Below are 72,089 nucleotides of genomic sequence, written 5' to 3'. Positions count from 1 at the left end.
AAAGGAGGAAAGCTTTATTTCAACTTATAGTTTGTAGAGGTTTCAGTCCATAGTCGGCTGAACTCCAAAGCAGAGCAACACAGCAGAGGAAAAACAGTCTGTGTCAGGGTAGGCCAAAAGCAAAAAGTGAACCTCCCTTTTCCTTTTATCCCTCCAGGCTACAAACCTATTGGTTGGTACCACCTACACCCAGAGTGGGCCTTTCCATTATCCATACCCAGAACTGTGCTAACCCAATCATTGGACTAATTTACTACCACACACCCTAGATCAGTAATGGAAAACCTATGAAACACACACTGCCACAGTGGGCTGTTTGTATCACTGAAACCTCTAAAAGGTTTGCCATCACTGCCCTAGATCTAGCCACCACTGAAAAGCTCCACCTGTAAGCATATGAAGCTTTGGGGGAACATCTAGATATCAGCCCTAACAATTGCTAACTTTTGTTGTGCCCTTTCCATATAGCAGTTATATTAAACATTTTATACATCATCTGAATTAAATCCCGTACTCTTTGATATTGGTATTAGAATCTTAGTTTGCAAGTGAGGAAACTGATCCAGGAGTAAATGACTTGCTTAGGGCTTCACAGCTAATTGGCAGACCCAGGTTTTATTTATTTATTTTTCCTCATTGAGTTTATTGGTACATTGTAGGTATACATTACAGTTAACATTCATGATTGGGATCTTGTACCCTTACATGACAGGTATGATTCTCATTTTTTCCCCCTTGTCCCTGCCCTCCCTTCACTCCCCCCTCCCCTCCCCATTTACAAAAACTTTTATTTCCATTTTTTCATTTTCTCCTAGTAGACCCAGGTTTTAAACTGAAGTCTGTCTTCAGAGTTTGCACTTAGCTGCTTGCTGCACTTTACAGCTAAATATAGCAAGTCATAAAATTGGATATATTTTTTTTATCACCATCAATAAGAAACTACATGACTGTTTATTCTATAGAAACCCAGAAATTGCATGCCAAGAGTCACGTGTGCTTCTAAAGTTTGTTACATATCCTTAGATTTCCTCCTTCAAGAGGAGTGGGGTAGGGCCGGGAATTTAGCTCAGTGGTTTTGCCTGCCTCGCAAGTGCAAGGTCCCAAGTTCGATCCCTGGTACCAAAATAAATAAATAAATGAATAAGCAAATGCATCATATCACAGTGAAAAAAATAAAGATGTAGGGTAGATCCAGGCATGGAGTATTGCCAAGTTTGAGCCCAACCTGGGCAAAGTAGCAACTTAGCAAGACCCTGTCTCAAAGTTAAAAAGATAAAAAAGAAAAAGAAAAAAAAAAGGACAGGGGATGTAGGTCAGTGCAAAGATTCTGAGTTCAATAACCAGTACCTTAGATAAAGAAGAAAGAAATGGAGTTTATGACTCCCTGCTTCAGTAAGTGTGTTTATATAACTTTTGGGGTTTTTTTTGGGGGGGCGGTTGGAGACCGGGTCTCACCATGTAGCTGAGACTTAATCTGGAACTCACTGTGTAGCCCAGAATGGTCTGGAACTCACAGTTATCCTCCTGCCTCAGCCTCCTGAGTGCTGGGATTATAGGTGTGTGCCACCACACCCGGCTATATAACACTTTCTTAAATGAGACATTTTAAAAGTAAAGTATCAGAAATTAAGATGGATTGATGAGTACACAGAAATGTGTAAAACAGGTATCATATAATAGGTTAATGTTAGACACAAATATGGCTATACAAGGCAGTCAACTGTAAATTTCTTTAAATGTTGCTATATGTGAAAATATTCACAGTAAATGTTGGAAAGTGATTAAAAATGCATTCTTGTTATAAAGCAGGATTGAGTGCTGTGTAAAAACTGATAACATGCAGTATCCCCCACATATCTAAAATGGTCCTTTGAAGCTTCTTGTAAGTTATCCTAGCTTTGTAAAGAATAAAATTTTTGTCACTGCAAGTAATCAGGCATCAAAGTTAGTCTGTTGTAAAGGGGACTCCTTCATTACTTAGGAGACACTCAATTAGGCCTCTTTCAATACTAATTTTTTAATACCCTTATAACTGTTACGTACATCAAAAATAATCTTCCCCTGTGGTTTCCTGACATTTTGTAGGCTGCAATTGAGTATGCTTTTTATATAAGCTTTTGCGGTACTTTTTTTTTTAAATGGCACCACATTCACTATGAAACAGATAGTTCTTACACCTCAGAATGATTGTTTGAAATTAATCTATTAAGCTGAAGGTCATATTAGTTTTTCTTTGTTCTTTATATTAGAAATACTTCTACATTTTAGGCATAAGCTGGAAATCTTTAGATTTTTAGTCAGAGATTCTGAAACAGTGAGAGAGAGAGTGAGAGTGTGTGTGTGTGTGTGTGTGTGTACCTTTTGAAAATACAAAGAAATCTTTAATTTATAACTAACATTATTGTTAGTACCTAAGATGCTCTTGGTCAGCACATTTTTGCTTATCCTGGTATAAATCAATAACCTGTACTGTCATGGTATTTCATATTGATAACTTTGTCTTAAAAGAGTGAAAATGTATTGATCAAGCTCATTCTTAGTATCTTACTTCTGGAAAACATTTCCCTTTTCTCTACATTGAATATCCTTCCATTTTCATGGGTTTTATAAAATATTTTTACAAATTTAAAATTACAAATGTCTGATACCCAGTCTTTGTAGTTTCAACATTCTATTACTTTACTGTATTTTGCTACCCTTCCACAGGTGTTTTGGCCACTTTAATATTTATTCTCCTACCTCTTTCTGTAAATATTGAATTGTAAATATTTCTTTATTCTTTGTATTGCTTTTAATTTTAATTGATTTGTTTCTTTTCTATTCATTTATTTATTTATTTTTGGTTTTTTGAGACATGGTCTCACTATGTAGTTGAGATTGACCTGGAACACTCATTATGTAGCCCAGGCTGGTCTCGAACTCACAGCGATCCTCCTGCCTCAGCCTCCGGAGTGCTGGGATTACAGGCGTGTGCCACCACACCGGCTTTGATTTGTTTTTATTGTTGTTTGCGGGACTGGGGATCAAACCAAGGTCTCACTCATGCTCTACTACACTCAGGTGCTCCGCCACAGAGCTATATTCCCAGCCCTTTAATTTGGTTTTGATAGTTTTGGAGGGCATTCAGCATTGCTACAAATACCTTGGGGTAGCAAATAAAGGAGAGCATGATTCTCTAGAATCAAGTTTTTAATGGAGCTATTACCCTCTGGTTTCTGAAACAACTTTATATAACTTTTTAAAAAACTTCATCTTATTCAGATCTTAACCTGCTGAATATCTGATCTTTGCCTACTCTTGGCAAACATGCATATTTAGTATGCTACTTGATTATATATTTTATTTGTTCTCTTTGATTAAATGGGAATGTTCTTTGTTTCAAAGAAAGAAAGTCTTAAAGAGTTTGCAGAGACTTAGACATACTGTAATTATTTTGCTTTCCTTTCACTTTTCTTTTTTACTAATACTAAAGTGTCTGTGTATTCCTTCTGCACTTTTAATTTTTTCTCCTTTTTATATTCCAAATACCTGGGTTTTACTTTTCTTTCACTCGTTATTTTTCTTTCTGCTTTGGTTCTTCCCGATACTCATTTCCTTTTTGTGGCTTTTCATTACTGTGTAGAGACGGTTTCTTTTATGTTTGGTGCTGTTTATATGCCACATAAAACTGTACAAACCATACTTCTATGAAAATTATTTTCACTTAGGGGAATCATAACCTCTCTTTGCTTCTTGGCCCACTTGGTATTGTTCCTTATTTCTACTTTCCTTAACTCGATTTTCTTAGCTTAAGTTTGCAAGGCAATGTAGCAAAGTGTTGGAGCCCTAACTCTGAGCATGCTACTAGAGTTCAAATCTTGACTGTTAATTGCTAGTAGTCTGGTGTTGGGCTAATTCCTGAACTTAACTTTCTTTTATGCTTCATTTTCTTCCCTGGTAAAAATATCTCTCTCAAAAGTTATGTAAAAATTGTTATGTAATAAGTAAAAAGTGCTTAGAACAATTCGCTGGCACATACCAGGTACCATGTTATTAACTGTTAACTAATGATTATTGTTAATGCCTGTAATAAAAAATTATTTAAAAACCATTACTTATTTTTGGTCAGTCTGTTGAAATGTAACTTTTAATTGTTTCTGATTTTTTTTTGAAGCAAAACATTTATTTGTATATTTTAGATATATGTGATGTAAACACCCATCATAGGGAATTTGCACCCGAATATGATATATCCTGCCTCTTTTTTTTCCTATTCCCCCCCTTGACCTAAATGAAAAAGTCATCCTTTCCATTTTTTTCTTCTATTTTCACTTTTTTTCTCCTCTCTCCCTCTTCCCTTCCATTGAAATATAATTTTAAAGGTATATTTGTGTGTGTGTGTGTGTGTGTGTGTGTGTGTGTGTGTACTGGGGGTCAAACTCAGGATCTTGCACTTGCAGGGCAGGCAGCGGAACCACTGAGCTAACTCCTGGCTAAAGGTGTAATTTATTGCCACTATAAATTCACCAATTTTACTTGGGTCTTCAGTTCCTCTTAACCATCCCTCTTTGCCTCAAATTTTGACTCCATCTTCTCCCTTCTTAGCAGTAACTTCAAAAAGAAAAGTAGAGCTATCAGACAACTCCCACTACTTTTCACCACACTATGAAGACTACAGGGCAGGGGATGTAGCCCAGTGGTGCCACAGCTGCCTGGCTAGCATAAGGTTCTGAGTTCAATCCCTGTTTTGAAAAAAATTAATAAAAGTTACAGTTGTACCTTCCCTTTCCTCTGTTTCTCCATCACTAGGAAAAGGCTAATCCTTTTCACTTATGCTCTGAATCTCATTCGTCTCTGTCTATCCAGGGTTCTCATACCATCTATTATCACTTATATCTTTAACATTTCCTTTGAATTTTTTCCAACAATAATCAAAACATTCTCTGCAAGGGCCGGGGACTTAGCTCAGTGGTCTCACCACCTGTCTCGCAAGCACAAGGTCCTGAGTTCAATCCCTGGTACCAAAAAACAAAACAAAACGTTCTCTGCATATTTACCACAATAAAATACATATGTAACTATTGTTAAACCATGTTCTAGTTTGTCTATTCTATAAAAATATCAATATCTTCTCTAGAACTCTACTAAAGTTAACCTCCAGCTCTTCCTTGAACTCTTGTTTCCCTCCAGCTAAGCCCCTTGTACTAGAACCAAGACTTGTTTAGAACCAAACTATTTTAGGTTGAATTGTGTACTCAGTTTTCACTCCCTATAGCAGTCTTCTAACTATTACTTTTCCTTGTGTGCTATTACAAGGTCATTAGTGACTCTTGTGGCTATATCAGGTAGACATTGGTTTATACCTTTGGCCTATCATCATTTGACAGTCATTCCTTGAAATACCCTACACCTTTTATTTCTAAAATGTCCTACCATCCTGGTTGTTTTCCCAGGTTTTCCTTCTGTTTCTACCTCCATAGCTGAAGGCTTATCCATTTTGCTTTTTTTTTTTTTTTCTTCTTCAGAAAACCAAGTCTAGCTTTCATTTTTCTGTGATTTGTGTTTTCTTAGTTTATAGCTGGGTGCTTTTCCCCTCTTGTTTTAGGTTTATTTTGCTCTTTTTCTAGCTGCCTTACTCCATTTTTTATGTGTTATTTTGAGACAGGTTCTCAGAGTTGCCCAGAGTGGGCACAAACTTGCACAAACTGCCTCATCCTCCCAGAGCTCTGGGATTATGGGTGTGTGCCAACCACATCCTACTTGTCTAGCTTCTTAAGATTGAAATTTAAGACCACTGATTTTTAAAAATTGTAAAATATGTACACTTCAGTGGCTTTAAGTATATTGACATTTTTATACAACTGTCATCACCACCCATTCTCAGAACTCTTCCATCATCACAACTGTAACTCTATCCCCATTAAACACTAACTGCTCATTCTATTCTCCCTGTATTCCCTTGTAAGTACTGTCTGTGAATTAGAATATTCTAGGTACATCATATAATTGGGTCATACAGTATTTGTCTGACTGGCTTACAGGGTTTTTTCCATGTTGTAGCGTAAGAATGGCCTCCTTTTTAAGGCTGAATAATATTTTGTTGCATGTGTGGGTAACATTTTGTTTATCCAGGTATCTGTCCATGAACATATGAGTGATGCTACATGGGTCATGAATGTATAGATATGCTCATGTCCCTATTTTCAGCTCTTTTGGGAATACACACAATTGGAATTGCTGGAATCATATGGCAATTCTATTTTTCTTTTTCTTTGAGAACTGCTTAAAAGAAAATTCTGGTGATTTAATATGTTTGATTATTAATTAATTCTGGGTTAAACTCTTCTCTTAGTGTCTGAATTAGAAAGGACTTATTTATGGGGCCAGGGATTTAGTTCAGTGGTTCCACCACCTGCCTTGCAAGCTTAAGGACCCAAGTTTGATCCCAATACCCAAAAAAAGGACATATTTATGTAGGAAAATGATTAGGAAATTATTGAAAAATAGCTAATTATGGCTGGGGAGTGGCCCTGGATTCAAAGTCCTGCACCAAAAAAGAAAAAGAAAAATGGCTAGTTACAAAAGTTAATTGGTACCTTAAAACTCAGATAAAGTAACTCACTCCCTGAAAACCTGAAATTCTGAAGGAAAAACCTTTGGTAAATAAACCATCATCAAGTAAATACTGCATATACTTAGTGTTTCAGAGAAAAAAACATGTTCTTAAATATGAGTTCGCATGTGAAGTAGCCACTCTAAAAAGTATAATTCCTTTAATGGAAAAATACAGATGTTTGTTTTACTTAGATTGACAGTAGGGTAACAAAATCATAACAAAATTTACAATATAAGGTACTGCTATATTTGTAAAGTAAGAAGCAATTCTAAAGAAAGCAATACTGCGAAGCATCTTTAACTTTTTGGAGAATTACAGTGTGATTGAGTTATAAAGGTCACTGGTTTGTTTGTTTGTTTGTTTGTTTTTGGTACTGGAAATTGAACTCAGGAGTTTGCATATGCCAGGCAGGCATGGTACATTTTAATTTTCTATATTATATAGTTTTTCTTTTTTCAATTTTCTGTGTAATTTTAACACTGTTTTTACTTTTGAGTTACAGTGCTTCTATTCTTAAACCAGCTGCCATTAACAGGTTTTTTTCCATGTTTATATGTTGTATGTGTTAAACACCTGTAAAATATTTATTTTATGTAATTTGTCTCAAATTTTATTTTGTTACTTATTTTGCCCGGCATTTGCAATTAAGCTTTTTAAAATAATTTGAATAAACATAAAAGAATATGCTTATCCCAAAAATAAACACCATAAGCTACAAATGTTTTTTTGAGTTTTTTGTTTTTTGGTACCAGCGATCAAACTCAGGTCCTTGCATTTGCAAGGCAGGTAGCAGAACCACTGAGCTAAATCCCCGGCTCTTTTGGTTTGTTTTTTGAGACAGGTAGCCTTGATCTCACTTGTAGTCCAGGCTGACCTCAAACTTGCAGTGATCCTCCTGCCTCAGCCTCTGAAATGCTAAGATTACAGGCATATGCTAGCTACCATGCCTGGCTTGAGTATTTTTTAAATGCCAGTCTGTGTTCAGAAGGTTATATAATGAAGGCAGGTCCCAACCTCTTCCCTCAAGTTGAATATGGGTCTGTGGGGTAGCAAAATCTGTAAACAACTCATTGACCACCTATTATATATATACTGAAGATAGAATAGCAGTTCTTTTGTGGAATCCCTGCCCTATAATAAGCAGTGTTAGCAGTAAGTATGACATATGTAAATGGTGTAGATACAGAAATAATTAGGAACCTCTGCAGTTGGTCCACACTAAGGCTTGTTTGTATACCAGTGTTCCTACATCTTTACTTGCAACAGTCAAAACTGGAAACAGTAGTCATTTCAACAATTAAGTGACAAAACATTGTGGTACTGCTGTGCAATGGTATTGCTGTGTGTGTGGTACTGCTGTGCAATTGCTGTCCTCAGCAATCAAAAGGAATAAAAAATTGAGGGGCCCATGTTGGTGGTAACGTGGATGAATCTCACAGTAACTATATCAAGTGAAAGAAACTAAATGATTCCCAGGGTCAGTTTTTTTTGTTTTGTTTGTTTTCTGGTACTGGGGATCAAACTCAAGACCTTGCGCTTGTGAGGAAGGCGGCAGCACCACTGAGCTGAATCCCCAGCCCCTGTATGATTCCTTTTTTATAATTTTAGAAAATTCAGTTAATTCAGTTCCCAAGGAGGAGCAAATGGGAGACATTGCAAAGAAAAGAAAAGACAAAGAAACTTATATGGATCACAGAAATGTTTCTTATTTTGATTGGGGTGATGAAATACAAGTCATATCTCATATTGTACAAATGTGAACATGTACATCAGACCTCAGTGAAGTACTTATAAAACAATGTTTTACGATTTGTCCTAAAAGGGCTGGGGATTTAGCTCAGTGGTTCCTCCGCCTCCTTTGCAAGCACAAGGTCCTGAGTTCGATCCCCAGTACAAAAAAAAAAAAAAAAATGTGCTAAAAGCACAAACATGGTTATTTCATGAAAATTTTGGAATTACTCTTGGAAAGACAGGGCACCCACTCTGGAAATCCTAAATTGGTATTCTATCAAATGCTGGATTGCAGGTGTAGGCAGAGCTACTACAGGAGTCCTGTGAAGGGAAACGCAGCATGGCTTAATGATAAAATGAAAACAAGAGTTCATTATTCAGAAGTTGCAAGTTTGAGCGCCTTTGTGGGGGGGGGTCCTCATTTTCTCTGATCTTTATTTTCCCAGCTTAGTTCGTAAGGATTTTTAAATCCAAGGAAGTTATATTAGAAAACACTTTTAATCTGATAGTGCAACAAATGGAAGGCATTGCTGACATCTAGGGTGGAGAGAAGAACAAAACAGAGTAGAATTTAATCTGTTAAATGCAATAAGGTGTGGTATCACGGACCTGTAATCCCGACATGCTTTAAAGTTCGAGGCCAGCCTGGGCTACATAGTGAGTTCAAGACCAGCCTCAAATATATGGCAAAACCCTCTCTCAACAAAAACAACAAAAAACATTAAGAAAGGAACTCAAAAAGGAGCTAGAGGTGGGGCTATATGATACAGATACAAAATGATGAGGCAAAGACAGCTTGACTGGAGCAAAGAGTTCATATTGGAGAGAGAAAGCAAGAGCAAGAGCACACCTGTAAAGCATCTAAAAGCATAGTAGAGCATGGAGAGTACGAAATACATAGTGAGAAAGCTTAGCATGGAATATGTTGCTTTTGCTAATCTTGTAATCATATGGACAAATCATTTATTCTGAGAGTCTTAATTTCCTCATCAGTATACTGGGAAGTAATCTGTCTTATTTCAAAGAGTTTATATGTTGAAATTAATCTTTATTAAATCTGAGAAGAGTATATGAAAGGGCTGAAAAGTACCAATCACTGGCTGTTAATTGTTGTTTAGTATGATAAAGGCATGAGCTAAAAAGTATCTCATCTCAGATGATTGTATTTCAAGATCATTTGAATAATGTTAGAGGATGAAGTTCAGCATTGATACCATTAGCAAGGAGACCAAGGTGCTGCCTAAGCAGTCCAACTCAGTGGCAGTGGAAAAAGGAAAGGATGGTTTGAGATTAGTCACTGGGTCTGTTTTTTGTTTTTTGTCTGTTTGTTTGTTTGTTTGTTTGATGGTGGTGTTGGTTTCTCCATACTGCGGATCAAACTCACGACCTTGTGCATATGAGATAGGGTGGCACCACTGAGCTAAATCCTGGCCCTATTACCGGGTCTGTGTTGTGAGAAGAAAAAAGTTGTATTAATTTCCTGATTATCACAAACTGGATGTCTTACAACAATAAATTTATTATCTCACAGTTTTGAAGGCCAGGAGTTTGAAATCAGATCACTGGGTTGAAATCTTGGTGTTGGCAGGTGCCCACATTGCCTCTGAAGGCCCTGGGGCAGTGGTGGGGAACCCATGGCGTGCAAGCCACAGCTGGCTGTTTGGTATCATTGAAAGCTCCGAAAGATTGTCCATCAACATTCTAGGGGGAAGCCATTCTTGCCCCTTCCAGCCCCTGTTGACTACTTATATTCATCTTTTAACCACATCATTCATCACTTCAGTCTCTGTACACTACCTGTCACTCCTTCATCCCTTCAACCACTGGATAATCCAGGGTAATCCCCACATCATTCCAGGAAATTCAGTCACATCTGCAAAGTCTTTTCTATAAAGGTATCATTCACACACTTAAAAGATTGGTACACAGATATTTGGAGTTTATTTGTGTGTGTGTGTGTGTGTGTGTGTGTGTGTGTGTGTGTTTTGTTTTTATTTTTTTTGAGACAGGGTCTCACTATGTAGTTGAGACTGACCTGGTACTCACTTTGTAGCCCAGGCTGGTCTCCAACTCAGAGCAATTCTCGTGCCTCAGCCTCCTGAGTGCTGGGATTACAGGCATGCGCCATCATTGCCGGCTTGTTTATTTATTTTTGGTACCCGGGATCAAACTGGGGTCCTTGCACATGTGAAGCAGGCAGTGGAACCACTGAACTATAAATCCCCGGCCCTTAATTTTTTTTTTCTTTTGGTATCAGGAATCAAACTTGGGACCTTGTCCTTGCGAGGCAGGTGGCAACACCACTGAGCTAAATCCCCAGCCCTGTAGTTCTTTTAAATGAACATTTGGGGTTTGGGGAGTGTTGTCATTGGCGTACCTTTGTGAGATCTGGTAACAAAATCATTTGGACCGATTGAGGTACCTATGATATATCCATATAAGGATATCATTTTATATATCAGAAAACCTTGAGTTAAGTGGTTTAAACAATAAGGGCTTTTATTATTTCAAACAAGACTAAACAAGAAATGATAGGATATGGCAGCTTCAGAGTTGATTAACTCAGCAATTCCACTACATCATCAAAGACCTATTTTCCTCTCAACTTTTTGCCTGACATTGTTAGACAAGCTCTCCCACAGTTATGGATGCTCCCCAGAATTCTAGTCCTCAAACCTAGAGCAGAAACCATATGTATCTGGCTTGCTTTTTGTGCTTTTTTTGGCCAGGAGACTTAACCCTGAGGCTCCTCAGAAGGTTCTATTTTTCTTGACCATTATCTTTTACCTAAATAGATCTATCTACAGTGCTTATCTGTTGAGTATATACCCCTGCCTCTACACAAATGTAATGCTCATCCTTTATGATTGTTTGTTTGTTTGCTTGTGTTTTTGCTTTTTTGAGATAGGGTCTCCTGTGTAGTTCAGGCTGGTCTTGAACTCACTCTGTAGCGCAAGCTGGCCTTGAACTTAACAGTGATCCTCACTCATGCTTGTCTTCTAAGTGCTGAATTACAGGTGTGCCACCATACCCAAGTCCTTTATGATTATTTTAAGTGACAAATGACAGAACAAGCCCCTTTCAATACTATTTTATTATTCCTTTCTTGGGGGGGTACTGGGGATTGAACTCAGGTCCTTGTGCTTGAGAGGCAGGCACCAGAACCACTGTGCTAAATCCTCAGCCCCTTTTTTATTATTCTTAAGCCAGTTAGTATAGTCTGAGGAGTTTGTTTTTTCACCCCCTCGGAGCTTTCACACTGAGCTACATCCCTGGCCCTTTTTAAATTATTTTATTTTGAGACAGGTTCTAAGTTGCACATGCTGGGCTTAAACTTGTGTTCCTCCTGCCTCAGTTCCCAGATGGTCTGGGGCACTTAAGGGGATACCCAGAAGTTTGGTTTCCAAGAAGTCATATCACTTTTGTAATACTCCTTGAAGGTGTTATTTACTATTTTCATACTTACTCTCTCATATGTACAGTGAAGTTTTCCAGAAGCTGCATTAAACATAATATATAGCAAACTGAATGCAGATGTAAATGTGAGAATTCAACTAATTTCCAAAATGCCAGACTAGGAGCTTTGCAAAAATCAGTGCTACTCTTGCCTTTTCTTTCTTTTATTTTTTTTAGTACTGGGGATTGAACTAGGAACCTTGCTCTTTTGAGGTAGGTGGTGGCATCACTGAGCTAAATCCCTGGCGCCCCCTACCTTTTCCTTTTTCTTTTTTTTAAATCAGAAAATACAGTTTTTCTGAAAAATATGTTGTATTAACATGTAACAGTTTTATTTTTAAGTCAATTATTTAAAAATTTTTCTCAATTCTAATTTATACTATAGTAAATATGAGTTCACATAAATAGTGGCCTTTGGGGTCCTCAATAAATTTTAAGAGTGTAAAGGAGTCATGAAGTAGAATTTGAAATCTATTTTCTAAGATGTGATGCCACTCTAACCACATACTGCAGTTTTTCTATTTTGTCTTTTGCCTTTGTGTTTTGCTGATCATTGTTAATTATCACATAGGTATAGTGACTTCACATGTTGTGGGTACTTTCATAGTCATTTCTATTGTTTAATATTCCACTCATATGGCATGTTTTGTTTTTGCACTGGATGTGTTTATCTTAGTGTTTTATTTTCGCAATAATCACATATCTCCTTTTATTAGTACTTTCAGCATTCTTTTTTTTTCTTTTTAGTGCGTTTATTGGTACAATCTAGGTATATAATACAGTTACATTCATCATTGGGATTCTGTACCTTTACATAATAGGTCTTGATTCTCACTTTTTCCCCTTGTTCCTGCCCTCCCTTCACCCCCTCCTCCCCTCCCCATTTACAGACACTTTATTTCCATTTTTCAGTTTCTCATATTTTTTTCCTCTCCCTTATTACCTTTCCCCCACCCTTCCCACTTTCCCTACACCTTTAGCCCTTTACTTCCTATTTCACATTATTATCTCATTAGGATCTTGTGTACTATTATAGTTTTTCACACCAAAGAAACTATTCGGTATTTCAGTTAAAGAAATCTCTGTATGAACATTAAAAATAGGGAATCCTAAAATAAAACTAAAAAGGAAAGTAAAAGAGAAAAGGCAATGATGAAACATTAAAATAATCCTTAATTCTGGAGATGAAAATGGTCCCTGAACATATTTAAATTGCTTCTTGCTTTTATAGTCTTATTCTTTTTTTCATTATTTAGAGAATACTTTATTAGTTTCTGTAATCAAACCCACGTAGATATGACCTTACATATTTAGTGCAATGTGTTAACCCTGCATACATGGAAAAAAAATAAAAAATAAAAATGAAAATACATTAACATTTCTAGACCAATATGGCCGTCCATTTTCAGCATTTTTATTGTTTGTGTGCATTAATGAAAAGTGCTGAATTTACTACTTAAAACTTAAGCACAGAGAGAACAAATTAATAAAGTGTAGAGGGCCAAGACTTAAATGGTCATTATTACCATCTTTTGGAAATAGGCACAGTTAAATCTTGCTTTGGAAAATGATTTTATCAATAAACATTTGTGAGAGAATACAATTTTCCTAAATCTGGCTGCAAAGGAAATGTACCTGTGGGACAATTTCCAGGTTTTGTTGGAGATGGAGTGGAGATGGAAAAACAAAAGTGAATACAGTAAGTCAGGCATGGTGGTGCATGCAAGTAATCCTATTACTGTGGGAGACTGAAACAGGAAGATGATAATTTTGAGTCCAGCCTGGGCAATTTAAGAAAGCCCTGTCTCAAAAATGAAAAGTAAAATAAGGATTGGGAATATATTTCAGTGGAAGGCTCCAAGTTCAAGGCTCCAATACTGCGTGCGGTACTAGGGGGAAAACATAAATATGGTAGTCTTGCCAGGCGTGGTGGTGCCTACCTGTAATCCTGGCACTCAAGAGGCTGAGGCAGGATGAATTCAAGGCCAGCCTGAACTACATAGCAAGTCCCTGTCTCAAAAGCAACAGCAACAAAAAATAAAAATAACAAAGTAGTCTTTGTCATAATTTTGCTTTCTGTAGTTTCAGTTACCATGGTCAAACTGAAAATACATTTGTTTTCTTTCAAAAGAGAGGCTATGTTTACATAATTTTCATTAATTATTATAATTAATGTCTTACTGTAATTTATAACAAACTCAGGTATATTATTATTTTTGTTTTTTGAAACAGGATTGCATTGTGTAGTCAGGGCTGGCCTTGAACTCATTTTGTATCCTAGACCAGTACTGAGCTCACAGCAGTCCTCCTGCCTCAGCCTCTCCATTGCTGGGATTCCAGGTGTGCACCACCGTGCCCAGCTTCATGGGTGTATTGTATATAGAGAAAAGTATAGTGTATAGAGTTCAGTACTGTCTGTGGTTCGGGCATTTGCTAGAGATCTTGGAATCTATCCTCAAATAAAGAAGGTACTACAGTAGTAGATTTTAAGCTATGGCTGACTGGGTTTTAAGGCGTCCATCATTAACAAGACTGCAGTGATGTGTTAGTTGGACAAGAAAACTGAGTTCAGTTTCAGATGTTGAATTTGAAGTATGGCAAACGCGTTCAGATGCATTGTCTACACTGTAGCTAGTCATTAAAGGCCTCGAAGTGAGCTTCGGGAAGGTTATTGTGAGTTGAGTAAGAGGTGATACAATGTTAGGATAGTCAGTTACTCAGCATATATGTCATGTATATATGGTGTGCTTAGTTAGCAGGCACTTTACATATATTGTACTTATCTCAATGAATTCCCACAGCAGTTCTCAGAAAACTCACCTGACTCATTTAAGCTCATCCCACCTCAGTACAGCCAGGATTAAGACTCAGGTCTCTGAACTACAGATCTGTTCTTTTTCCTAGCATTCAGTGTTTCCAGACAACATTAATGCATTAGTTGATAATTTAATTAAATGTTAAATACTTCAATAAAGACTATACGTGAAGTGAAGAAATCTATTATTGCATTTTGAATAATATGAAAAAAGCTATTAATTCTTTTCATTAATGCATAGTAATGTATCAAAAGCCTCAGATTTGCCCCTCTCAGGAGTCTTCTGTATTTCACATGGGCAGTTAGTAAGTGTCACTGGTAGATCTAAAGTTAGAAATCTTAATAGAAATGGAGGAATAGTCATGATGTGAGGCATATTTAGTTTATTGGGAAGATTTGAAGTAGTACATTTCTAATGAAATTCAAATTCATTTGGGCACAGTACCTACACTTCAGAGGCTAAAGCAGGAGAATCACTTGAGCCCAAGATTTTGAGGGCAATGTGGGCAACATAGTGAGATATGGAAGGAAGGGAGGGAAGGGAGACCCCTGCCTCATAAACAAATGTAACACACACCTTGCTTTTGGTTTTTTGAGACAGGGTCTCATGTAGTTTAGGCTGGCCTTAAACTCACTGTGTAACTTAGGCTGGTCTCAAACTCAAGGCAATCCTCCTGCCTCAGCCTCTTTCTTGAGTGCTGGAATTACAGGTGTGCGCCACCATGCCTGGCTGTGTATATGTATTTTTAAAGATATTCATATAATCAGTATATACTAATGTTTGGTATTTTTACTCAATTTCTCTTTAGGTTGTTAGCAAAAATTACAGTTAAAATAGCTTTTAAAATTCTGGCCTGGGAATAGGTAGCTGGGTGTAGTTTAGTGGTAGATTGCTGACTGACAGTCCTTGGTTTTGAGCTGCAGCACTGCACCCCAAAAAAGGCTGGCCCAATAATAATTTTTCTTTTCTTTTTTTCTGGGGAGGGTGGTAACCAGGAACTTTCAGGACCTTATGTTTGTGAGGCAGGTGGTGGCTCCACTGAGCTAAATCCCCATCCCAGTTTTTCATTTTTTTAAGAAAAAGAGAGAATTTACCTAACTTTCTACCAATTCAACAATTTAGAAAGGTATTTATGGTAACAAAACATAGTATTTTCTTTCTTTCTTTTTTTTTTTTTTTATTGGTACCGGGGATTGAACTCATGTCCTTGTGCTCGTGAGGCAGGCCACCGAACCGCTGAGCTAAATCCCCGGCCCTAAACATAGTATTTTCTTAAAACAGTTTACTTTAGTTCTGTAAAAGAAGTTTGTCACTTCCTAAGGCTGAATAATACTGTATTTTATATATTGTTTTGTTTATCCATTCATCTATGCACATTTGGGTTCCTCCTACAGGTTTTAAGTCTATTAATGAAAGTAAGGTTTATTCATAAATTCAAAGAATCTCAGTGGAGGAATTTTGGAAGGTTATCTAGTCCTGTTGCCTTCTGATACTTACCCCAGACATAAAGTGCTCTTGTTTCACCATTTCTTCAGAAAGAGTGGATATATCAAACTATTTACATTTCTTGCTTTTCCAAGTTGCTGGTCTTAACTGTATTTTATCTAATTAAAATAACCACATATGACTAGTAGATACATTGAACAATACAATTCTATTTTTTTACCTTTGTGCTTTTATCTCCAGCATTATGTTTAAAATGAGTTTATTATGTATATCATGTTGACATATATATGATGTATATGCCAGTCATAAAGACTTAAGTCATTCATTTTCTAACCCAGGACCTTTGCACTGAGCTGTATCCCCAGCCATTTTTATTTTTTATTTTGAGGCAGGATCTCACTAAATTATCCATGCTAGGCTCAAATTTGGAATCTTCATGCCTCAGTCTCCCAGAATACTGAGATTACTTAAACTATCACAACCTGATTCCCTGGGCCTTTTTTTTCTTCTTTCTATTTTCTTCTTCGCCTCCTTCCTTTTTTATTAAAGCCTGACTGTGCCTTTTTTTTCCCCTCAGAGATAGGGCTTGAACCCAGGACTTCACATGTGGTAAACAGACACTTTGTCACTGAGCCATATCTCCAGCCCTTTTTTTAGAATTTCACTTTCACTTATAAACTTTTGAGTATACAAGTTATTGTACAGGTTATTTGGGATTTGCTGTAGATATTATATACCGCAGTCTACTGATAGCAGTGTTTTAAGTTTGAAGTATAGAAATCTTACTTCCCTTGATACCCCTCCCTTATTTAAAATAGTCTTAAAATATTTCCTCTGCGTATTTTGAGAATCCCTTAAAAAATGATACAAGTTTTGCTTTAATTGCATCAAACAGGGCCAGGGATGTAGCTTAGTGGTACAGCGCCTGCCCAGCAAGCGCGAGACCCTGGGTTCAATTCCCGGTACCAAAAAAGAAAAGTGGAAAAAAAAAAAAAAAAGACCAAAAAAAAGCCCCTTAATTATGTCAAACAATTTGGACAACTCAAGAGGAGTTGCCTGTATCTATATACTCTTTCTGTTGTTTGTTCTTGCTCCATTTCAGGAACTTTAGACCTGCTAGCAGCAGGGTTTCTAGTATTTGTTCATCTAAGATGCCTTGCCAGGCATGGTGGCACACACCTGTATTCCCAGCACTCAGGAGGCTGAGGCAGGAGGATTGCAGGGAGTTTGAGGCCAGACTGAGCTATATATAGCAAGACCCTGTCTCCAAAAAAAAAAAAAAAAAAAAAAAAAATCGTAATTTCTTCTTCATTCCTGAAGGTTATTTCTGCTGCATATAGAATTCTGGGTTGGAAGTTCTTTCCTTGAAGTACTTAGAAATGTGCTACTCTAATTATCTGTCTAGGTATGGGTTTTTTTTGTTTTGTTTTTAAGTCGGTTGTAGTTCAGTGAGCCTCTTGAATCTCGGGGTTTATGTCTTTTGCCAATTTGGATTATTGCTAAATAATACTCCATTGTATTAGGTATAGCACATTTTATGTATCCATTTTTCGTGACTGCTGTAGACACTTCTCCTTTTTGGTTTTTGTGAGACACAGGGTCTTTCTATGCAGTTCAGGCTGGCCTTGAACTCACTATATAGCCCAGGGTAGGCCTCAAACTCGCTGTGATCTTCCTGCCTCAGTTTCCCAAGTACTGGGATCATAAGGTGTGCACCACCACGCCTATGAACACTTGTAGTGTACACATTTCTGAGTGGACATGTTTTTGGTTCTCATGGATGTGTACTATTGTTACAGAAGGAATTGGCAATGACAGGCAGCAGAATGGAAGTAAAATTTAAAAAGTCTACTCCATCAATGGGGATCAATGACATATAATGGCAGTGCCCTGATTGATTCCCCCATTGGGTTACAACTCCTTTTTTTTTTTAATAGGGTTTTACAGCTTTGATCTTATTCAGTTGATTACATTGCATTTTTACAGTTCACATTACTGATGCCCAAAACATGGTGGTGAGGCAGTTGAATTTCAACCTGGATGCAGTTCTTTGTTAGGGGAAGTTCCTTTAAGATTTATTCATTTATAGCCAGGCTTGGTGGTGCATGCCTGTAATCCCAGCACTCTGGAGGCTGAGGCAGGAGGATCACTGTGAGTTCGAGGTCAGTCTCAACTACATAGTGAGACCCTGTTTCAAAAAACCAAAACAAACAAACAAACAAACAAACAAACAAAAGATTTATTCAGTTACCTATTCTAGCCAGGGGGAAGGGAGCATGTTCTGTTAACAAAGCTAACAATAGTTCTTTTCACTTACAAAACTTTTGAGGGAGACTAGATGCCTCCTTGGGTGCCAGTTAATTCTGAACTAACAGAGCAAAGGGCAGAAGTTACCTTACATTTTGACATTTCCTAGGTTTTTGCTATTAAAGTTTTCCCTATCACTATAGCTAGTAGTAATTGCTGGATGGATCACATGGTAAGTCTATGTTAACCTTTGGAGGAACTTCTAAGACTGTTTTCCAAGTGACTCTACCATTTTACATTCCCATCAGCCTTATATGAGGTTTCCAGTTGCTCCATATTCTCATCTACATATTTCTTGTCTTATCATTCTAGCTTTCCTTGTGTCTGGGAAGTAGTTCATTGCAGTTAATGTATTTTTAATTGATGCTATCTATTTTTATTAGTTTTAGCATGTTCAACTTGATACTTGTTTTGTTTTGTTTTTTGAGAGAGGGTCTCACTATGTAGTTGAGACTGACGTGGAACTCAGTGTGTAGCCCATGCTGGTCCCGAACTCACAGTGATCCTCCTGCCTCAGCCTTCCGAGTGCTGGAATTACTGGCGTGCGCCGCCACGCCCAGCCCAATTTGAAACATTTTTATGATAGCTTTTAAAATGCTTAGCATCTGTGTCATCTCAGTATTATCTCTTTCTCAGTATTATCTTTTTTTATTCAAGTTCAGATTTTCCTGGTTCTTTGTATAATGAGTGATTTTTTTAAAAATCCTGGACATTTTGGGGTTTAGGGACCCTGGATTTTGTATAAGTCATCAGTTTTAGCATGCATCCATGCCAGTGAAGGAAGCGGGACATTGCATCATTGCTGCGAGGGAGGGGTGAAAGTCCAGGTTCCTTACAGGACCTTTGTTGACACATGGCGGCAGGGGTGTTAGTCTGGATGGATTTGGAAAGTTACAGTTCTCACTTGACCTGCTGAATTCCCCTGGCCTAAAAGAGGAGGAACACTTATTTCTCCTGCTCCGATGTGTCTTCTATTAATTGAACAGATCCTCCTCCTAACTGAGCAAGGTGAAAGTTGCATCTCCCTCCTGGGCTTCTCTGATACATACCAACCTGGGGCAGACGTTCTTCACTATAGCTGCACAGTAGTGAGCTGATCTCCACTACCCCATTAGGCCTCTGTTTGGGTGAGTGGTTTTCTTACCATTTAGTTAAGAGTTCTTAACTCTTGTATATTCTGTATACACATTGTTTGACAGATGTTTGATTTGCAAGTAATTTCTTATAGGCTATGACATGTCTTTTCCTTTTTTAATATAGTGTTCCTCAAGTGGAAGACTTTTTAAATTTTTACAGAGTGTATCTTGAGTGGTTTTTTTGGGTTTTTTGTTTTGTTTTGTTTTGTTTTTTGTGACAGGGTCTCACTATGTAGTTGAGACTGACCTGCAACTCATTTTGTAGCCCAGGCTGGTCTTACTCAAACTCACAGCGATCCTCCTTCCTCAGCCTCCCGAGTGCTGGGATTTGCAGGCGTGCACCACCACACCTGGCTTCTGTTTTAATGGTTGGTACAACTCTTTATTTTTGCCTCTTCTAACCTAAGTCGCAGAGGTTTTTTCCTATTTTAGAAATGGTTTATAATTTCAGAATAAGATATGAGGTTTCAGTCAAGGATTTCATTGTGGTTTGGGGACAGAGGGGTCTTACATAGATGTCAGCTCCAACATTTATTTGTTTGATTGTTTTTATTAAGTTTATTGATACATTTTAGGTATATGATACAATTACATTCATCATTGGGATCTTGTACCTTTACATGAAGTATCTTGGTTATTTTTTCCCCATTCCCCAGCCCTCCCTTCACCCCCTCCACCCTTCCCCGTTTCCAAAGACTTTGTTTCCATGTTTTTCCTTTTCTCATATTTTTTCTTTTCCCTTCTTTCCGTTCCCCTACCCCTTCGACTTCCCCTACCCTTCTAGACCTTTTCTTCCTATTATACAATATCAATTACACATTTTGATCCTTATTTACACTTAGTTTTTCACACCAGAGAAACTATTCGGTATTTACACATGTGTGTCTTAATAATTTCACTTAAAGAATATGGCCTCAGTGTGTATCCACTTAACTATAAATGACTAGTTTCTCATTCTTTCTGGCTGAGTAGTACTCCATTTTCCTTTTAAAAACCACATCTTTATCTAGTCTCCACTTGATGGGTATTTGGGCTGTTTCCAAATTTTAGCTATTACAAACTGTGCCTCTATAAACATGGGTGGGCATATATCACTATGGTATGATTCTTTTAATTCTTTTGGAAGATACCCAGCAGAGGAATAGCTGGGTCAAATGGAACTTCTAGTCCTAGTTGTGTGAGCTTTCTCCATATTATAGACTTCCACAGTGTTTGCACCGGTCTGCACTCCCAACAATAAAGAGGGTTTCTTTTTTCCTTCAACCCCACCAGCATTTGTTATTGGTTGATTTCTTGATAGTAGCCATTCTTTCTGGGGTGAGGTGGAATCTCAGTGTTTTTTTCATCTGCATCTCTTGAATGAACAGTGATGTTCAGCATTTTTTCATGTAAGTGTTTATTTGCTGCTTTTACTTCTTTGAGAAATGCCTGTTCATTTTGGATGCCCATTTTTGAATTAGGTCTTTATATTTGGGGGGGTCTGAGTTTTTTGAGTTCTATATATATTCTATATAGTAGTCCTTTGTCTGAGGAATAGCTGGTAAAGTTTTTTTCCCACATTGTAGTTTGCCTCTAAGCTCTGTTGGTGATTTCTCTTGCAGTGTAGAAACTTTTTAATAGGATAAGATCCCAGTTATTGATCCTTTGTGCTAGTTCCCATGCTACTGAGGATTTGTTCATAAAGTCTTTTCCTATGCCAGTGTCTTCATGAATTTTACCTAACTTATCTCCCAGCAAGTTTAGTGTTTCTGTTTTAATATTAAGATCTTTAATCTGCTTGGATTTTAGTTTAGTGCATGGTGAAAGATAGGAGTCTAGTTTTAATCTTTGACAGGTTGAAATCCAGTTTTTCCAACACCATTTATTAAAAAGGCTATCTTTCCTCCAGTGAGGATGGTTGGCTCCTTTGTCAAAGATGAGTATGTCTGGAGTTGTTTCTGCATCTTCTAATCTATTCCACTGATCCTTGGGTCTGTTTCTTTCCCAGTGCTATGCTGTGTTTATCACAGTATAGTTTCAAGCAGGGGCTTGTGATACCCCCTTGCCATGTCTCTCTTGCCTAGAATTGCTTTTGCTATTCTAGGTCTCTTCTGATTCCAATGGAATGTTTGGATGTATGTGTGTGTGTGTGTGTGTGTGTGTGTGTGTGTGTGTGTGGTACCAGGGATTGAACTTGGGTCCTTGAGCTTGTGAGGCAGGCCACCGAACCGCTGAGCTAAATCCACAGCCCTGGATTGTTTTCTCTAGTTCTGTAAAATATACTTTTGGATGTTCCAACTTTTATTGAAGTGGCTCTTGTTCCATTGAAATGCTTATGTGCCTTTGCCAAAAATCAGTCAGCCATGTTTGTGTAAGTGTATTCCTACACTGTATTTGGTTCCTTTGATCTCTTTTTCGTGATACCCTCTTGTCTGAGTTCCAGTAATTTTACAGTAAGACTTTAGTGTGGTTCCACTAACTTTATTTTTTTCCTTAGAGTTATTTGGTTCGTTCATTTCTTTCTTAGCCTATATAAATTTTAGTATCAACTTATCTATGCCTATAAAGAAAATCCTGCTGAAATTTTGGCGGGGGGGGTACCAGGGATCGAACTCGGGTCCTTGCGCTTGCAAGGCAGGTGCCGGAACCACTGAGCCAAATCCCCAGCCTAAAAATCTTGCTGAAATTTTTATTGTCCTTACATTAAATCTGTGGATAAATTCGAGGAAATTTTACATCTTCTATTATATTGAGTCTTCCAGCATGAGCATGTCTATGTGTTGGCCTTTTATTAGATTGAGGAAGCTCTCCTCTATTCCCACTTAGCTCAGAGTATATTATAAAGAGATACTGCATTTATTTCAAATGTTTCTATTCCATGAATTGAAATTGTCATTTTTTTTCTCTTAGACTATTAACAGGGTAAATTGCATTGGCTGATTTTTTTTTTTTTTTTCTAATAGCGAGCCAACATTGTAATCCCAGATAAATCTTGTTTGGTTATATTATTCTTTTTTTTACATTGCTAGATATTTTGTTGAGGATCTTTACTTCTGTGTGCATAGAGGAAGGAATATTCATCTGTAGTTTCCTTTTTGTGTGTTTTTGTACTGTGTTCGGTTTTAGTAGTATCAGTAGTGTTGTTATAAAATGACTTAAGAAGTAGTCCTGCTTCTGTTTTCCAGGTAGATTTTATGTAGATTACTTCTGTAGTCAGGAAATTGAGCGCAGGACCTCTGCATTTAGCTATCTCCCAACGCTTTCTTATTTTGAAAAGGGTGTCTCGTTAAGACACTAAATTGTCCAGGCTTAGCTCACCATCCTCCTACTTCAGCCTCCCAAGTAATTCTTCTTTAGATGTTTCATAGAATCCTCCAAGGACACTATCTCAACCTGAAGATTTCTTATTTAGAAAAATTTTAATTATGAGTTCAGTTTCTCTGATAGTGATAAGATTTTTCAGATAGTTATAAGGTTATTTCAACTTGGTTGAAGTTTGATTATATATGGGAATTTTTTTTTTGAGGAATTAGTCTATTGTAGCATTTACATGTTCATAACATTCCCTTTATCCTTTTTATATCTGTGGTGATCTCTTTTGTTCCTAATAGCAGTAATTTGCTTTTCATTTTATCATTCTCACTAAAGCTTGTTACGTTTTCAAAGTACAACCATTCTGGAGTTTGTTTGTATGTTTGTTTTCTGTTTTTCAGTCTGAATTCTCTTTAATTCCTTCTTCTACTTGCTTGGGTTTGATTTTGTTCTTTTTCATAAAGTGAAAGCTTTAGATTGCTAATTTGAAGCCCAAGTAGTACTCGACTTCTATGGTACAGGTCTCATAGAGAAGCTTTGCCATTATCTTCATCCTTAGTTTCTGAAACCTGACCCAAAAATTTTTGCCTGCTTTTCTACAAAAACTGCTCTACAAATTAATTAAATAGAGGCTCTATATTTTGATTGGGTTAATTTGTGGAGCAGTTTATGCTATAAAACATTTTTCAAAAATAGAGCAATTAATGGAGTTTAGCACCTGGATGTGATAAGAGAGAGAAAGACAACTCTAGAATATTTACTGTAAGTCCTAGGTTACTGTTTCATACCTAAGGGCATACATGCCTAAGAAGTAGCATCAGAGGTTTGGCTGTGGCGAAGCAGAGGAATAGACTTCAATAAAATCATCTAGCTAGCCATTAAAAGAAAAGAGGAGCCAGGAATTTGGCTCAGTGGTTCTGCCACCTGCCTCTCAAGTGCAAGGGCCTGAGTTTAATCCCCAGTACTAGGGGGGAAAAAAGCAAAGAGGAGCGGGAAGGGGCAGTAATCAGAGCTGCTACAGTTTATTATCAGAAATGTCTAGTTACAAAAAATTATAAAGCATGTCCAGAAATGGTATGATCCATACACTGGGAAAAATGCAGAAAATACAAACTTCCTAGGGAAGACCATATATTATATTTACTGGAAAAGACCTCAAGATAGCTATTATATGTTAGTTTCATAGAAGTAAAGTACAATTAAGGAAGTAAAAGAAAACCTGGGCATGGTGGTGCATGCCTGTAATCCTAGCACTCAAGAGGCCAAGGTAGGAGGATTGCTGCAAGTTTGAGGCCAGCCTGAGCTACATAGTTCAATGTCAGTCTGAACTACATAGCAAGACCCTATCTCAAAAAAAAACAAAGAAAAGTATGATGACATTTTTTTCACTAATGGGAATATCAGTAGGAAATAGAAATTGTCAAAAAGAACCAAATGGAATTCTGGAATTGAAAAATGTAATAAATTTAAAATTCACTAGCAGTGCCTAACAGATTTGAAATGGCAGATTTGCCACATTTGAATATATATCAAGAGCAATTGTGCAAAGGAACACAGAGAAAAAACGATTAAGGTAAATAAACAGAGCCTCCGAAACATTTGGAACACAATTCCATGCAGCATTAATTATGTACTGTAGAAGTGCCAGAGGGAAAGAAAAATCAAAGAAATGATGACAGAAAATTTCCTATATTTCTTGAAAAACTAAACTACATATTCAGGAAGCTCAATGAACTCCCAACTAAGAAAAATGCAGAACTAGGTGTGGTGGTGCATGCCTATAATCCCAGTACTCTGGAAGGCTGGGGCAAGAGGATTGCAAGTTTGAGCCTAGCTTGGGCTATTTACTGGTTTAGCATGACCTTGTCTCAAAATAAAAAGATAAACTGGGCATAATGGTGCACACCTGTAATCTCAGCACTTGGGAGAGTGAGGCAGGAAGATTGCTTTGAATTTGAGGCCAGCCTGGGCTACATAGTTCAAGAGCAGCCTGAATTACATAACAGTACTGATAGGTGGATGGATGGGGAGAAGGGATAGACAGGAAGGAAAGAAAGATCTGAGAGAAAGAAATTAAAGCAAGATGTACAAACATCTTATGATTAAAAAAAAAACAAGGTGAAAATATTGAAAGGAGCAAGAAAAAAACAACTTGCTCAGAATGAAACCACAGAAAGATTGACAGTTAACTTTTTTTTTTGTACGGGGATCAAACTTGTGCTTTTGAAGCAGGTGGCAGAACCACTGAGCTAAATACCCAGCCCCTTGCAGTTAACTTCTTATCAGAAACAATGGAAGAAATGAGGTAATATCAAAGACCTCAGGAAAAAAAAAATCAACTAAGACTCCTATATCCAGTGAAGCTGTTGCTCCTACATGAAGACAAAAATACTTTTCCATATCAATAGAGACTAATTGTGTTGCTAGCTGACCCACCTTACAGGAAATAACAAAAGGAATTTCTTCAGACTAAAAGTTCATGACCTCCAGGGTTAATTCATATGAAAACACACACACACAAGCACACAACAAACAATTACATAATTATAAAATCAGTGACTGTTTTCCTTCTTCATGTTCAATATATTTGCCAATAATTCCACAAAGAAAAGATAGGTCAAAGCAAAGCTGTATTGGGCTAAGAAGATATGATGAGTAAGTATAACAAGGTGTTGTGTTTATAAAATTGACAGATACAATATGTGTAGCAGTAATTCTATAAGAAAGGAAGGAAAAGGTGTAGAGTAATATAGGGATAATGTTTCTGTTTATCACGTTAATGTTAATGGTTATGTTTTCTTTATCACTAGAACTAAGCTATTGTTAATGCAAAAGAAGGCACTAAAGGAATAACAGAGGTATAAAAAGACATGAGACAGAAGTTAGACAGGCAGGCATAAATCTACACAATAATATCATTAAATGTATATGATTTAAAGGGCAGAAGTTGCCATACTGGGCCTCCAGCTGTATGCATGAGATGCATTGTAGACTCAAAGAAATAGATTAAAGTAAGGAAATAGATCTATTATGTGAACAGCAACCATAAGAAAGCTGAAATAATTGTACCAGTATCTAGCAAATATGCTGCAAAACCAAAAATGTTGTTAGGGACATTCTATAGTAATAAAAAGAGTCATTTTATCAGGAAGACATAAATATATCAAGCAAAAATTGGTAGAAACAAAGGGAGAAATAGAGTTCAGCATTCATAGGTGGAGACTTCAGTTTGTTTTTTGAGACACGGTCTTGCTATATAGTTCAGCCAGGTCTTGATCTCACTGTGTAGCGTAGGCTGGCCTGGAATTCATGGTGATCCCCTTGCCTTAGCCTTCCAAGTGCTAGGCTTATAGGTGTGCACCATGATGCCTGACTTGAGTATGCTGCTTTCACTAATGGATAGAATAATTATCTGATCAACAAGGAAATGTGTTATAAACCACCCAGACCTAACAAGCCTGTAGAACATGTCATCCAGTAACAGATTATACATTCCTCTCAAACGTATATGGGATACTCTTCATTGCAGACCGTATGCTAGGTCATAAATCAGTAAATTTTAATAGAATACAGCGCAGTATCAATCACAGGAAAAAGTTTGAAAGACAAATATGTGGAAATTAATGCAGTCTGCAATAAAAATGAGACACACAGTAGTAGGTTCAGAAAACAATCACAGATTAACAAAGATAAAGATACAACTTACCAAAAATTATAGGATGTAGTTGTAGCATTCTTAGGGAATATTTATAGCTATTTATTCCTATATTGAGATAGAAGGAAGATCTTAAATGAAGAACCACATCTGCCTTAAGATATACTGGATAAAATACTGAATGGTTTCCCTGATGTGAAAAAGTATAATGGTACATAAGATCCTGATGATATAATTGACAATGTGAAATAGGAAGAAAATGGCTAAAGGTGTAGGGGAAGTGGGTAGGGTAGGGGAAAGGTAATAAGGGGGAAAAATATAAGAAAATGAAAAAATAGAAATAAAGTATTTGTAAATAGGAAAGGGAGGGAGGAGGTGAAGGGAGGGCAGGGACAAGGGGAAAAAAAAGAGAACCAAGACCTGTCATGTAAAGGTACAAGATCTCAATGATGAATAACTGTACTATTTACCTAAAATGTACCAATAAACTCAAAGAGAGAAAAAAAAGATATACTGGATAATCTGGAGGTAGAGCTCAAAGGTAAAGCACTTGGCTAGCATGTGCAAGGCCTGAGTTCATTTTGCAGCACTGGAAAAAGAAAGGAACATACTAAACCCGAAGGAAGAAAATAATAAAGACTATAAATTGATATAATGAGAAATTATGCACCAACAAATTAGCACAAAAACAATTCCTAGCAAAAGACTTGAGAGGTAGATAATCTAAATAGATTTATATCAAGTAAAGAGATTGAATTAGTAATAAAAAAAATTGTCCACAAAGATGCTCAAAGATAGTTTTACTGAATACACCTATATTCATATGACTATATCACTGTATATGGTATACATATATCCATGTATAGTAATATATCTATATACAGTATGTGGTATATTCATATGTAGTAATACTGTCATTCAGCCATAAACACTAGTACATACTACTGTACAATGCCAAAAGTCCATATATGATTCTATTCTTAGGAAAATCTTGAATAGGGAAATTTATGGAGACAATAGTGGTTGCTTGGAGTTCACAGAAAGTTTGGGGGAGATGATAACTAGTGTATGGGATTTCTTTTGATGTAATGAAATTGTCTAAAAAATGACATTTAGACATTTGTTAACAGTTTTTGAATTTTTTTTACTTTAGAAGATTGAGTTACATTACCATACAGCTACATTTAATAGTCATGTTATTGTCACATCAGAATATAATTCTTCATATCATTGGACAGTATTGCACATGCCCAGTTATTCAGGAGCCTTGGAGCACCTCAGCAATTTATCAAGACCCCATTTCAAGTTAAAATTTTAAGGAAAAGGCTAGAGATCTAATTCTGGTAGAACATTTGCTCACATGCACCACCCACCTCCCAAAAAAAGACATCAAATATTTTTAAATCTACTTTTCCTATATTAGCTCAGATTTTTTGTTTGTTTGTTTCTTTGTTTGTTTTGTTTTGTTTGAGACAGGGTCTCACTATGTAGTTGAGACTGACCTGGAACTCACTATGTAGCCCAGGCTGGTCTCGAACTCACAGTGATCCTCCTGCCTCAGCCTCCCAAGGGCTGGGATTACAGGTGTGCGCCACCACACCCGGTTTATAATTCCTATTTTCAAATGAGAAAACTGAAGCATTTGAGAAGTAAAATAACTTGACTAAGATACAGTGCCTGGGTGGTATGTATATGGAAGAACCACAGTTCAAACCTAAAGATTTTCTAATATAATCAATTCTGTCAACTAAGCTATATATACCTTACTTGGCAAAATGTTTCAGGCCATCTGAAACAAAATTATAGGATTTTTTTCCCCCTTTAGAAAATGTTGTTTGGCAACTGCCACTTTCATAAACATGTATGTATACTGTTTCATTAGTTATTTGAAATTAAAAGATGGGAAGACAACTTTCTTTTCACCGAACTCACTATGTAGCCTAGGCTGGCCTCAAATTTGAAACTACCCTCCTGCCTTAGCCTCCCTAAATACTGGAATTGAAGGTGTGCACCACATGCCTGGCTTTAAGTTTATACTGAAAGCTTAGTTCTGACTCTACCTCCCTGAAGGACAAGTCTTAGTAACTTTCCTGATCACTTTCCAGGAGATAAAAATAATGTCTTTGGGAACTAATGAACTTGATTCACAGTTTAAAAATTTCCTCCTTTCCCACCTAAGGCACACTGTAGTCCTATAGTAGAAGCGTAGAATTTGATTTGCTTCCTTTTTTGTTCTGTCTTCTCACACTTTTATTACTCCTCCCCATGTACTGACTATGATTTCTGTCCCTTCCAGGATTAGGAGAGGCAGAGAGTGAGGTAGAAGCTAGCATTGATTATGTTGACAGTTGCTGTTCAAACCACTTAGCATTGAATCCTCAGAACTCTGACAAAGGTTCTGTCATACCTATTTTACTGAGGGAATTAAGGTACAGAAAGTTTAGTGACTTGATTAAATTCACACAGCCATAAATAACAGAACCAAGATTCAAACCCACCATTCTAGTTCCAGAGTCTATGCTCTCAACCACATAACCACATCTGTGTATAGTTGGAAGATAGTATACTTTTAATCAGACTCATGACCTTTAGTTTTTTCAAGTGTGACATTTTTCATAGATCTAAAACAAAGGACAAATGTGCTTCTACATCTTTCCTTTGCCAAAGAGTAGAAAGGAGTGGGATAGAACTCATAACACAGTGGTTCCTCTGAGCAGAACTCCTGTTCTACTCTTGTCTAATCTTTAATTCTGTGGTCATTGAATGTGGGTGAAACTCACATTGAAAGAGTTTTCTACTCCCTCTTTGCATGGGTAGCCTCATGCCTTACTTGGAAATATAGTGCAGTATCTATTGTTTGGGGCTTCTAACCAAACCAAAGTTGAAATAATTTCATTTTAATATCCTGTTGCACACTTTCCAAATATGTTATTAATTTCTTGCCTTTATACCTTTGTTCATGCAGATGGTCCTTGGATTATGACTGTCATTTGCTCTGAAGGCATGTTTCCTCCTTGAACTACATGATCCCAATCAAAGTAAGCACTTTTGATGGCCTAGCTTTAAAAGCAAAAGCCAGTTTCTTACTGATATAGAACAGATGAACAAAATACGTCATGTAGCCCTCTCATTTTCTTCCTTTTCCTCTTCCTCTCATTCCTATGAGAGAAAAATTACAAAATGCATTAAGTGATGGTCCGCTTAGACTAATCCTAGCTGCATATTGTCTTGTTATGATTGTTTTTAAGAAGAACATCATGTGGAGCAGTGTTTTGTTTTTAGTTTCGTGATTTTCTTTTGTTTTATTTTTCATTCTAGAATTAGGCAACAGTTCAGTCACTGAAAAAGAATAATGATCCTAGAGGAGGTTTGTATTTGAGTGTTACCACTGATTATGGCCAACAGGATTATTTCAGTGGCCTTACCTCTGTCTTGACACAGGATTCATGCCTTTTATCCTTTTTATCCTCATTTAAGCAAGGCACAGCCACAGATTGGTGACTTTTTCTTCCCATTGAGCTATTAGTGACCTTTTTTTAAAAAAAAAAGTCTGGATCACTTCTCGGCCCTTTGGCTAAGATCAAGTGTAAAAAATCTGGAGGTTACTTTTTCTTTCCTTTCCTATTACTTTTCTTTTCCCTATACATGTATCTGAATAGAACATTCAAAGAAATTATTATATGATGAATTGTTTACTGTTTGAACTGGCATTACTTACTGCATGATCACATTTAGAAACAGGAATACTAATATACCTTCTGTGAGAGATAGCTTGACAGTTGAATATGAAGCATTAAAAATAGTACATAGCCGGGCATGTTGGCTCATGCCTGTAATCCCAGCACTCAGGAGGCTGAGGCAGGAGGATCGCTATGAGTTCAAGACCAGCCTGGGCTACATAGTGAGTTCCAGGTCAGTCTCAACTACATAGTGAGACCCTGTCTCAAAAAATCAAAAAAATCAAAAAAAAAAAAAAAAAGAACATATAAGCCAGGTGCGGTGGCGCACTCCTATAATCCCAGCACCGGGGAGGCTGAGGCAGGAGGATCACTGTGAGTTCAAGACCAGCCTGGGCTACATAGTGAGTTCCAGATCACTCTCAACTACATAGCGAGACCCTGTCTCAAAAAAACCAAAAACAAACAAATAAAATGGTATGTATGGGATGCGGGGATTTGTCTCAGTGGTTCTGCCTGCCTTGCAAGCGCAAGGGCAGTATTCAATCCCCAGCACCCCACACACACACGCACGCACGCGCACACACACATGAAATAGAATGGGGGAATGTAGCAAGCACGTCACTATTTACAGATACTTTGCAGCTGATTAAAGCAGTAGTTTACAGATTCCACTGGTTGAGTAGTTTGAAGAATTTATTTTTTTAATACAGTCCATATCTGAAGTTTCTGACTTACTACCCTACCATCTTTTAGCCTTTTTATTTGGCACAGTGGCCTCATGAAAGCTATGTAATTTTCTATTTCAACTACCAAACCATTATTTAATGCTTTATTTTATGTATTTTTAGGACATTTCTGATTCATTTACATCCTTGAAGAGCATCTGTAGAAGAGAAAGGAAAAGATGGGTGTGAAAACATTTACTCATAGTTCCTCTTCCCACAGTCAGGAAATGCTTGGAAAACTAAATATGCTGCGAAATGATGGACATTTCTGTGATATCACTATTCGTGTCCAGGATAAAATCTTCCGGGCTCATAAGGTGGTACTAGCAGCTTGCAGTGATTTCTTTCGTACCAAGCTTGTAGGCCAAGCAGAGGATGAGAACAAGAGTGTGCTGGATCTGCATCATGTTACAGTGACTGGCTTTATTCCCCTTTTAGAATATGCTTACACAGCCACTCTGTCAATTAACACAGAAAACATTATTGATGTTCTAGCTGCAATGCAGCCAGCTACATGCAAATGTTTAGTGTTGCTAGCACCTGCTCAGAGTTCATGAAATCAAGTATTTTATGGAACACACCCAATAGCCAGGCAGAAAAGAGTCTAGATGCTGGACAAGAAAATTCTAACTGCAATTTTACTTCTCGAGATGGAAGCATTTCTCCAGTATCTTCAGAGTGCAGTGTGGTGGAAAGAACCATTCCCGTGTGCCGAGAATCCCGGAGAAAGCGCAAAAGCTACATTGTTATGTCTCCTGAGAGTCCTGTTAAGTGTAGCACACAAACAAGTTCACCCCAGGTATTGAATTCTTCAGCTTCCTACACAGAAAATAGAAATCAACAAGTTGACTCTTCTTTATCTTTTCCCTGGACTTTTCCTTTTGGAATTGATAGAAGAATTCAGTCCGAGAAAGCTAAGCAGTCAGAGAACACCCGGACTTTAGAATTACCTGGCCCATCTGAGCCAGGTAGAAGAATGACTGATTGTGTGACTTGTGAGAGCACAAAAGCTGCATTGCCTCTGGGCACTGAAGAAGATATCCGAGTCAAAGTCGAAAGGTTAAGTGATGAGGAAGTCCATGAGGAAGTGTCCCAGCCTGTCAGTGCATCTCAGAGTTCACTGAGTGATCAACAGACAGTTCCAGGAAGTGAACAAGTCCAAGAGGACCTTCTGATTAGTCCACAGTCTTCCTCTATAGGTACAATGCTTCCTTCTATGTTTTTAATGGTGCTATCGTCAATTCTAACATTTTAAAGTTCTTACTAGATTTTAAAAATTTTGTTCTTAGTCTTTCAGGAAATATAAAGTAAAGTAAGTTATAACTGGTTTTTAAAGATCATATTAGCATTACAGTTACTATTTTTTACAACTTATACGTTAGGGAAGAAAAATATAGTTGAAGGATATACGATGGGACAAAGGAGAGTTACAAGTTATGACTTAATTTCAGTACAAAAGAAAAGAGTTTAAAATCTAGTTAGTGTTGCTGGGTGTAGTGGCGCACGCTGTAATCCCAGCACTTTGGAGGCTGAGGCAAGGAGGATCGCTGTGAGTTCAAGACCAGCCTGGGCTACATAGTTTCAGGTTGGTCTCAACTACATAGTGAGACGACCCTGTCTCAAAATACAAGCAAAATATTTATTGAAACCTTTCCATATGTCAAACATTGATGATACATGAAGAAAAAGACACCTGGATGTGGTGGGGCACACCTCTAATCACAGCACTCGGAAGGTTGAGGTAGGAAGATTGCTGCAACTTTGAGGCCAGCCTGGGCTACGTCAGTGAGTTCAAGGCCAGCCTAGACTACACAGCAAGACCCTGTCTCAAAAAAAAAAGAAAGAACAAAGACCAAGTTCCTACAATAAGAGAAATTAACAGTCCAATTAGGAAGACAAATATGTAAATAAATGAGTACAGTGAACCTTAAGGAATAAATAAAGCATACAGATATCTTAAGAAAATGAGCTTAGAATTGATACATAAAAGACTTGGCTATACAGAGACAGGCTCAGACATCAGTTACACCAGTTAGACATGGACAACCTGCAGCCCCATGGGTTAAACATACCTGTTAAAAAATAGTGTTAAGCCAGAGATTTGGCTCAGTGGTTCTGCTGCCTGCCTTGCAAGCACAAGGACCTGAGTTTGATCCCTGGTACTACCACCAAAAATGTGTGTGTGTGTAGTTAAATAGATGAATTTTGTTATTTATATATATTAACTATTGCGTTTTATATGCAGCCCAAGACAATCCTCTTCACTAAGTGCAGGCCAACCAGGCATGTCCAATTTATACCCCACAGGTTGGATGCACTTTAAAAAAAAATAGATACTAGGGCCAGGGATTTAGCTCAGTGGTGCCACCACCTGCCTAGCAAGCACAAGGTCCTGAGTTCTATCCCTAGTACCCCAAAAAAAGAAAAGAAAATAGATACTATTAGACTTTGTAAAGGAAGAATCAGTATCACTTATATTGAATACGTACATAGAGGGAAGGAAGGAGTCAAAGCAGTCAGAATGAAATAGTGATACTTTTGTTATATTCATTGATCTCAGTTACAGGTTTTCATATCTCTGAATCCAGTTGAGTTGTAGTTACATTTGGTAATCTTTTAGTTATTTTCTTTATTAGTACAAAAAATATAATAGTGATTTTTTTTTTTTTGACCGGCGGGGGGAGTAACAGCAATCAAACTCAGGTTCTTGTGCTTGTTAGGCAGGCAGTGGAACCACTGAACTAAATAAATCCCTGGCCCAAAAATATAATAGTAATCTTATGGATGGCATTTTAGCATCTACTGAATACAGTAACTGCAATATGAAAATCAGTGGGAGGAAATGGGAGCCAGTTTTAAGTAAGGTTGGGTCTGTGTAAATTATACTTCAATGATAACCAAATGGTGTCATTCCACAAAGCAGTTGAAAAGGCAGGATGGGTACGATAATTTGAATTAGCAGTGACAGATTCAATCTCAGTAGGGAAATATAGAACATCCCAAACCAAAGGACTGATCCTTGAGAAATATCTGTAGGAAGGGTTGTTAACAGAAAAGCCAACAATGAATAAAATAATAAATCTGCCCAAAAGATTGACAAACCAGAAAAATAACTGCTTTTGGGGGGGTGTGTTTTACCTGTTACGAGTTTCCCAGGGCTCCTCAACAAAGCACAACCAACTCGGTGATCTAAAACAGTAAGGATGTATTTTCTCATACTCCAGGAGTCTAGAGTTTGAAATCAAAATGTCAGCAGGGCCTTCTTTCCTTTGAAGGTTTATAGGAAAGAATATTCGTTCCTTGCCTCTTCCACCTGTGGCAGTTGCCAGTCTTCTTTGACATTTCTGGAATTGTGGCTCTATCATACTCTATAGTTTCTACTTTCATCTCACATAAACCTCCTTGTGAGTCTTTGTCTCCAAGTCTCTCTCCTCATAAAGACATCAGTCTTTGATACAGGGCCACCCTACTCCTGTGACTTCATTTTAACTTGATTGCACAATGACCCTCTTTACAAACAAGGTTTCATTCATAGGTAGCTGGGGTGAGACTTCACCATCTTTTTGGAGGATACAATTTCACCCTCAATACTCACTAAAGTAAATTTTTCTGAATTTGAATTGATATTTTTGATGAATTTGAATGAAATCATTGTTTAATGGCAGGAAATCATGGCTATTTGTTGATTTGAGCAAGTTTTTGTTAATTATCAAAATCTTCAATTTTAAAAACAACTTGGTCTTCCTATATGTTCCTGGCTTAAATAATTACTATTTCAATCATTTATCTGAGAACTTAGAAACCCAAATATTAATCTAAATATAGTGCTAACTAGACATATAAAAATCACTTTTATCATTCAGGTAATGTCTAATTGGTTCACTTCTTGCCTTTATGATCTTATTTAATTATTATATAGAGAAGATATAAACATAAGTGGAATAAACCTTTTGGTTCTATAAATAGGATTTATTACCTATATATTATTATAATTGATTATATTAAAATATGGACCATAATATTGTGTAGTCAGATACTCCTTGCATTCATAACAAGTGTACTAATGACTCAACAAAGCTATGTTAACTCCAGTTTTATACAATAAAAACCATAAGAAAAGAAAGTAAATTCCTGAGGTTTTATAGCCAAGCGGTAAATGTGGGAAGAAGAAAAGGAAGATGTATACTTTCTATGCTGCATTTCATAATACTTATGAGAAGTTAATTTTGCATACTAATTCATGAAATTAATTCAAGCGGAATTTTACCTGTTGTTTTTAAAGTTCCCTTTTGCAAATTGTACAACAAAAGGTTGTAAAATCCAGCACTCTCAACTTCAGTCAATAAAAGCAGGCTATCAATTTTTGGTACAGTTTAGGAAAAAAATTATGAGAGGACTTCATATTACGATTTTATTTATGATGAAGTATTCAGCTATCTGTATACACCAAAGACACATTGTAAATCTAGATAAGCAGCAGTTTACTGTGTAGGCATTTCTACACTCTAAAAAAAATTTCTCCCATTAAAAATAAAGTCAGCCAGGCATGGTGGTGCACACCTGTTATCCCAGCACTCGGGAAACTGAGGCAGCAGGAAGATTGCTGCGTATTCAAGGCCAGCCTGGACTATGTAGTGAGGCCCTGTCTGGGGAAACCAAAATAAATAAAAAGTCACTGGGACTTGGGATGTAGCCCAATAATAGAGTGCTTGTTTAGAATGTTTGAGGCCCTGGATTCAATCCCCAGCTAGAAAATAATAAAAATGAAGGGATCAGTATGGTGGTTGGTTAAGGTATTAAATAATCTGTTTTCTTATTAGTAGCACTGAGTAGATAAACGTGGCGAGGTAGACAGCTAGAATAATAGTGGAATTGCAACACTGATTATACACAAAAGCAGTATACCATGATTAAAAGTTTGACCCATGAACCCAAACCTGGATTTTGTTACTAGTTTCAGTTCACTCTAGTTTTCATTTTTTAAAGCTGTATGACTTTGAGCAGGTTGCTTAGCCTCACCAATTTTTATAGCCATAACAAAAGGACAAGGAAACAGTAGTCCCGCCTTACCCATGGAAACTTACTCTTTTGCTTGTAAACTAGTGACAGACACTGCAAACTTCCTAAAAGTAGAGACCGTAATATACACCCCTTTCTCTTCGTTACTTTCTACCATTGTACATGTTGTATTAATATATTTTGTGTATTAACCCATGGTTTCACTTCCATGGTTATCCACTATTAACTTGTTTCAAAAATATTATATAGAAAATTCCAGAAATAGACAATTTGTAAGTTTTACACTTCATGCCCTTCTGAGTACCATGATGAATTCTTGCCCCATCCCTTTTCACAAAGCCTGAGATGTGAATCATCCCTTTGTCCAACATATCTAGGCTACATAAGCCTATGAGTCAGTAGCCAGCCTGGTTACCAGATAGACCGTCACTGTGACCTTTTTGAAAGAAAGCAAGAGACATCCCATTTATAACTTTACCACCTGTTTAAAATGTTCTGTTTTATTCATAATTACTAGTCTATTATTGTACTTAACTTACAAATTAAGCCTCATCTGGCACACACCTGTAATCCAGCACTCTGAGAGCCTCAGGCAGGAGGATCACAAGTTTAAATCCAGCCTATGCAACTTAGTGACTTAGACACTGACTCATAATTAAGAAAAAAATGAAAAGAGGCTGGGATGTATTGCTCATTGCAAAGGACCTGGATTAAATCCTCAGTCCGCAAATAAAAAGTCAAAGACCACCCACCAGAAACCCATGAGTAGTTAAATGATTTGGGGTAGTAGTTTCTGAAAATTAGTAACATTCCCCAAGTACACGGGATAAATTAATGTGCAGAGGGCAGGAGTAACCTGACTCCTACATAAGTAGACATGTTCTAAATGTATTACAGAAGTGAGCCAGGTTTGTGTTGCTTCAGAGGGATAGATTTCTTCAGTGTAATAATTCCTGCAGAGCAAGCTGAAGAGTCTCTGAAGAGGATGTCACAATCTGATAGCCCCATTACAAGAGTCTTTGAATCTGCCTTACTAACAGAACTGTAATGACCAGAAGCATTTGATGATGAGATATCAAGGTCCAATTTTTATTATGACTGAGGTTTGGAATTAATGTGTTAAGGGCAACTTAAATATCAGAAGAGCTTATAAAAGGGATTCAACTTTCTGAGGTGTTTAAGGGACAGCTATTAAATTTTTTGTCATAAGGAGATACAGATCCAGCAGTCTGTTAAAGTCAAAGGAGCAGCTAGGGACTGGGGAAAAACCTAAGTTTTGTTTTTTCTTCATTAATAAAAGGAGATCTTAAGCAGTCAAAAACAATAGAATAGTGCTGAAAGAGCGTAACTGTAATATAGTTAGTGGTTCAAGCAAAGGGACAGAAAGGAGTACTAAAGAATCAGAAATTGCATCTGGTTTCATTTTCTTGAGTAAAAGGTATCCATTTTTGAAGTTAGCTTCTGGAGAATCCCTTAGAGTCCTTAGGTTTAAGTTTTCTCCATGGAATGGATATACACCAGTTAGAAGGATGTGATGTATGACTTAAGTTGGAAACAGTGAAGCTAAAAACCAACACCTTCAAGTCTTATTCTTAGTTCCCTTCCTTTCTTTTCCCTTAAATACAAGAGCGAGTTTTCTCTGGTTTCTTTTAAACCATTCAGGAAATTAGTAACGTGCCCAAATACATGGGATAGGTTAATGTGCAGGAGGCAGGTGTAACCTGAAGCTGCTTAGGTGAATGTCTTTGAAATGCAGCTCTTACCTGTTTATGATAGTTGAAGACATGATGTGAATCTCCTGAGGTATTCAGTTATGTCAGCTTATGAAAGGATGGGGATCAAGATTTACTGTAAAACTCCCAGTTATAAAAGGCAGCCTATTATTTGTTTGCTTTGGTTTGGGTTTTTTTTGTTTTGTTTTGTTTTGTTTTGTCTTTTTGAGACCAAGAGTCGCTGTGTAGTTCAGGCTGGTCTTAAATTCACTATGAAACCCAAGCTGGCCTCAAACTCAAAATGATCACTCTCCCAAGTCCTGGAATCACAGGTGTGCACCACCATGCCTGGCAAAAGGCATCCAATTATTACTCATAAGGAATTAACTTGTGGGTCCTGCAAAAAAAAAATTTATCTTTTTACCATCAAGGCTCTTGACAGTAGTTTAGGCTGTGGAAGTTTGTGGAGTGATAATTATAGTTTAAATGCTTTGATAATTATAGTTTCAAAATTTTTTCTCATTTTTCCGGAAGTTTGTGAGTGATAGGACAGTGGAGTATGAGTCAAAGATACAGTTTATGGATATCTTTAATAGGAATATCAGTATTATATTAATGTCTATGTTGCTGAAGAAATAGGTTGGGATTTCCCTTTTTAGGTAATACAAAATCAAATAATTTTCCCCACCATTACAACACTGTTAAGCAGCATGAAAAGTCCTCAATCTACCCTGAAAATAAATAATAATCAGAACAGACTCAGAGCTCCTTATGAAGTGTTTAAGAAAGCTTTTGCACTTGGCTTCTGTCCATTTCCTAACTTTACAACCTTAACCAAGGTTGTATCACTAACAAGACTGTACCTTGGAAATGTCCACAGCAGCATCCCTTAAACTTACCATCCCAGTGTTGGTAAAGTTGATGTGTCTCAAGTGAACAGTCTTTTTTGTGTCAAAATGAGCCCACACAGTTTAACATTGCCCTTGGTGAAATTGTGTCCGTCGAGCAATAAATGTACAGGTTAGTCTTAGAGTAAGAAAAAATATGAAAGGAGTAGATATTTGACCTGGAAGAGGTGCAGTTGTGGATTGAGATATCCCGTGAAAGCTCTACAGGTCCATAAGTCTTTGTAACTGTTGCTAGAGATTAGCTGAAGGTCAGTTCTCATGGATCAGGGCCTACACTGAAAAACCTCCTGACTCTGGGTATAAGACACTAAGCAAGTATTTCCCAGGGACATAGAATCAAGTTTGAATAAATGTTTATAAGGTATTTTTTAAACATCTTTGTTGAAGATGCCATAAAAATTCACTTTCTTGAAATTTACAGTTGACAGAAATAAGCAACTATCCTGCAACCTAAGTTTATAGCATTTTTATCACCCCAAATCTAATTTAACCTTGGAGTGATTTAATTTAACTTGTAAAGCACTCAGTAGTCATGGGTGAAAAAAGAGTGGTTTTGTTTTATTTTATACATGCACTTTGTGCATCGAAGTGGGGATCTCATGCCCTTGGTTTAGATGACATTTTAACATGTTGAAGTGGGTTTTTTTGTACTTAGATGTATTTTGCACTCTATTTTAGGTTTTTACTATCTTTAAAAATAAAATAAACCTAGCCAGGTATGGTGGCACATGCCTGTAATCCAGCATTCGGGAGGCTGAGGCAGGAGGATTGCTGTGAGTTCAAGACCAGCCTGGGCTACATAGTGAGTTCCAGGTCAGCCTCAACTAGTGAGACCCTGTCTCAAAAAAACAAAAAAACTTTGACAATTCTAGAATCCGTTTAAAACAGTGGTTTTTATTTCCATCTTACCAAGATTTCACCCTCTTTTAGAGGATGGCCTGCCTGATGTTAAAAGGCCAATGCCATTTAGATCCCTAGCCTGCCCTTGTGATATCTCCTGGTGTTTTGTTTTGTTTTTTGTTGTGCAAGCCTGTATACTATACTTGTGTCTGTACTCTGAATGAATTCAGAACACTGTAGATTTTTGTGTTGATGTTGACTAAATCCAAATATTGAGATATTTTTCCACTTTTTACCCTAAAACAGACTGAAATGTTAGTGTTTAGTACCCCTGCCTCCCTTTTTTTCAGTAAGGAAAAAAGTGAAAATGGAAAGATAGTGGCAAGTGAGCAATTCTGTTCTTCAGCATAATACAGGATTATCTGGTTCTCTTGCCTACATTTGAATTAAAAACAAATCAGAAAGATAAAATGTAAGTTGAATAAATAAAAATAGGGTACAAACATAAATAGGATTTGATGATCAGGGAAAGAGGTAAGGAAAAGACATGCACAGAAATGCTAAGTACACACCAGTGAGTGGCATGCAATGCAGTTGAAAATGAGAATAAAGGCGCCTTATTGTCCTGTCCATTTTCAAAATCCAGTTTTCATTAGGTACATAGTACAATATAACAGGTGTCTTTGACGATTGCCTTGAGTCATCAAGAGACAAAATAAATTATATTTGTATTCTTTATTCTAAAAGTTAAGCTAAAATGTAACTCTCACAAGTTTTCCAGCAAAAATGATTAAGTAATTTTGGATACTTTAAGAGAAATTTGGTTTTTTGAAAACCTAAGCGGAAAATGTACTCATTTTTTTAATGTAAGCTAATTCAAGAGTTCCACAGGGAAAACTGAAGTATTGGATTCTGAATTTTTACCAGGAGCAACTTTCATCCGGTATGTGTTAGCAGATACTTATTAAATGCTTACATGTGTATAGTAGTCTACAAACTGCTTCAGTTGGTATTTTTTAACCTTCTTTAAAACTTGCTAACCCAAATCTTGTTTTCTGTTAAGAAAAGGAACTGTTCAGAGGCTTGGATTTGTTCACTTAGGGTTCCATAGTTTGACGGCATGTAGTAAAGAATTTGGCAAAGTTCATTATCTGATGAGGTTAGGTTATTTGAAACTGCTGTCCTACTATGAATAACAAATTCTAGATTTAAGAAGTCACCTTAAAGCGTTTGGGGTTTGGCCCAGGAAGGTAAGTAGACTTTCAGAGTACTAAAGCAGTTTTGTCTTTAAGGCATCTGCTAAACACACATAGGCACTGGTTCATCCACTCAGAGTGAGGTGAACGGAAGCCAGTCCAGACAGGGCATGTGAACATTTGAAAGTCTTAGAGAAGTTACATTACACATTAAGTTAGTGTCTTTGAAGGACAGTATCACTAGAAGTAAACCTGCTCCCTGTCTTGCATACTCCTGGGGACTCTGGAAAAGGTGCCTTTGCAGTGGGTGGACTAGAATAAAGAAAAGAAAGGGAAATACATCCCTGAGAAGTTGTGGTCACTGAGTGGCTCCATTGCATATTTATATCCTGGTTTCACCTAGTGTGAGTAGGCCGGGGAATCTCATTGTGTTCGGGTTAGGTCCTGCTCCCTGAGAGCCTAGCAGAAGCAAACCAACCTTCACTGGAAGAAGGTACATTATTCTGTCCTCGGCAAATCAGTTGGCTATAAATGATCTTAAAGAGCAGAAACTGCCAGAACTCACCAAGACACACAAGAACAAAAGGCAGAGTGAAAGCCACTAAGGGGAAATTAAACAAATACTCAAAAAACAGCATAGTTTTCAGAAACAGATGTGCTTACTTTGTTTAGTAAAATAAGTTTGAATAATAACTGCAGAAACAACTTCAAAAGTAACAGTCAGTTGAGGGGAATACTTCTAGAAAAGAAAACCAAAATTAAAATCTAAGTGAATGTTTTGTCATCATAGTAAATTTAGAAGACAAAATTGGGAACCAAAGATAAATTAGAAGACCATATTTGACTGCTCCAAAGACAAGACTCTATAGAGACTACACAAATGAGAAAAGGTATGGAAGATACAAATGTCATTTAGACAGTAGTCCTAACGGGCAAACAGAACAGCTGAGGTTTTTCTGAAATCAGTGAGGGACACCAGCCCATTAGAGGCCAGCAAATCTCAAGAATAATTAAAACATGAACCATAGAGAAAATTCAGAAAATCAACCAAAAGATGATAAAATTACCTTCAAAAAAAATACTTGACTTTTCAACATTTGAAATTGATGGTATGACATCCCAAAACACCTGCCAATGTAGACTTATACACACATTGAAAGTCCCTTTCAGGAGTGAAAATGAGGTGGCATGATGGTTCATGCCTTTAATCCCAGTAGTCAGGAAGTTGAGGAAGAATTGCTGTGTTTGAGACCAGCTTGGACTGCATAGTGAGTTCAAGAGCAACCTAGAATACATATATCAAGACCATCTCAAAAAATAAAAACAAAGAATGAAAGTGAAATAAATACATTTTCAAACAAAAAACATCAGTAAGTCATCACTACAAGAAAATTCTTAGGAATGGGATTCTGGCAAAAGTAAAAGCACAGATGGTATATCATATCCAGGAACAAAGCAGAGGAGAAGTAAATGTGAACAAAGAAATATTGCTTGTATAAATGAGCAGTAAGGGCCTAGTTAGAACAAAGAAGTAAAATACCAGACAAGAATAAAAGTTGCACTACAGAAGCAGGAAAATAGAGTTAAAGCTGCCAACATCCTTGTATTGGGGGGGGGGAAGTAAAAGTTTTAATTGTCTGGAGTCTTTAATAAATTAAGACTTTGTCTACTTAAGGTAACCAGTAAAAAAGAATAGGAAAACATTGTGTAATTTCCATACTAACAAAAGGAGTAAAATGGCTATTAAGATTGTATTCAACAAATTGATTGTAAAAATGAGCATAGAAATGCAAATGGCGAAGAGTAGGCAGAATGTTGAGAATCATATTGACAAAGTGAGAGGAATGGCTCTACTTGAGAAGATTATAAAGCTACAGTTAAAGACTGATATTAATGCAAGCACAGAACTAATGAGAGAACCTGGAAACAGACCCGTGTACTTATATATACTTGATATATGACACATGGCACTACAGGAGAGAGAGAGAGAGAGACTTCAATAAATGTTTGGTCCTAAAATCAACTCCAGATGAATTAAAAGTTTGAGATAGGGAAAGATTCTTTTTTAAAGCAAGAACCAAAAAGCCATAATCATAAATGAAAAATATTAAAATTTAAAACTGGCCATCAAAAGAAACCATAAAAATGGCAAGCTATGAAAGAGGAAGGATATTTGTAGCATATCACTGACAAAGGGCCTGTATCTGAATATGAAAAGAACCATTAGAATGAAAAGGTAACTCAGTAACAAGACTTAACCAGATATTTCACAAAAGAGAAGGTTCAACAAATACATGAAATAAAACTCAGACACTGGCAGACATGGTACATATCTGTCCAGAATTTGGGAGGCTGAGGCAGGAAAATCACAAGTTCAAACCTTGCCTGGGCAATTTGGTAAGACCCTGACTCAAAAAATAAAACCTCAAACACAATGAAATATTTAGTGAGTGTTCACTGGATCCAACAATATCAAGTGTTGATACACATGTACAGCAACACAATTCTTGAATAGTGCTGGTGGTGCTGTAAATTTAGTACAGTCATTGGAACAGTCTAGCATTTTCTTTTTTTTTTTTTTTTTTTTGGTACCAGGGATTGAACTCGGGACCTTGTGCTTGAGAGGTAGGCGCAGAACCTCTGAGCTAAATCCCTGGCCCCAGTTTAGCATTTTCTAACACAGGTAAAGATAGACATAATCTATGACCTAGTAGTTCTCTTTACTAAATTTAAAAGCATGCACATTTTCAGTAAGTTACTTGAACAAGAATATTCATGGCAGTGTTGTTTATAATAGCCTGAAACAGGCTAAAATGAATAAATTAATATTCCACAACAGTTACAATATGCTTAAGTTATATATAATAACATGAATGAGCTCACAATGTTGAAAGAAGCAAATCACAAAAATACAGGCATTGTGATTGAATTTATATAAAGTTCGCCACAACCATACAACTCAGAACTGTGTTCGTAAGGGTTGGAAGACTTCCTTGAAGGCCAGTTAGTCAGGCTTCACTGCCACATAGTCTCTATTGAAACCAGACCTACTCCACTCTACCACTATAGATAAGTTGTCCTCAAGCTCCTTGGCTGTGTTCAGGGAAGGACTGACCTCTAGCTTATGGGTGTGTGTATTCCAAGTAAATTACTTTTAAAGGAAATGGGCAGGGAGAAGAATGATAAGTTCTTGGAGGGCAGGTTCAAGAGAAGGGTGAATGGGTTCTTCTGGACTTAAGCAATGGCTTGTGTCCAGGTTGCTGGAGTGCTGTTCCTTTTGTCTTTTTTATATTTTATGTAAAAGTTGTATAATAAGTTGTATATCGCAGTAAAGTTTCTTTAAAAATTTCTTGGTGCTTCCTTAAATGTTTTTTTTTTGGGGGGGGGTACCTGGGATTGAACTCAGGACCTTGAGCACTTTGGAGTCAGATGCCTTGCCACTGAACTAAATCCCCAGTCCAGTGGTTAATTATTTAATGTGGATTTTAATCTGCATTTGAATTACTCTGCTTGTTTTCTGAAATTTGCATGAAATATTTCTAAAAACTTTAATAGTGATATAAAGCTTGCCTTACATAGGATTTATTTTTAAATCAAACATTTTACCAAGAAAATGTAGAAACACTACTATTTTTTATCAGAATATGAACATTGTAATAGAGGTTAGAAGCTTAGATACATGGCTTTCAGTTAATATCATGGATTATTTGCATGAAAGGACTGACAGCTGTCCTCTTTTCATTCTTTACAGGCTCAGTAGATGAAGGTGTTAGCGAGGGGTTGCCTACACTTCAAAGCACTTCTAGCACTAATGCTCATGCGGATGACGACGATCGGTTAGTACTAATGTAGTGTGTGATTTTCTTTTAATATGTCTTAGAACTGTATGAGAAATTTACTGAGACCTGTACACTTTAGTATATTTTTCAAAGTAATGAAGTAGCATCATCACTTAGACCAGGGCTTTTTTTTTTTTGTCCTTTAGCATTTCCAAAACTGTCCTCTCAATGCTTTACATAGTGTATCTTATCAGAGATTGGCAAATGGTGGACCATAGGCTACTTGCAGCCCCCTCACTTTGATTTGTCAGTAAACGTACTAGAACCCAGCCACAGTTACTTGTTTACATATTGATTGTGAGTGGCAGAGTTCAGTTCTTGAAACAGACCATCTGGTGTACAAAGCCAAAATATTTATGATGTGGCCAGCTACAAAAATGTTGCCTTGCTGGGCATGGTAATCCAAGCACTCAGGAGGCTGAGGTGAAAATCCAAGTTCAAAGCCAGCCTGAGCTACAAAGTGAATTCAAGGCCAGCCTGAACTACATAGCAATACCATGTCTCAAAAACAAAAAATGTCACCAAGTTGTGATCTATATATCCATAATTCCCAAGACATTAGCTTCATTTATCCCTTTCTCCTTGATCCACATAAACAGTATAGAGGCATTTTACTCTAAGGCCAAGACAGAATTCTTTTTCTAATTTCCCATCTGAGTCCTGTTCCTCTAGTCTTTCCCATTTCATCCTCCCAATTTTTCAGGTACAATCTCTGAGAATTCATGATAGAGTACTTCTATCTTTTGCTCTCCACTTTTTCTTTCTTTGTATTTCATCCTTAAGCCTTACCAAGTCTACCTCCAGAATACTATATCCCTAGTCCCTGGTCTACCTCCTTTTCCTGTCTGTAAAATAACTACCCTAGTTTGTCACCACTATCTTTTGCCTTGACTACTGCAGTAACCTTTAAGTGGGCCTTGATTTCATTCTTCGTTACTCATGCCCATTCTTCATGTAACAGTCAGAATCATCATTTTCTTTTTTAGGTCAGGTTTTCACTGTTTAAGATATAGATCTTGACATTGTCCATTCATCCTTAAAAGCTAGATTCTGTGCTATGACACTACATGATAGAACTTGCCTAACTCCCATCAGACCATTTTCCCTCTTGCATATTACCTTCTAGGCACATTGACCTTCTTTTTTAGTTCTTGAAATAACTCTGTATTTGTTCTACCTTTTTGGTCTTCCTGCTACTTCATGGCCTTTACTTGAAATGTGTTCTCTCCTGACTTTGATTCACATTATTGGACTCCCCTTGACCTTTAGATTACTGCATTAGTCCTAGTTCTCAGGAGGCCTTTCCTGATCACCCACCTAAACCAGCATTCAGTCATTATTTAGGTTGTCCTACTTTGTCTTCTCTGGTCATTTTCTTGATAATTGATTCTTTCCCATCACTGAATATTGGCTTTACTGAATGAATTCCTCATACAGTCTGTAGGACAATCTTAAAAACTGTACTTGATTAAAAACTTGAAAAATTCAAGGAACTCAACAAGGTTAATTATTCTTGAACAGTGAAAACCCTGTTTGAACAGATTGTCGACCAGAATTACTTGAATGAGTTAGTAAAACTGTAAACAATCAGAAATGTGCCTAGATTTCTTAATTTCAAATACTAATTAAGTCATCTACTCTTTCTTAAATACTGTGTGAATGATGTGTGCACACAGATGAAATGCATAGCTGTTTCCCTCAAAGAGCTTGGACAATTTAGGGAGGAGTGAGGTTGAAGATAGACAAGTAATAAGCAAGTCATTGTAAAGTGATTACAGAGAATTTGGTCACTTCACTTAGGGGAATACCTACCTGAGCCACTGATAAAGAAGGCTTATTTTTTTCCCTTGAGTCACAGAGTCTTCCTATGTAGTTCAAGCTATCCTTAAACTCACTATGTATCCCCAGCTGGTTGAAATCACAGTGATCCTTGCTTTAGCCTCTCGAGTGCTATGATTACAGATATATACCACTGTGCCTGGCTCAGCTGTATTTTCTAAAATGAGAAGGCATTATAGAGCAAAGAAAGTAGGCTAGTAGAGGAAGTTAAATGTGCAAAAGTATGGTGTAGAGAGAGATTATGGTACATTGCAGGAATTATTTGATACAAGATATATGGTGGGGAACATGACATATAAGGCTTGTTGAAGGTAGAGTTCAGATATGAGTCATTTTGTATGACTTGTAAGGGGAACAAGATTTCATTCAGAAGCATAATACTTATAGGATTTTAATGAGGGAGACTAACCATAAAAAAATACTGTAAAACTATTTTGTTTATTTTTTATTAAAGATTGTAAACATACATGATAACAAGAAATGAAGATACTAAATAAAAATTTCAAATATAAATATATATGACAGGAAAAAAAGGATATGAAATAAACAAGAATTTATGTAACAGACTAATCAAAATACGTTAGTTTGATATGATCTTCAAACATGTTCTTTCTCATTTTCTTATATTTTTGAAATAATGTAATTATAAATAAAACAGTCACATATTATAGTTGAGAAACTGTCCTCAAAATGTTATGATTTATAAACTCCTTGGTTTTATTAATTGATAAATATCATATACTTATCTATTGTACCACTTACATTTTCTAACAAAACTTCCCACAGAAAAAAATGTACATATATTTGAAATCCAAAAGCAACTAAAAAAAAATTCACATTTTATCAGATTTTTGTTTCTATTTTATTACATCCCATACTTATATTTTTATAAGCATAATAGAATTTAACACCGATAGATATGTAATATTCTATAAGTACTATTTTTAACTATTAAAAATACTATAATTCAGTGAGAAAAAAGGATTAAAGGTGTGTGAACCTAAAGAGTTATTAATTTAGGTTTGTATTGATGCAAGCCTAAAAATAGTAGCAAGAAGGAAGGGATTAGAGATATTAAGATATATCTAAGGTAAAATAGTATGTGATATGTTCACGGTTGTATTTCCATGCTTGCTTTTTATAATTTCTAAGTGAAACTCATAACCTAATGGTTAAACTGTTTTAAAAGTCTTGAACTATTTTTTCTTTTTTCATTTAAAGTTGACCTGAAGAAGTGTTTATTCAACTTTAAAAATCAGAGCCTGGTTGCCTCTTTTGGTTTATTTTTTTAGACTGGAAAATGTTCAGTATCCCTACCAACTCTACATTGCTCCTTCTACCAGCAGTACGGAACGACCAAGTCCAAATGGTCCAGACAGACCATTTCAGTGTCCAACCTGTGGGGTGCGATTCACCCGTATTCAGAACCTAAAACAGCACATGCTCATCCACTCAGGTAATGAATGTTATCTTCCCTGTTGTTAAGTGAGCAGTCTAAAACATTTTATTTTGGAATCCCAATTAAAATAACATGTTCTGAGAGTCAAATGAAAACAGATTATCTTAGGTCTATTGCTGAAATGGTGCAGTATCAGAAAACTATTTGCTTAATGCATTTACCACAGGTATTAAGTATTCTGATCAAAAGTTATAGGCAATATGCAATGTATAATATGTAAACTAAAAGGTATAGTATATATGTAGGGGGTGTATGTGAATATGTACATGAGACAGCAACATAAATGATTTAAGTGGTATTAAAAGTAAATAATGGTTCTTTGTATCATTCTTTGAACTCTCTTAGTTTGAAATTATTTCCACATAAAAAGTGCTTCAAAGATTTAATTTAATATTTTACTATTAGCTGGGCATGGTGGCATATGTCTGTAATCCCAGCCCTTGGGAGGCTGAGGCAGGAGGATCGCTGTGAGTTCAAGATCAGCCTGGGGTACATAGTGAGTTCCAGGTCAGTCTCAACTACTACATAGCTGGGATCACAGGCGTGCGCCACACTGCGCCCAGCCTTAGTGTTAGATTTTGAATAAATGTGTAGATGAGATTTTAGTGAAATTTAAGTTCAGTGAAGCTCACATAAAGGTTGACAATTCTTCTGGTTTAACAGCAACTCTGAGTTGAGAGATTTTTGGTGTTTTTGGCTGTGTTGTCTCACTTCCCTGCCTAGACAGGTCTTGTAGTCTGTATCCTAACACCAATTTCCTGTGGTGTTTTTACATCTACAGATTTTATTTTAAAAATTTTGTTTTGTTGTTGTTGTTGTTTTGTTTTGTTTTTGAGACAGGGTCTCACCATGTAGTTGAGACTGACCTGGAACTCACTATATAGCCCAGGCTGGTCTCGAACTCACAGTGATCCTCCTGCCTCAGCCTCCCAAGGGCTGGGATTACAGGCGTGCACCACCACACCCGGCTTAAAATTTTTTTAATTTATTTTCTCCAAACTGATGTTTTAAGAAAACTGTTAATACACTTTGTAATTCATTAATTTCCATCAATATTAAATATTCAGAGCTAGTTCATCAAATGATGACTCTGTGATGATCATTACATACAGAGATGTTAGATTTTTTCTTTCTCATTTTTTCTCAGATAAGGAACATTAAATGAAATTATAAATGCTGTTATATGAGAATTTTGGTTCTGTCTAACTACTGTATATAAAATGTGTTGCCGGGTGTGGTGGCTCATGCCTATAATCCCAGCACTCGGGAGGCTGAGGCAGGAGGAGTGCTGTGAGTTCCAGACCAGCCTGGGCTACATAGTGAGTTCCAGGTCAGCCTCAACTACATAGTGAGACCCTGTCTCAAAAAACAACAAAATATATAAAATGTGTTGTGAAGTCTGTAAAATAGATGATTTGGAATGTTCAGAAATCAGTGTCAGCACACATTACCTAGTTTATCTCCTCCCCATCCTCCTTAACTTTTTAAGTACCGGTAATTTTTATACATTTGCCTTTTCTGATGTATCAAAATAGAATACTTTTGGTGGCTGGTAGTTTTTGTCTTTTTAAGTTATTGCTACAAAGTTATCTCTGAGGTTTGTGGCCTTTTTATATTTCATATTATTTTCTTTTACTTTATCTTATAGGAATTAAACCATTTCAGTGTGACCGCTGTGGGAAAAAGTTCACCAGGGCTTACTCGCTAAAGATGCATCGCCTAAAGCATGAAGGTAAACGCTGTTTCCGGTGCCAGATATGTAGTGCTACTTTCACTTCCTTCGGGGAATATAAACACCATATGAGGGTTTCCCGGCACATTATCCGCAAGCCTCGGATTTACGAGTGCAAAACATGTGGCGCCATGTTCACCAACTCTGGAAATTTAATCGTGCACCTGAGGAGTCTGAACCATGAAGCATCAGAGCTAGCAAACTACTTCCAGAGCAGGTGAGGTGCACAACAAAAACCCAACCAGGAAAACTGCTTTCTGAACTCTCTTTTCCTGCTTTCAGGGCAGCCTGCTATGTTATTTTAATCAGGTTGCCAGCTAATCAGTACATTCATTTTAAATCCCCATTATCCATATTTGTTCTATGATCTCCTGATCTAATAAAAATTTTTCTGGATCGCCTAAGTATATAAAGTTATATATACTTCATAGTTGGTATTCAGAATATTTTCCTACAAAATAAAAATTTTTAATGTGTATGTGTATATATAGATATATACATATATTCCTACAGAAGTAGTTAACTTACGGTTGTTTTTTTTTTTTTTTTTTTTTTTTTTAATATGGAGTTCAAGCAATTCTGTAGCGGACCTTAAGTAGATCTTTTTGACCTTAGATCTTTTTGAAAATATATCAAATGATAGTAATATCAGATTACTTCACACTGTAGATGTTAGTAAAATATTTAACCACTTCCTTCCCTTTCTCCCTTCTCCCCCCTCCTTCAATCCTATGTGAAGTAATATCCATTTGCCAATAAGAAAGGAACTTTGGCAGCAATTATAATGGATATGATAGTTCAGATCCAATGAAGTCTTTCCTATTTTCTCTCAGTTTAGAGCTTTAGGCTTTAATGCTAATAGTTTATAATAGAGCTGCTTTTCTGATTCAAGGCACCTAAAGAAATTAGGTTCTAGTTCTGGCTCTGCTACTGTTTGATTAAATATGTTTAGCAAAAGATAAAATGTAAAGAAAAGATAAAATGTAAGCTTTGAACAAGATAGGTAGGAATTTCTATTGTGTGTTTTTAAATACTGTATATGAGAATTGTACTTCTGTAAGAAACCTTAGTTCTCATAAAATAAACCTTTTTTTTTTTTTTTTTTTTTTGTACCAGGGATCGAACTTGTGCTTGCAAAGCAGGTGGCAAAACCACTGATCTAAATCCCTGGCCCTATAAAATAAATCTTTACATTTTAAATTACCTTTATTTTAAAAACTTTATTTTTCAATAAATTCTAAATTATTCTTACATAGACTTTGTTTTTCCCTTCAAACCATACATTTGTTTGGTTTGTTTCTGATTCTGCATGAATATATCTCATATTAAACATAGTTGTTTAGAACTAAAATAGTGTTCCAGTTAACACCTCCTGTGTCTGTCTGTCTTATGCAGAGTACTTCCCCTTCATTCCTTTTATCTTTAACCCCCTGAAGGCTTTTTAGATTTCAGTATAGAACATTTGAAATTGCTTTGCAGATTAGCATGTTTTAATTTTCCTATTAATGCTGAACAATTAAATTATGAAATGGCACTATCAGTATATTAGTATTGATAGTCCTAGGAAAATGAGGCTTTTTAGTAATGAAGATTTAAATGAAGCATCTATCATTTCATAATGTTTATTGTTTTTTAAATATCATAAAATGGTTATAGTAGATTTAGAAAATACAGCTAAATATAAAGAAATTAAAAATCTTTTCTAGTCTCGAGACTCAAAATATTCTGTTAAAATTTCAGTTATTTTACTGTTCACATTTCCTGTGGATATCAGCAATTCATTGCTTCTTTAGGACAAACATAAACAGTCGAAGGTACTCACTTCCAAATTCTTGTTCAAACATAATTTATTACTATATTCAAATCTAGTAGCAAGATACACATAAATTTCTCACCTTTGCAAACAAGATTATGTGTGAACCATTTATGAATAAGAATTTAATTTCCCAACTAAATCCAATTGGTAAAACAAGTATGAATATGTATGCCTCTTACTGTGTAATCCAAGAGAAGTTAAGCATTTAAATTATTCAGATAATCTTCACATATGTAAGTAGCCTACTTATTTATTTTTTGTAAATATAGACCAAGAAAGGCTGTTGAGGCCTCTGCAAAAGTCCCTCAGGGATTGATGTACTTCTGTTCTAATGGATGACTTTGGTTCATACATAGGAAACTATAAGTTGAAAGTTTTGAGTCCTAACTTTATTAAAGAGAATTTGTGAAATAAAAAGTCCCAATCTTGATTTACAGATTACATCTTTTTACTGTATTCTGTTACTAATTTCAAGTTAACTCATGTTTCACCCTTTGCCTCTTACCTAGTGATTTCCTAGTACCGGACTACTTAAACCAAGAGCAAGAAGAGACCCTTGTTCAGTATGAACTTGGAGAACATGGTTTTGAAAGCAACTCTTCTGTTCAAATGCCTGTAATTTCACAGGTCTCCTCCACCCAGAATTGTGAAAGCACTTTCCCCATGGGATCTCTTGCTGGGCTGGCAGAAAAGGAAGAAGAGGTGCCAGAGCAGCCAAAGACGAGTGCTCATGCTGAAGCTACCAGAGATGATCCCCCAAAGTCAGAGCTGTCTTCTATAACTATCAAGTAGTTTTGTGGTTTGGCTTCATTTTTTGGAAAGTGCCTGTGCTTGGTCTTGTACATTTAAATTTAATTTAATTTTTTAACCAAGAAAGAGTTTGGGAAACAATCGCCCTTTTCACTTTGTAAGCCCTGCACCTGATGTTTTATTTTTCTTAATTGAGAGATTGCTTCTGTAAAGACATAATAACATGATGTTGAAACAATAGAAATCATGAGATAATAGAAATCGTGAGAACCATTGACTTAAAACATGTATCAGTTTTTTCCTTTCATTATTAAAGGTAGGCTAACAACAGATCATTAGGTAAAGAAGAAATCAAATGATTATTGACTTGATTATCCTGAGATGAAAGGGTATGTGAGAAACAAATTACTAAGCAGATTTTGACTAATGGCCTTAGTAGATGTTTACTCTTTTGCACAGGATGTTGTAAAGCCTGTTCTTTTTGGAAGTGTTCATGGTAAGCCTTCTTAAAAATTACTAAATACTTCTGAAATCCAGCACACTTTTTTTAAGATTTGTCATCTCTGAGTTTTTCAGATGAAAATTTATGTTGGATAGGTATACCCTATACTTTTTGGTACCACCCCAGAGGCAAAGAACCATGACTAAGAAGTCAGGCTGTGGATGAAATGAGCAGAAACACAGAATAAAATACACAAATCTCAGCTTCATAGAAACCCTTTTAATACTGCTTTTCTTACTAAAATTGGCATTTACCTGGTCTTTGAAGGTCAGTGCCTGGTAACTGGGTCATTGCCCAAATCACTTTTCCCTTTGGCCTATCAACAGTACTTTCTCTTGCATATTCTGGTGTGCTACCATATAAAGGAAAAATATTAGAGATACTCTATATTTTATATATAGGCTTATGTATTGTTGGAGATGTTTTTACTGTGCTGTTTTGGACAAAATAAAGAATTCTGTGTTGAGGCTAAGTTCTTAACAGATTGTTTACAAAATTCATATGACAGTGATATTATCCTTCTTCTGAAATATTTTTAGAAATTGCCAAATTTATTAGAGCAGTTACTATAGTTTTTACACATTGTAAGCAATAATATGGGGCTATAAAATAATCATCTATGACTCAGTCTGGAAGAGGAGAGAAAACTTAACAAAAAAACCCCTAAAAACCTTAAAGTAATTTTCTGCTGCTAAAAAGATGAAATTTATATGTTGCTCAAGACTGGGATATACTTTACATCTGGTGTCATTAAATCATCTTTGACTTTGGTCTGAAAAATATATGACTGTGAATAATGAACTTTCAATATCTTTTTTTCTGTATGTAGAAGACCCAAAGTTTAATAATTATGAAAGCACCTAAATGGATTAGAAAAGAGAAGCAAAATAGTCATACAGAGATCTGAATTTTATTTAGGTGCTAGGCCTTACTTAATATATTTCTTAATTATAGTCTAAATTAGCTAATCGTGGGGCTGGGGATTTAGCTCAGTGATTCCGCCACCTGCTTCACAAGCACAAGGACCCCAGTTCGATCCCCAGTACCAAAAAAATAAATTAGCTAATAGTATAATTTATTCCCCCCTTCCATAAATGTAAAGAAAGAAAAAGTAAACTCACTAGAATTTTTTAGGCTAATGTTCTTTCTGTCTCTGCTTATAGTCTGCAATCCTTATTTCCAACTTTTTTTCGGGGGCGGGGGTACTGGGGATTGAACCTAGGGTCTTTGCACATGATAAACATGTAATGCACTTGACCACTGACCTACACCCCCAGCCCTTATTTCCAGTTTTGTGCTTCATGGCTGAACCTGTTTTTTATCCATGTAACTCTTAGCCGGTTCTTTGTCTTTCCAGTTCTGTATTTCACTTACAAACCTGTTTTTGTTTTTGTTTTTTTTAAATCCATTTGCTCCCAAACATAAGTGTACTTCAGGAATATCAACATTTATGTTATGATGGATTTCTACAATTTATGATTCTTTACTGGTAGGATTAAGTTACTTTGTGCAACAGACTGCTATATATCAACTAGAACTATAAATCTAATCTTAAAATTAATCTTAAAATCCTATGTTAGCCAAACAAAGAATAGGGATTGCCATGCGCTTTGTCCAGGTTATTAAAAAAGGAAAAGAGGAGCCGGGTGTGGTGGTGCACGCCTATAATCCCAGCACTTGGGAGACTGAGGCAGGAGGATCACTGTGAGTTGGAGACCAGCCTGGGCTACATAGTGAGTTCCAGGTCAGTCTCAACTACATAGAGAGACCCTGTCTCAAAAAAAAAAAAAGAAAAGAAAAAAAATGTGTAAGAGTCATTGATAGGGCTACATAGAGTTCCAGGTAAGTCTCAACTACATAGAGAGACCCTGTCTCAAAAAAAAAAAAAGAAAAGAAAAAAAATGTGTAAGAGTCATTGATAGACTTACCAGTCAAAAGTGTTTTGTAGCACATCCCTATCCTGAGAAGTCTACATTAAGAGAACCCTGGCAGCTGGCACCTTTAAGGTATTTTGACTGTATTCATGCAGTGAAGGATTGTTTATCACTGGGTGTTCTTTCCCAAGTGGAAACTCTAGATTTTCATTGGTAATCACAAATTGTACAGATCTCCAAGTTTTATAGGAAATTTGAATATATTATGAAAATGCATATCTGCTTAGTTCCTGCCCAAATCTTATCACTATAGATATCTGTTAAGTATTTAACATAAAATGATTGAGGCCTTTTTCTACTTCAGGAAGGCTCTACATTTTTCATGATAATGATTTGAGGATGTTTTGTTTATAGATCTAAGAAAACAAAACTGTAAGGAGGTAATTGTATATATAGTACTATTTAGATTTATTTTAAATCTTTTAACAGAGGGATGCCTAGATGTATAATTTTTACCAGAACATATGGAAAACTTTGCAAAGATGAAAGCCAGTTACATTATCTCATCCATGAAAATTTTCAGTATAACTAAACATAAAAATTCCCATTTAGAATATTTCAGTATAGCTGCCTTTATTAGGCCCAAGAGGGTACCTTTGTGTTATTTAAAGGGCTTAAGTTTTAGAATGTAAGGAAAATTACCTTTTTAAGACCAAACATTTTATATTAGAAAAGTTTTTATTTTCATTTTTCTAACTACCAAATAGATATACCTTAGAAATAAACAAAGATGTTCACCATGATACTGGGTATTATAACTCCTTAAGTCATTCTTTTCATTTCTGAGGATATATTCTAACAGTAAAGGCAGTAGTTAGCACGCCAGTGATTCTACTAATTCCAATAAAAAATAAGGCTGGTTTTTAATTCTTATTTCAAGTAATTACACATTTGTTTACATTGCCAGGCTTTTAAGTTTTCAATTTTAGTAAAACAAAATAATACTGAAATGTTTAAATAGCCTCATTGTATTATTCTTTAAAACTTAAGCAGTCATTCTGGCTTAAAGCAGCTAGAATCCATGTTAGGATGCATGCCCTTTGGTTTTAGAACAAACAAAAAAAATTTGTTAAAATATTTTACCAAATGGGATGAGCTTATCAACACATCTCATAGACTTAATCATTGGTAACCCACTTACTTACCCTGTAATTACTGAGCTGGGTATTCTCACTCCATAGTGCTTCTCTTGGAGCCTATGGAAATCTCTCATGTGTTTATTTTTTTTTTCTTATTTTATTCTCAATTTAAATGGAGGCCAGTTATATAATCTAGTGTCTTTTTTTGGCTTTTAGTGCTGGGAGTCAAACCTAGAGACTCATGTGTTCTAGACAAGCACTTCATCACTGAGCTACATCCCTTAGTCATTAATAGCTTTTATTTAGAGATTCTCAGGTCATGTTTTAGATTCTTACAGCTTTGTAACCCCTGAAAAATACATTACTATATAATGTCATGTAATTCTGTCCTAGTATATCACATGAAAAAATTACTACTTGATGAATGAATAATCCTAAAATTTTAATATTTTTATTGTAAATACCTTGGAGCTAGGGATGTAGCTCAGTGGTACTGCTCCTACCTCACAAGCACAAGGCCCTGAGTTCGATTCCCCCGGTACTGGAAAAAAAATTTAAAGATACCCTGTGATTTGTGGAATTGATGAACAAGAGAATTAACTTTTTGATGATATAGTTACTGTATTTCCCTCATCTACAAAGTAGAAAGTTTGAACTCTGAAATATATATCCAAGTGAAAGAGAGTAAGTAGTTTTCCAGTTACTAAGATTATCTGGGAAAAAGAAACTAGTTAAATTCACATTTGGAAAAAACAAACCCAATGTTACTAAAAAGGAAGTAAATATGATTTTCATTTGTTATTGACATAAGGTGCTTTATAATATAGTTAGATTTTGAAAATTACTGAGAATATATAAAAACTAGGTTTTAGTACCAGGGATTTAGCTTAGTGGTGTCTCCACCTGCTTCGCAAGCAATAAGGTTGTGAGTTTGATCCCCAGTACAAAAGAAAAACAATTCTATTTTCTGAAACATATTTGGGAAATGGGGTGTGATACTACATGCAGTAAATTTGTGAGGAAGAGAGATGAGCATATTCTCAGAGGCTTTAAGCTAAGATAATCAAAATTTATGGTATTCCTTATTTTCTTTACACCCATTTTTTTATTGTCATTTTTGCTCAACAGAATGTAGTGGCATATGGTATTTTCATTTGAAAAGTCCTCATCAAGACACATTAGCCAAAACCAATAATGATTCACCTTACGCATTGAGGGGATTGAGCCAGTCCTCAGAGTGATCTGTGGAATACTCTGTGGAGATTTCACTTTAGACTACTGAAGTTGAGACTTGTGTCACTGTGTTTATGGGGAGTTAAACCCTGTGTCAAATACAGTGACAACATAGTATTAGCTACTATCAAGAGTCGTGGTTACATTTTTATTATAGAAAAAAATAGTTCCATGTTTTTGTTTTTTGGTACAGGGATTGAACTCAGGACCTTGTGCTTGCAAGGCAGGCAGTGGAACCACTGAGCTAAATCCCTGGCCCTGTTACATGTTTTTGAAAATAGTCCTCTCAGAAATTCCAAACACTTAAAGAGAATCTCAGTTTGGCAGTTCAACATCTAGAAATTGAGATTGCCGTAAAATATTCATAATGCTTTAAACTTCATCTGTACAGGACCCAGGCCAGTTCCAACTAATAATACCAAGCTTCCTGTGTATGTACTAGTTCACAAAGAACTTGAAAGTTCAGAACATGGATTGGAAACAAAGACTTTAGTAAAAAAACAAAACAAAAAAATTAAAATGTTTGTAGTTTTAAGTGGCTGGTTTATAAAATCAGTTTATTTTCTGTCTTAAATTGACTGATTTTACTAGTCAAGGCTGAAGTTCTAAGCTCACTTGTGATAATTTATTGATAAAATCGCTGCTTAATTGTCTGAGGAGCTGCAGTATCATAACCTTTATTAAACTGTCTTTGTTTTCCCAGATACCCAGTCTGACCATCCAGATTTTATTTGATTAAATAAATTGGAAAAGCATTCTGTAAGTGAATGTTCAGTTTACCAAAGTACATCACCTGCTGAGGGAAGGGTACATCTTCCCTGCTCTAAGAGAAGCCCTTCATCTCTTTAATACACACTGTTCCCTTGGTATTAGCAGAGACTGTGTTTATAAGATGGGAAGCCTTTTGTGCAGTTCTTAAAAACACCTGCTTTCTAGAGAGAACCTTTTCTATGATTAGATTATGAGTGTATTTTCTATAGATTTCTTTTTATTTCAGTATCAATTTTCAAATTGACAGATGCTTTGTAAAGTCTCTCATACTGAGAGTACATTAAATTTTTGAAAGTTGCACTGTTTTTCATGTTTCAGGTACCTGAAATGAATGACATTGGGTATTTGGAAGATCATAAACTTTATTATCTTCCTTGTACAAAGTGATGACTTCTGATGCTTGTATTTCAAGGTATTTTTAAAAAACCAACAATCCCTGATAGAATAACATTTTGTTTTGATCCAAATTCTCAATAATATATTTAATTTTTCTGTTGTTATTGGTGACTCCTGTCGTATCGGATAGAGATTGCCTGCCTCTTTGTAGAGCACACCCTTACGGCACCTTATGTCCAGTTTGGAGGATAGTATATGGCTTCTTTGTGCCTCTGCTATCTTCAAAAGCCATTTTATAAAAATCCTAGTTAGCCTATTTTAATATTTAAATATATATATTTGTGAAAGATACTTTTAGAACACACTTTTTTTTTACTTTATAATTCGTGTATCCCCATTTTAAGAGTCAATTTAAGCTTTTCCAGGATTAGAAAGTATTCTTTTTCTAGAGCAGCATAATAAGAAAGTCAGATTGAGATAATAGACCAGAATTCAGTGATAGAAGAAATTAATATGGCAAAAGGAAATAGATTTGAAAGGGAAAAATTGTTTTGATGTAGCAGACATGGGTTTTTAAATAAAACCGTGTTTCTCTAATTTCGTATTTGTTGCTATAAGTAGCTCAGTATTTTACAGAGCTATCATATAAATCTGGCTCCGTTTAAAAATGAGTCCATTCTTGTGCCAGCAGCCTAGGTGGAGACTGCAGCAGTCTCACCAAGATGCTGAGTGCTCTGTGTAGCTAATGCATGCTTTAATATTCACCCACAATCTGGCATCAAGGAAGTATGGGGCAACTTTTTACCCTGTCAGCTGTAGCATTATGATTTTGGGGGGCGCTGGCATCTTACAAAACCCTCAAGGGAGGTAATGCTAAGGAGGAAACATGAACTAAGTTACACAGGTGGATGTTTTTATGTCCTCTACCCCACCCCCCAGAACCAGTACAGCTGTGCCAGACCCTAGCTCCCTATCTTTGTGTCCAGTCCTCATCTCATTCAAGTATGGCTTTACTTGGTGACAGTGGTCATCGCTAAGTTACTTGGCATGTTTGATTTTGGACAATAACAAAAATGGTTTTGGAGTTTGTTTTATTTCATAAAAATATATACAAATGTCAGAACTTCGCATTTTATATACTAGTATCTGGCTATTAGTATTTTACAGGAACCATAGTTCTTGGTGACTGCACACACTCATATATATTTTTTTGTGACATTTTTGTAAACTAAGTGCCGTTTCAACATTGCAATCATTTTTAGAGTTATTGTAATGTGAATATCATGTTTTTCAAATCTGTTCTGAGCCTATATAGTGTTTGCTTTGTGAACATATGTGTATTGTATATAATCTGTATAGTTAACATTGTATTGAAATATTAGCTTGTTTGATATAAGGAAAGTATGTATTGAGTAACTTTTTGCTAGCCTGATTGTTTAATCTTTTTTAAAAAGGTTTAAACTTTTTTTAAAAAAAAAATCTTTAAACTGACCTTTATTACATGGTCACAAAATTACAGTGGAAGGGTTGGACAGGGAAAAACTAGTCTTGAGTATCTTTGGATAGAAACATGAGACTAAGACTTGTTTTTGTTTTGTTTTCTCATTAAAATTTCTTACTAATGCTTTATGGAGTCAAACTTCCTGCTATTGTTATTTAATATTGGCTGGAAGCAAAAATTGGTGGTGTTGGTTGAGGTCCAGTGAAAAGTTATCAGAATAATTCATTATTTAAGTAAACATCAAGTATGTACAGACTAGAAAATAGTTATTAGACAGTATGTGTCAGTTTTCTGGTCAACTAGGAAAATGGCTGTACGTGCAAAAGTTCTATAAACACCATATCCAGGAGGGGACGGATAAAGGAGGTGAATTAGAGGAAGACATTGGAGCTAAAGCTGTTGAATGAGGTTCTTCCATAAAGCATGAAAAGCTGCTTACTGATTAGTAGATTACCTCCTGAAGTTTCTCAAATTTTTTTAAAATCATATATTGACCAGAGACCCATTGCTGCCATTTCAGTGATAACTTAATATCTCAGAGTGTAAACAGTTACTTAGTGGGGAAACAACTTATTACATAGGAAATGAGCCTCGGAGAACCTGAAGGAAGAGCATTCCAACTTCAGATTCATCTTGATATGCATTTTTTATAGTGTTTTTCTTCACAGGCAAAGATAAAAGTTTTATTGACCTCAAGTAGTCAGGAACATCTCAATTCATTAAGTTAGAGATGAAGAGGGTAAATGTGTAAGAAGCACTTTCATTCACTGGGTATGTTAAGTGTTTTTAACAAGTTTACTAAATCATTCAAGGTCGTGAAACTATTGGGTTCTTCAGCAGCTAAATTTAGCCACAGATGGTTGTGTAGAATTTAAAATAATTTTATCTTAGAGTTTGTATATGAATTGTGTACCAGAAAGATTCTTTTCAGAGAATAATACTAAAAGTAATAACCAAAAGATGTATTTCCTCAGAGTTGAAATTAATAATTGGCTTTTTCTCTTTTGAACTGAAGTTTGTTCTAAATAAACTAAGAAAGCAAAATAAAATCCATAAACATACCAGGAGTTTAAAGGGGAAAAACTATACATAAACACCGTATCACAGAGTTTAATGTAAAAGTGTTATATGAATAAGCTTTTTATAGTGATGGGAAGACAAACCAAGATAGGGTATCTTCCATCAAAAAATTAATTCTTCAGTAAACTGACCAGTAACTGGGGCTTGAACTTTGTAGACAAACAGGTGTTTTGATCTTTTTGCTACTATTGTTCTCTTAAATTCTGATTGGTTTATTTGAATTTATCTACCAAAAATATTGAAATACCCAATTCATAGGAAAATAGATCATCTGAGTGGACTCTCACTCCCAAACATGGTGATTGGAAGAGAAACCAGAAACTTTTTTGCCCTCCCAATTCTAGCATGATGATTTTTTGGGGAGCCCTGGCATTTTGTGAAACCCTCGAGGGAGAGAAAAGTAAATCAAATTATGTAGGTTGTGTTTTTATGTCTTCTATGCCAGGATATAGCTCTCTTTTCCTTTGAAGGACAGTCATTGTGTGGAAACAGTTGCTCATAGTCTGTCTCTAGTATTTGTCTTGTTTGTGTTTTGTGGTACTGGTAATTTGAACAACCAGCACCCTGGTGCTGAGCTACTTCCCTAGCCTTGTTTGGTTTGGTTTTGAGACAGGGAGGGTCTCGCTAAGTCACTAAAGTTGCTAGGGCTGGCCATGAACTTGAAGCCTTTCTGCAGCCTCCCAGAATTATAGACATGTACCCCACACCTAGCTGTTTGTGACTTTTTTTTTTTTTTTTTTTTTCTTTTTTTGGTACTGGGGATCGAACTCTGGTCCTTGTGCTTGCAAGGCAGGTGGCGGAACCACTGAGCTAAATCCCCAGCCCACTTTTTTTTTTTTTAATTAACTTTTTCTAAAAATGGGAACTAGTTTAGTTAATACTTTCACTAGGTTATCTTCAAATCCCTGTTCATTTCCCATTATTTTCTTCATCCCTGCTGCTGTGAACTTATTTCTAGCTTTTGGTGTTTCTGGCCTAATAATACCTATAGCCTCCTTTTGGTCCCTGACTTTAGTTGGGCCTCTTTCTAATCCATCCTTCTGTTGCTTCTAGGATCATCTGTCTTGTGAGGCATTGCCCTACTTCCACTCTCCACCTTGCTCTCCCTTAGAACTCCTTCCAAGCCTGCATGGCCTAGCATTTTAAGAGTACTCAGGCTTCCCACCTCAGAACATATCCCTGGGTCCTCCCTTCTCCTCACCTTCAATGCAGGGCTTAGAGCATTGCCATTGATTCCCATGGTAGATTGTGTTTAACTCTGCCAGGCCACTTCTCAGTCACACTGTCTTGTAAATTTCTCTCATGGGCAGTTTGAGGATTAAATTATATATAAAATGCTTAGAGCGTTGCCAGGTGTATAGTAGCCACTTTCTAAGTCTTACTACTAGACACTGGCATTGCACACAGTGAAATCAGGGAGTGAGCCTTGTGTTTGTGTATCATGTTGTAGTACCTGGCAGAGTAGAATTTAAATGCTGTTGAGGGGATAAACAGTCACTGCCAAGTACTGAACATAAGCTCCATTTGCCACAGTGCCTAAACTTACTTGTCAGAGATGTTTAGAGAATACCTGGAATTATTTTCATCCTTTTGTGGGGGGTACCGGTGATCGAACTCGGGACTTTGTGCTTGCAAGGCAAGTGGTAGAACCACTGAGCTAAATCCCCGGGATCATCCTCTTTCTTGATGAGCTGCCTCAACTCTTCAGCCAATATAGCAGAATCTTATGCTTATGAGGGTCTGAAGTACAAGGCTTTAGAAACCGTGATTGGATACTAGCCTTAATCCTCGGGACAACTGCAGACAGCCTGGCTGCTTTCCACACTATTTCCTGACTCAGTGGTATCTGCCACCCACCTCCCCTTCCTGGCTTCATCATCATGTTTGTACTCAAGCCTTGTCTCTCAAGGACACCTTCCCTGTGTCCCCTTCCTATACAAGGCCAAGACTTCCTCTTACACTCCTGTGGCACCTGCCTTTTCATCACATGCTCATTGACCATAACTGTGTCTTGTACCAGGGGTAACCAAGCCCAAGGTTGATGGAATGGAGTCCAACCTAACAGAGCTTATGATTTCTGAAATAAAGGAGACATCTAGAAATGAAGCAAGATTTTTTTTTTTAAGTACTGATTGCCACAAGATACCAGGAAAGTTCCTTTGGACATTTGAAGCCACCACAACCTGGTGGGGGAGTAAGGAATGCCCAACAGTAAGCTCTGAAAGACAGTTAAGGGATTAGAAGCAGTTTAATTTGCTGAGCATTATAGCATCTCTGAAGGGCAAGAATGGGTCAAAAATGTTATTAACTAGACTGTGACTACACCAGCAAAGCCCTGGGGGACTGAAACTCTTTGGTAGTTAAAGGGAACCACACATTTCTAGGCATAGGAATGATGTGATCAGAACTCAACCTCAAGTTAAGAACAAGTTTAAAATAGATTAAGGAATATGTAGAAACAACTGAAGTCGCTAGGAATTACAGCAGAACTTTTGCCCCCGAAAGGATTAGGGCTGGAGAAGAGGATGTGTGCATGGCATCAGGCTGAAACGGTCTGGAGGACAGTGGAATTCTAAGCTATTCATTCATGCAGCACGTGGGGCCTCTTCAGATGCTCAGCAGCCTCCCTGTTACTGAAGAGGAACTGAGAGGCACAAATCAGGCAAAGTTCTGAGCCAAGTGAAGAGCTTCAGGGATGGGATGCCTCAGCCTGTGCCAGGCCATGGGGTCCATCCCCAGCACCAGAAAAAGAAGAGGAACTTCAGGATGAACTGCAGGAATGGTCACAGATGAAGTTCTTTAGCTAATTGGTTAGTTACTGAGACACTAGCTTTCTAGCAGAATTTAGCTTTTACTGAATGAGGTTGGTGGGATTAACGTCCTAACTGCTGCTTTGCAATTTTTCCTTCCATAAACACAGAGTGACTTCACCAGACCCCAGGAATAGAACACATCTTGCCCTGGTAGGATTGTTCTTGGTTGGAGGTGGGGACAAGGAAGGGAAGATGTTTGACCAACAGTAAAGATGAATGTAGTGCATGAGGTGGTTGGTAGTAAGCGCTAAGCAGAAAGGGATAGGCAGGGGAAGCACTGTTGAGTGGGGAAGAGGAAGTGACAAGTTCCAGTCCGAGGGGGAGGTGGGTGAGGCAGGATCAGGGTGCAGGCAGAGGACGGCTGGTGGAGTGTTCTGCCACACACCCAAGGATGTGAGGCCCAGTGGAGCAGGCACCACCGGAGAAGTTAGTGAAGCAGCAGAGACAACTGGAGGAGTTGGTTGGCAGGAACCATCTTCCAGAACAAATGCAGAGATGGCCTACACAACATGAGTGGCTATGAGTGAGAGCCGGGTGTTAGCAATTGTAGGTATTACGTGTTTGTTTTCAAGAGCTGAGGACATTGATGATAACCAGAATTTTGGCTCTTTTAAATGCCATCGAAACGCCTGCATGTCACATGCCTCTTCCTACAGATGGCTGGCTAGATGGCATCTGTGCCCACTGGCCCCCAACACTCGTGTACAGCTGGGCCTCAGGCACAGGACCTGTGTTCACCCAGGAAGCACGAAGGGGGCGCTTCTCCAGAATCCCTGCTGGTTAAGGAGGTGAGCACAGCTGCCCTGGGGACGGCCTGTGAAGGAGAGGGAATTTGAGCAGGAGGTAAGGTGCATTTTCCTGGCAACACTGCACAGCTTTATCCACTAGTAGCCAGGACATGCTGGCTTGTGCACAGCTGGAACCGGGGGCACACGGCACCTCACCTGTGAGTGTGACACCCATGAGAATTACAACCCACTATTTGGATACAGTTTGGGCAAGGGTTTCCCTGTGGTCTGAAGAGAAAGAGACTGCCACAAATTCACTGTAGGAGTTCTGACTTCTCACACTGACAACCCCAAACATGCAAATGTACACATGTGTGGAGTCCTAACCTGCTCCATGGCCTGGTGACCAGCGTAACTATCAGACACATTCACCCAAGTGCCTGGAACTGAGGCCCATAGACCCAAAAGCCTTATCAACTCAGTAATAAAGGTATGCTCTTCACTGAGCCCACCATCCCTCCCTGCTGTAACTGGCAACCTGTCCCAGAGCCAAGCATTCCAGCCTCATCTGTCTATAGGCATTGACCCTTTCCCGAAGTCTTGGTTACCCAGGCTCTTACGTGTGGGGTGGGCTTCCTGATTCCTCTCCCTACAGCAAGAGTTGGGAGTGGGTGGAAAGGTGAGCTTTTGAGTTGCGCCTGCGCATGGGAACCAACAGCCAAGAGCACAACTCTCCTCTGATGGGGTCCTGAGCCCTGGAGGGCAGGAGTCCACCTCCAGGCACACAAAAGAAGTTGTACAACTTGTGATCAGTGTAGACACAAAGTCTGGCTTCACTTCCTGGAAATTACTTGTGTAATCCTATAAATGACTGATGAACAAAACAGAGAAAGGTTCACTATTACAGAGGGAGTGGAAAATACCTAGGAAGGACACAAAGGGACAGAATTCAGACTCTAGGATGACAGGACATGGGGTACCAAATATGCTCACCATTCATTCCTAGAGCAAGAAACACATCTGAGTAGCTGGGCACTGTCTGTAGGAAACACTCACTTGAGTGCCCTGCCTCTGTGAGACCCCATGCAGCACCCCTCTAAGCAGGTGGTGCACAGCAGGAGGCCAGCCTGGGCAAGAGCAAAAGGGCATAATACAGGCCTCTGCACATTTCCAGCCTCCCTCTGTTATTTCCACCCTCACTGGTGAGGCTGTTTTCAAGACCGTCACAGAGCAGCCAACCTCTTCACAGCACTGGTGCTCTGGGGTAGCAGTACAAGCTAGCGGAGGCAGGCAATTAGCAAAGCCCTCTCCAGATCTCATCCATCCTAGTGTCTGAGGTGAACATTTTACCAAGGTGGCCAAGAAGCTCTAGAGGGATTATTGCAGTTTACCCTCAGAGGAGAGCTTTAGAGACATGGAGGTTTCCAGACACAGTCAATGGGATGAAACCTCACTTGCAAAGGTGATCTGAGGAGCGTCCCGGCGATCTGAAGCTTCTTTGGGGACCACACCGCTCTGGCCACCGACCACACTGAACTGTAAACTGGTGTGTGAGCGCCCCCTACAGCTCTCGTCTGGAATGAGCTGCAGGGCAAGTTCTAAAGCCAAAATGTTCTTTACTTACCCTCAAACTTTCAAAATATTTAAAATCAAAAGACTTTTGTTTAACACAAGTACCCAGTGAGACAGCTCAAACTGTAAGCCCCTTGTTTGTCTTTCCAAAGCCTTTAAACTAGGACAAAATGGAATTGTGTTTTCAGCTTTGTTTTTGTTCCATTCCCCAGGTCGGTGAAACTCCTTGTCACAGCTGACGTGGAAATATTTTTGTTCAACTTGTGACTCCCTAAGACGGGGAAGTCTGGGCTCAGTGGTACCCCACCCACCTGACTCCTAGCAGAATTTCTGTCGACCCTCCTTTTCCACTCAAGGCTCAGGCCAAAGCTCCCCATCACTTCAAGCCTCTGTCCCTTTTGCTAGGCTTGTTGCTAAACCAAGCAGCACTGGGCAGAAATGAAGGATTCAGTGGAGGAAGACAGCAGGCAGGAGCTGGTTCCATTGAATCAGAGGACAGAACACATCGTTCTGCTGCCCAGGGCCAAGACCTCAAGGAAACATTTCTCCTCCCATCCACACTGCTGCAGGCAAAGGAGTAAGAGAAAGCAGATGACCTGGCCCTGAGAAAGGGAAATGCCCAGTGGTGCTGGGGTGGCCAAGGAAATGGAACAGGAAAGATCCAAAAATGCTGAAGGAACCATTTCAGAGCCCAACTAGTGAAGGTTTCTTTTGACCTTTCCACATGTGCCTAAGCCAGTGGATTTATTACCTGGCAAGAGTTCTGGATCTCAACCTCCGAGGCCCCAGTGGAGAAGGTCGTGGCTCCAGAGGAGCACAAACCATGGCATGAGGAGCATGGGTGCCTCTTCCCTACCCCCTTCGCAAGGACTGTGTGAAGACAATGACGCCTCTTCATGACTGTGGCAGAGGAAATATGCAAGGTACTGGTGATGCTGCTGCTTCTGTCTTACACTATTGAGAGACAATGCCCAGATCCTACACAGCCCCAGCACCCAGATGAGGAATCAGACACAGTGTTCAGCCCCCCTGTGGTGAGCACAAGGGTACAGATGAGGTGGAGGCAGAGCGTGAGTCTCCTTCCTCTGCCTGTCACAGGAAGCCATTCTGCACTCCACAACATGTAAGGGGGGACAGAAAGTCCTCCCTGGAGGACTGCTGGGCAGCCTTACGTCTCTTTCCCACGAGGCGCTGGGATAGTTTGTTCTGTTCTAAAAGGATGGCCCTCAGGAAGCTGCTGACCTAGGAAAGATGTCACTGAACAGTGGAAGGGTCACACAGGAAGGAGTCTGTGACACACCTTTGCTCAGAGCCTGGGCCCTATGGAGCATGCTAGGACCAAGGGCTCTCTCCTGGCTCTGGGGGCTCAGCACCCTGTGTCCCGGCTGACAGCATCTCTGGGGTCCTGCTGAGCCTAATGCAGCCGCATCCCACAACCAGGGCTGTCTTGCTTCCTGATCACACATGACAACGAATTGGTGAATTAAGGAAGGGTTTCTTTCCTTCTTTCCCCTAAACTGTACCTGGGAATTTCTCCTGTGCTGTCTTTCTGGGCTGTGCAGTGCTGGGACTGTGAACTCGAGAGGAGTTGATGCCCTGTGACTTGAAAACTGTCCTCTGACCACTTCCCCCATGGCTGCTTGGTACCCCTAGCACACACCCGTGTTCCTGCAGCCTTGTGGAAAAGATCGGCCAAGAATGGAAGAATTTCCCTGTCGAGTTAAACAACACCATATGAGGTTCCAGAGAGGGCTGGCAGGGAGGCCAGGGTGTGGGCAGGGAAACAGTGATAAGCTCCAAGGTGGAGGCTCCGGGCAGGGAGGGGATGAGTGGCCTGCAGCTGGGGGAAGGAAAGTTGGGGCATGCACGGCCTCAGGCTGGAAGGTGCTGAGACAGTGGAAATGACCCCACCCACGCCTGGAAACAGTGGCTTTTTAGAAAGATGGGAGGTGAGTGGAAAGAACAGAAGGGACACTGCCTCCCAGCAGCAGGCATGCAAGGAAGGGGCCTGGGAAGAGAAGGAAGTGGGGCAGGAAAGGATTGTCGGGCTCGGTGAAATCCTCCTGAAGGGAAGTTATCTTCAACTCAGCTCCCTCACTGTGGGCACAACTGGGCCACAAAAGCCACTTGTGTGACTTATGGCTCAGTGTGCAGGGGCAGGACAGTGGCCCACACACAGGGCAGCCTGTGTGAGACAGGCCTGAGCACCCTAATTGTTCCTGCTGTCCGTGCTGCTCTGCCCCGAGGTTAGAGAGGCTCAGCTGGCGTAGAGTCGGGCAGCCACAGCCCACACACACACATGCATGTGAAAACACACATACACACCTGTTACTGGAGACTCACCATCTAGCAGACCCTGCTGTCAATGCAGCTCTGTTCACCTTATGGAGGAGCAGTGTGGACCGTGTTCTAGGCAAACCCAGCATCCTAACCCCAGGCCACTCATGTCTGGGGTTTGCACTCATGTCTGGGGTTTGCTCTCATCGTTCCCTGTGCTATTTAGGGTCTTCCCAGCTCCCTCTGGTCACCCTGTGAGACCTCAGCACAGTGGCTACCCTATGACACAATTACCCCTGCCCCCTTCCACCAGTGTTCCTTCTCTTCTCAACCTACTGCCCCTCGTGGGCACCATGAGGTGGGTCACAGACAATGAAAGTCACCAGCCCTCTTACTAGGTGGCCACAGCAGCATATAAGCACAGGACAGGCTAGAGCAAACCCCCATAGGGAAACAGGGCATCCTGGCAGGAAAGTTTCAGGGGCATCAGGAGTCTCTAGAAGGTCTGTCATGATTCTCAAGAGAAAAGGACTCGTGCTCAGAGGAGAAGCTGCCAAACGCCAGTCCACTCACATCCGCTGCCTGGAAACAGTTTTAACTCGTGCATAGAAAAAACTGCCGTGTATCCCCAAATTAAAGCATTTAAAGACTCTTCTATGCTACAGGCATGATTGCCTTTAGCATATGTGAAGCATATGGTTCCCGCCTGGGAACATGCGTTCCTCAAGGTAGCGGTTCCTCCAGGTAGCGCCGCTGAGATCAGAGGTCCTGCCTTCATACAGGTGGGACCAGCACTAAAAGGGCTAAAGTGTTAAATGACTAGGAAAGGCTTTGCATTCTAGGACTCTTGCATGCTTGCCCTGCAGTTGTACTGCAAAGCAGGGTGATTCAAACAGCCAGGAAACCCTTTCTCCTGTCGCCCCACCCCTACCCCACTCCCAGGAGAGGCCTTCTGCTGTAACAGCTAGACATCGCCACCACGTGGCTAGATGTCTGAATGACAGCCTCCCGGCCCCTTGAGCTTAATGGCCCTGGGTGCCCAGGATTGGAAACCTTGCGTCTTCTATAAGGCCCATCCTCCTTAATCCCATTTTCACTGTGGGTCCTGCAGCACCTGGGTCTGGATATGACTCCCTGTGGGTGCAACACCAAGGCTCAACATTCTTGGGTTTTTGTTTGTTTTGGTTTTTTGAGACAGGGTCTCACTATGTAGTTGAGACTGACCTGGAACTCACTATGTAGCCCAGGATGGTCTGAGCTCACAGCAATCCTCTTGCCTCAGCCTCCCGCATGCTGGGATTATAGGCGTGCACCACTACGCCCTGCTAGGGCTCAACATTCTTTAAGTGAAATGGTTTTGGATAGTGGTTGAAACAAGATGCATGGAGTCTGAGGGGAACAGATGTCAACCAGGGATAAGACTCTGGGGTGTGCCCTGAGCTGGGGGGACCAGCACTGCACTACACAGCCCCCATGCACCCAAGAATGCTCCCCACCCCACCTGACAGACCCAGCTACACCTTCAAGGCTACAAAGCTAAGGACCTTAGGTCTCCTCCCGTGCAAAGGGCAGCAGCCAGGAAGCTAGACAAAGTCCATTTTCCCATCTATCTGATGCCATGCCATGCCTCCTTGATTACCACCTCTTCCAGCTTCCTGGGCTTCTGTCTTCCTTCCTGTCTACATCTCCCAACTCCCCTTGGCTGCAGAGAATAGCCAGGTATGTGAGGCTGCAGGGCCAGTTACACAATTTGGAACCAGTGCAAAATGAATATTCTGGACTACAAAGGCAAGGATGGAGGCTGTTCACCAAGCACAAGGCTACGCTGCACAGTGTCCCAGACCCCGCCTTCCTCAGCAAAGGAAAGGCAGGTCAGTGTCACTTCAGCCCAGTACCCCCCTTGCTGACTCCGGCTTTGTTGGTGCCAGTGACTTCAGTCTTCGTGAGAGCTACTAGCAATGAGCCTGAGTGATGCACCTGAGTTCCCACTGGTTGTGGACACTTTGCCTATCCTGCTTTCTGGCCAGAAGCAATACTACACTTGGCTACAGGACTTTGGAAAGCACTTCATTGATTTCCCAGAGATCAAACAAGTCTATAAATCTCAACAGGCTTCCAGGACCCTGCCAGGATGGCATCAAGGGCACCCCTGCAGACTTTGGTCTGGACACCTGGTGGAGAACCTGGCGATGCCATGAGTCCTAGAGTGGCAGGACCAACCACTGTTACACTGCTTCTCAAACTCCAGCATGCATTTCAACCCTCTGCGGCCTCTCAGAGCACAGAGCTGCTCACTCTGGAGGGTTGAGTGCAGCACAGGAAGTCTCCTCTGTGTGTTCTCCAGGGACCCCAATGTTTCTGCCCCAGGACTCCACTGTGACAGGCACAGTCAAAGATGATAACCTAGTCCCTCCGGACCACCTGCTGAGGGTCTTGGGGAAGGGTTGAACCTGAAGGATACCCATCTGAGGGGAATTTAAGACTAGTTTCTTGCAAATGGAGCTAGGAGGAAGGAGAGCCTGTCAATTTCAGGAGAAAGAGTAGTGAAAAAGAAACATAATTTTTATCTCACACACACAAATACACAGCTTTAGCCACCCTAGGAGCTGGTGAAACAAATCCATTTTTAGACTCCTCTGTTTTCCAGAGTCCTGCAGCTGGGGTTTCCTGAAGAGGGCAACCCTAGGACCTCACAGCCCTGAGCCTATGACCCCACCACTTGCATGGAGAGGGTCCCTGAAGCTGCCCGGCAGCTGCCCTGGCCCAGATGCCCACTGCAGAAGACAGCCTGCGCCCAGTGGGCCACCGCTGGAAAGCCATGTCCTGGAACCTTCACTGGCAGCACTGGCAGTCGCTCCTCCTCCTCACCCCTGGGCTGTGCCTGGAGGCCAGGGAGGCCAGGTGAATTCAGTGTCCTGCAGGTGAGGGTTCTGGGGGAGGCGGGGCCCAAAGCAGGAAGGTAGTCATGGGTCCTGTCCTCAGACTGTACCTGGCCTGCTGGGTGGCCCCACAGGCATGCACGTTGGAATCACTGTGGGGGGACCTGTCTCTACACCCCGGTTTGCTCTTTGATCCAGGTCCGAAATACAGGGAGCCTCGTGTATACACCTGGCTTGTTCTTCTGAGCACAGCCTTCACCCCAGCTCACTATGCCTGCCTGGAAGATTCGTCCATCGGCCTCCACACTGGACAGGGGTCCCCCAGAGTCACCCTGAAAGGAGAGAGTTCCATGCATGAGGTCCCACCCAGCCCTTCCCAGCACCACAGCCCCCACCCCTCCTGGGCCCACCTGCCTCAGCCCACACACCTGGCAGGCATCCACGCCCCCACTGAGGAAACCCACACACATCATGCGTGGGGTGATCTGCTGTGGCAGCAGGTCCTCACAAGTTGTCTGGTTGATGACCCGGATCTCACCCTTCTGCAGGATGGGTGCCCCAGTGCCTGGGGAGAGGACAGGACAGAGTGGACTCAGGCACGCAGCTCCTCAGGGAGCCATGCCGCGTGAGCAAAAGCTCCTTGAAGATGCTCCCCACGGGCATCAGTTAACCAACAAGTCCTGGAAACAACTCAACACCCAAGACTGACAAGCCTTAGTAGGTGGTGCACCTGCGTGTTGGCTATGAGGCAGCCCCAGAACACAGCAGCTCTGAAAAGCTGGGGAGCTGTCAGACTTGTAAACCAAGGTGAGCTGGGGTGCAGCTCAGGAGTAGAGCACTTGCCTAGCATGCATGAGGCCCTGAGCACCCCAAAAACCAAAAAAGCACCAAATATGGGGCATGGGGACAACAGCAGGAAGATAAAAGTGCACCAGTGCCACCGCCATTAGGTCAGGTCTGTTCCTCGGCAGCGTGCTATGTGGGCGTTCTCATGGTGCTCCCCATGTCTCCCACAGGCGGTTCCCTGGCCTGATGGGAAGCTCACCTCCCTCTTGCGTGTGCCCCCAGCCTGTGACCCAGATGGCCTTGCCGGTAGGGAAGACGTGGGTGGTGTCGGGCAGGCAGATGGGCCGCACCACGGCACTGTACTCAGCCGGATTCTTCAGCTCCAGCAGGGCGATGTCATAGTCAAAGGTGAAGTCATTGAAGGAGGGGTGTGGGATGATGCGTTTGAGCTCATGCTCCTGCACCCCGGTGGCCGTGCGCTGGCCCTGGTCCAGCAGACCCAGGAAGGCCGTCCACTTGGTGGGGTCCGAGTACCTGGGAGGGAAAGGAGGGGCAAGGCTGGGTGAGGACCCGAGGGGAGCAGTGTCACCCCATCACATGCTCCCCACTACTGCCATCCAGCACCCACAGAGACCTGAAAGCAAGGCTCT

The 72,089-nt window shown here is 38.6% G+C and overlaps 2 protein-coding genes across 3 annotated transcripts in view; one reads left to right on the top strand and one right to left on the bottom strand.

The window, feature by feature from the left end:
- The first annotated feature begins 29,398 nt into the window (after positions 1-29,398).
- Zbtb44 (zinc finger and BTB domain containing 44) lies at positions 29,399-52,925 on the top strand. The gene is given in 7 exon segments (XM_010640093.2): positions 29,399-29,471; positions 30,962-31,338; positions 31,341-32,037; positions 44,265-44,349; positions 47,484-47,647; positions 49,299-49,599; positions 51,708-52,925. Coding segments are annotated over 6 exon segments (1,851 nt in total). The 5' UTR covers positions 29,399-29,471; positions 30,962-31,017; the 3' UTR covers positions 51,991-52,925.
- A 17,069-nt stretch (positions 52,926-69,994) lies between these two features.
- The window catches only part of St14 (suppression of tumorigenicity 14), a 15,172-nt gene continuing 13,077 nt past the window's right edge, over positions 69,995-72,089 (bottom strand). The window contains exons 16-18 of one of the 2 annotated variants that reach the window (XM_010640095.3): positions 71,699-71,973; positions 71,082-71,218; positions 69,995-70,985 (exon numbers count right to left, since the gene is read on the bottom strand). In XM_010640095.3, the coding sequence (XP_010638397.1) occupies positions 70,824-70,985; positions 71,082-71,218; positions 71,699-71,973 (574 nt within the window). In that variant the 3' untranslated portion in view covers positions 69,995-70,823. The remainder of the gene's footprint in view (positions 70,986-71,081; positions 71,219-71,698; positions 71,974-72,089) is intronic. The other variant, XM_010640096.3, reaches the window with a different exon arrangement.

Source organism: Fukomys damarensis, unplaced genomic scaffold (assembly GCF_012274545.1).
Source record: "Fukomys damarensis isolate Sample0158 unplaced genomic scaffold, DMR_v1.0_HiC HiC_scaffold_16, whole genome shotgun sequence".
Lineage (NCBI taxonomy): Eukaryota > Metazoa > Chordata > Mammalia > Rodentia > Bathyergidae > Fukomys > Fukomys damarensis.
The sequence above is the reverse complement of the archived record's forward strand: the minus strand, read 5'-3'. Positions and strand labels throughout refer to the sequence as shown.